This window comes from Cicer arietinum, chromosome 5 (genome assembly GCF_000331145.2).
Source record: "Cicer arietinum cultivar CDC Frontier isolate Library 1 chromosome 5, Cicar.CDCFrontier_v2.0, whole genome shotgun sequence".
Classification (NCBI taxonomy): domain Eukaryota; kingdom Viridiplantae; phylum Streptophyta; class Magnoliopsida; order Fabales; family Fabaceae; genus Cicer; species Cicer arietinum.
In genome coordinates, this window is record NC_021164.2 from 76,929,208 (window position 1) to 77,001,296 (window position 72,089).

Sequence of the window (72,089 nt, forward strand, 5' to 3'; positions counted from 1 at the left end):
ATACACAAACTTTTTGTTATTTTATTAATTTAACAAATTTGTGTTTCATATTGTGTCTTTCTTTTATAAAGTCAAAGTTTTAAATTATACACAAACTTTTTGTTATTTTATTAATTTAACAAATTTGTGTTTCATATTGTGTCTTTCTTTTATAAAGTCAAAGTTTTAAATTATACACAAACTTTTTGTTATTTTATTAATTTAACAAATTTGTGTTTCATATTGTGTCTTTCTTTTATAAAGTCAAAGTTTTAAATTATACACAAACTTTTTGTTATTTTATTAATTTAACAAATTTGTGTTTCATATTGTGTCTTTCTTTTATAAAGTCAAAGTTTTAAATTATACACAAACTTTTTGTTATTTTATTAATTTAACAAATTTGTGTTTCATATTGTGTCTTTCTTTTATAAAGTCAAAGTTTTAAATTATACACAAACTTTTTGTTATTTTATTAATTTAACAAATTTGTGTTTCATATTGTGTCTTTCTTTTATAAAGTCAAAGTTTTAAATTATACACAAACTTTTTGTTATTTTATTAATTTAACAAATTTGTGTTTCATATTGTGTCTTTCTTTTATAAAGTCAAAGTTTTAAATTATACACAAACTTTTTGTTATTTTATTAATTTAACAAATTTGTGTTTCATATTGTGTCTTTCTTTTATAAAGTCAAAGTTTTAAATTATACACAAACTTTTTGTTATTTTATTAATTTAACAAATTTGTGTTTCATATTGTGTCTTTCTTTTATAAAGTCAAAGTTTTAAATTATACACAAACTTTTTGTTATTTTATTAATTTAACAAATTTGTGTTTCATATTGTGTCTTTCTTTTATAAAGTCAAAGTTTTAAATTATACACAAACTTTTTGTTATTTTATTAATTTAACAAATTTGTGTTTCATATTGTGTCTTTCTTTTATAAAGTCAAAGTTTTAAATTATACACAAACTTTTTGTTATTTTATTAATTTAACAAATTTGTGTTTCATATTGTGTCTTTCTTTTATAAAGTCAAAGTTTTAAATTATACACAAACTTTTTGTTATTTTATTAATTTAACAAATTTGTGTTTCATATTGTGTCTTTCTTTTATAAAGTCAAAGTTTTAAATTATACACAAACTTTTTGTTATTTTATTAATTTAACAAATTTGTGTTTCATATTGTGTCTTTCTTTTATAAAGTCAAAGTTTTAAATTATACACAAACTTTTTGTTATTTTATTAATTTAACAAATTTGTGTTTCATATTGTGTCTTTCTTTTATAAAGTCAAAGTTTTAAATTATACACAAACTTTTTGTTATTTTATTAATTTAACAAATTTGTGTTTCATATTGTGTCTTTCTTTTATAAAGTCAAAGTTTTAAATTATACACAAACTTTTTGTTATTTTATTAATTTAACAAATTTGTGTTTCATATTGTGTCTTTCTTTTATAAAGTCAAAGTTTTAAATTATACACAAACTTTTTGTTATTTTATTAATTTAACAAATTTGTGTTTCATATTGTGTCTTTCTTTTATAAAGTCAAAGTTTTAAATTATACACAAACTTTTTGTTATTTTATTAATTTAACAAATTTGTGTTTCATATTGTGTCTTTCTTTTATAAAGTCAAAGTTTTAAATTATACACAAACTTTTTGTTATTTTATTAATTTAACAAATTTGTGTTTCATATTGTGTCTTTCTTTTATAAAGTCAAAGTTTTAAATTATACACAAACTTTTTGTTATTTTATTAATTTAACAAATTTGTGTTTCATATTGTGTCTTTCTTTTATAAAGTCAAAGTTTTAAATTATACACAAACTTTTTGTTATTTTATTAATTTAACAAATTTGTGTTTCATATTGTGTCTTTCTTTTATAAAGTCAAAGTTTTAAATTATACACAAACTTTTTGTTATTTTATTAATTTAACAAATTTGTGTTTCATATTGTGTCTTTCTTTTATAAAGTCAAAGTTTTAAATTATACACAAACTTTTTGTTATTTTATTAATTTAACAAATTTGTGTTTCATATTGTGTCTTTCTTTTATAAAGTCAAAGTTTTAAATTATACACAAACTTTTTGTTATTTTATTAATTTAACAAATTTGTGTTTCATATTGTGTCTTTCTTTTATAAAGTCAAAGTTTTAAATTATACACAAACTTTTTGTTATTTTATTAATTTAACAAATTTGTGTTTCATATTGTGTCTTTCTTTTATAAAGTCAAAGTTTTAAATTATACACAAACTTTTTGTTATTTTATTAATTTAACAAATTTGTGTTTCATATTGTGTCTTTCTTTTATAAAGTCAAAGTTTTAAATTATACACAAACTTTTTGTTATTTTATTAATTTAACAAATTTGTGTTTCATATTGTGTCTTTCTTTTATAAAGTCAAAGTTTTAAATTATACACAAACTTTTTGTTATTTTATTAATTTAACAAATTTGTGTTTCATATTGTGTCTTTCTTTTATAAAGTCAAAGTTTTAAATTATACACAAACTTTTTGTTATTTTATTAATTTAACAAATTTGTGTTTCATATTGTGTCTTTCTTTTATAAAGTCAAAGTTTTAAATTATACACAAACTTTTTGTTATTTTATTAATTTAACAAATTTGTGTTTCATATTGTGTCTTTCTTTTATAAAGTCAAAGTTTTAAATTATACACAAACTTTTTGTTATTTTATTAATTTAACAAATTTGTGTTTCATATTGTGTCTTTCTTTTATAAAGTCAAAGTTTTAAATTATACACAAACTTTTTGTTATTTTATTAATTTAACAAATTTGTGTTTCATATTGTGTCTTTCTTTTATAAAGTCAAAGTTTTAAATTATACACAAACTTTTTGTTATTTTATTAATTTAACAAATTTGTGTTTCATATTGTGTCTTTCTTTTATAAAGTCAAAGTTTTAAATTATACACAAACTTTTTGTTATTTTATTAATTTAACAAATTTGTGTTTCATATTGTGTCTTTCTTTTATAAAGTCAAAGTTTTAAATTATACACAAACTTTTTGTTATTTTATTAATTTAACAAATTTGTGTTTCATATTGTGTCTTTCTTTTATAAAGTCAAAGTTTTAAATTATACACAAACTTTTTGTTATTTTATTAATTTAACAAATTTGTGTTTCATATTGTGTCTTTCTTTTATAAAGTCAAAGTTTTAAATTATACACAAACTTTTTGTTATTTTATTAATTTAACAAATTTGTGTTTCATATTGTGTCTTTCTTTTATAAAGTCAAAGTTTTAAATTATACACAAACTTTTTGTTATTTTATTAATTTAACAAATTTGTGTTTCATATTGTGTCTTTCTTTTATAAAGTCAAAGTTTTAAATTATACACAAACTTTTTGTTATTTTATTAATTTAACAAATTTGTGTTTCATATTGTGTCTTTCTTTTATAAAGTCAAAGTTTTAAATTATACACAAACTTTTTGTTATTTTATTAATTTAACAAATTTGTGTTTCATATTGTGTCTTTCTTTTATAAAGTCAAAGTTTTAAATTATACACAAACTTTTTGTTATTTTATTAATTTAACAAATTTGTGTTTCATATTGTGTCTTTCTTTTATAAAGTCAAAGTTTTAAATTATACACAAACTTTTTGTTATTTTATTAATTTAACAAATTTGTGTTTCATATTGTGTCTTTCTTTTATAAAGTCAAAGTTTTAAATTATACACAAACTTTTTGTTATTTTATTAATTTAACAAATTTGTGTTTCATATTGTGTCTTTCTTTTATAAAGTCAAAGTTTTAAATTATACACAAACTTTTTGTTATTTTATTAATTTAACAAATTTGTGTTTCATATTGTGTCTTTCTTTTATAAAGTCAAAGTTTTAAATTATACACAAACTTTTTGTTATTTTATTAATTTAACAAATTTGTGTTTCATATTGTGTCTTTCTTTTATAAAGTCAAAGTTTTAAATTATACACAAACTTTTTGTTATTTTATTAATTTAACAAATTTGTGTTTCATATTGTGTCTTTCTTTTATAAAGTCAAAGTTTTAAATTATACACAAACTTTTTGTTATTTTATTAATTTAACAAATTTGTGTTTCATATTGTGTCTTTCTTTTATAAAGTCAAAGTTTTAAATTATACACAAACTTTTTGTTATTTTATTAATTTAACAAATTTGTGTTTCATATTGTGTCTTTCTTTTATAAAGTCAAAGTTTTAAATTATACACAAACTTTTTGTTATTTTATTAATTTAACAAATTTGTGTTTCATATTGTGTCTTTCTTTTATAAAGTCAAAGTTTTAAATTATACACAAACTTTTTGTTATTTTATTAATTTAACAAATTTGTGTTTCATATTGTGTCTTTCTTTTATAAAGTCAAAGTTTTAAATTATACACAAACTTTTTGTTAGTAATGACATCGACAAGTTCATTTCAGCAGAACTACCTGATTGTAATTTATATCCAAAACTTGCAAATGTTGTTTCAAGTTTCATGCTACATGGTCCATGTGGATCTTCCAATCCAAAATCTCCGTGCATGAAAGATGGCAAGTGCTCAAAGTATTTTCCAAAGGATTACCAATCTTCAACTATAGTTGACGATGAAGGTTATCCAAAGTACAAGCGACGAGATACTGGTTTGTCCGTTTTGAAAAAAGGAATCAGTTTGGACAATAGGTTTGTAGTTCCATACAATCCACATTTGTTGATGAAATATCAAGCACATGTCAATGTTGAGTATTGCAACAAGGGAAACTCAATAAAGTATTTGTTTAAGTATGTTAATAAAGGACCAGATAGAGCCACAATAGAGATTTCAAACCGAACAGAAAATGGCCAGGTACTTGATGAGATAAAACAATACTATGAGTGCAGGTATTTGGCCCCGTGTGAGGCTGTTTGGAGAACTTTTGAGTATGACATCCATCAAAGGTGGCCTCCTGTTATAAGGCTTTCATTTCACCTTGAAAATGAGCAATCTGTAATGTATTCAGAAAATTATTCAATTCAATCTGTTGTGGCGCGTAATGAAGAACTTGACACAATGTTTTTGGCTTGGTTTGAGGCAAACAAAAAGTATCCTGAAGGAAGAGAATTGACTTATGCTGAATTTCCTACAAGGTTTGTTTATATAAAAAATAGCAAAACATGGCAGCCCAGAAAGCAAGGTAATTCAATTGGAAGACTTACTTATATTCCCCCAGGAGGTGGGGATGTTTATTTTTTGAGACTCCTATTGACAATACAAAAAGGGTGCACAAGTTACAATGATATTAAGAGAGTGGATGGCACAACACATAAAACCTTTAAGGAAGCGTGTTTTGCACTTGGGTTGCTGCAAGATGACAATGAATTTGTGTATGCTATTACTGAAGCAAGTCAGTTGGCCTCTGGACATCAATTGAGGAGATTATTTGTTATATTATTGTTCATGAATTCAATGACAAATCCTTTTGTTGTTTGGGAAGCTACATGGAAACTTTTATGTGATGGAATTTTATACGAAAAAAGGAAAATGTTAAACAACCCAGGTATGCAATTAAATATTAAATACTATATATATTAATTTTGTGTTATTATTATTAATATTTTACAACACTAACTATATGATTAAAATCATTCTCTTTGATTCAGGCCTTCAAATAAGTGACGATGAGTTAAAAAATATTTGTTTGGTTGAGTTGGACAAACTACTTTTCATGAGTGGTAAATCTCTTAAAAGTTTTAAGACCATGCCATGCCCTACCCATTCAAATATGAATCAATTTGAAAATAGGTTCTTGGCTGATGAATTAAACTATGACAAAGATGAGTTAGCTGCAACCCACATCTCATTATTGTCATCCTTAACCGCAGAACAAAGGTCAGTGTATGATCAAATTATTGCTTCTGTGATGACTAATTCGGGAGGGTTTTACTTCTTATATGGATATGGAGGCACAGGAAAAACATTTATCTGGAGAACTTTATCAGCTGCATTGAGATCCCAAGGTTCAATTGTTTTAAATATTGCCTCCAGTGGGATTGCAGCTTTATTATTACCTGGAGGAAAAACAGCTCATTCCGCATTAAAGATTCCTTTGGTTACAACCGAAACATCTACATGTGACATCAAACAACGCACTGATAGAGCTAATCTTATCATACATTCTAAGCTTATTATATGGGATGAAGCTCCAATGCTAAATAAATTATGTGCTGAAGCTGTAGATCGTACTTTTAGAGATATCATGAGGACTGTAGATGAGGCTAACCTACATAAACCATTTGGTGGGAAGGTAGTTGTTTTTGGAGGTGATTTTAGACAAATATTACCTGTTGTTAGAAAAGGTTGTAGGCATGATATAGTGGCAGCTTCAATAAACTCATCTGAATTATGGAAATACTGCAAGGTTTTGACATTATCAAGAAACATGCGTTTAACATCTGCAGAACCCAATGCATATACTAATGACATTAAAGATTTTGCAGATTGGATGCTTGATATTGGAAACGGTAAACATGACTCAAATGAGTTAGGGGAGAGTATTATTAATATTCCTGAAGACTTATTGGTAACAAATTCCCAAAATCCTCTATTATCTCTGTTTGAATTGACATATCCACTGCTTTTACAGAACATAAACAATTTGAAATACTATGAAGAGAGGGCAATACTTGCTCCGACTCATGATACTGTAGATATCGTTAATGATTATATTTTATCATTAATTCCAGAAGAGGAAAAGGAATACATTAGTTCAGACTCAACTGTCCTTTCTGATGAAAATTGTGCTGTGCAGGGAGATTGGTTCACACCAGAATTTTTGAATGACATGAAATGTTCTGGAATTCCAAATCACCGATTAAGATTAAAGATTGGTGTTCCAGTCATGCTTTTGAGGAACATTGATCAAGCTAATGGACTATGTAATGGAACAAGGTTGCTCATAAATGAATTGTGTACAAATATTATTGGAGCAACTGTGATCACGGGAAAAAACATCGGTGATAAGATTTATATACCAAGGATGAATTTGGTTCCATCTGATCCAGCTTTCCCATTTAAATTCCAGAGAAGACAATTTCCATTGTCGTTGTGTTTTGCAATGACCATAAATAAGAGTCAGGGTCAATCTCTTTCTCAAGTTGGTTTGTATTTAAAGCGACCTGTATTTACTCATGGTCAATTCTATGTGGCTATTTCACGAGTAAAGTCTAGGGAAGGATTGAAGATTGTTATTTTAGATGAAGAAGGAAAACTATGTACCGACACCAAAAATGTTGTGTACAAAGAAATTTTCAATAATTTGTAAACATGTATACGACATTCTTTTTACGGTTATATTTGTTTATTGTAAGTTATTTTTTGTATGGAATTGAATTGATGATAAAATTCATATTATGTCTTTAATGTCAATGTCAATAAAATTATGTCTTGAATGTCAATGTTAATTCAAATTTTTATATTATATAACTTTATTATAACAATATATTTATCAATATAGTAATTTGTATCCGTGCGACGCACGGGTTACTCACTAGTTCAATATGAAAGACAGGTTTGTTAATACACAAATAATATAATTTAAAATTTGAATTTACACAAAGAGAATTAAACCACAATCCCACAACTTTAACAACCAAACTCCATGGCTCAGAAATTGAAACAACAAAATCTTTTTTTTTCAGACATCAGAAGAAAGATAAACACAAAATGAATAAGGAATATTTGGTAAAAAAAAGTTAAAAATGATTTGTGTAACATGAATGATATTTACAAAAGAGACGCAAAAAAAGGAGAGGAAGAGAGACAATTGACCGAGAAGGCGAATTAAAAAGCAAAATCTGATGGCACTAAAAGAATTCTTAAAATAAAATAAATTTTTTAATTAAATTAATTTAAAGCGGTGTTGCTAAAGTAGTGTTTAAAAAACAATTACCTTTAAAAAACTGTCAAACATTTTGAATTTCTGGGAATGAAATTGAGTACGGAGAGACTGTGACTAAACTCTCGAACCAATACTATTTTGCAAATTCAAAGGTGTCCGGTTGTTCTATATGCTCTAGAGTTAGACGCAACACCAAGAGAACAAAAGTTGTACACAACTCTCTCACGTCTCAAATCGATAAATAAGAGCTTTTCGCACTGTTGTTTGAATTTTATGACCCTAACGGTATGAAACATGTTAAATTAATAAAATAACAAATAAGTTTGTGTATAATTTAAAATTTGAATTTATAAAACAAAGAGTTAAACCTTGTCATCCATCATCAGTACAATTTCAATCGCATAAAATTTATGTTTGATATTCAGATCAGACAGAAACCATAATTGCACGATTCTAACAACCAAATTCCATGACTATTTTTTGGAGAAATTGAAGTAACAAAATCTGATTTTTTGTCGGACATCGGATAACGATAAACAAAAAAATAAATAACGAATTTTTAAAATAGAAAAAATTAAGAGAAAATTGTGTACAGATGAGATAATAGGAATGATATTTATAAAAGAGACACGGAAAATGAGAGATTATTGAGGATAGATGGTTAACAGATGAAGACGAATTAAAAAAGAAAGTTGGAAAACAATTAGTAAAATAAAATAAATTTTTTTATTAAATTAATTTGAATCTGTGGTTGATAAAGTAGTGTTTAAAAACAATTACTTTAAAAAACTATCAAGTAATAGTGTACTGTATTTTATTTTTAATTCATTCTTTTTATTTTTTAATTAATCGTTAACTTCTCAACGATGCATTATCATGTATAAAGTCATGGTATAATGGAAGTTTTATTTTTTTCTTAAAAAAAAAAAAATCTTTTATTTTTAATTCATTCTTCTTACTTTTTTAACTGACCATTAACTTCTCAACTGTCGCATATTTACCTTCAAAAACTGTTAAGAGTTGTGGTGTATTGTATTTTATTTTTAATTTTTTAATTGGCCACTAAATTCTCAATGCATCACGTATAAATGTCGTGATATAATTGGAAGTTTTATTTTTTTCTTTCTTAATTTTTTATTTTTAATTCATTCTTCCTAATTTTTTAATTGGTCATTAATTTCTTAACAGACGAGATATTATTTCTATTAATACAAACTTGATATATTCCAAACATCTATTTGGCTGACTGCTCTAAAAAAAAAAATAAATACAATTTCAATTTACTAGAAACATTTTTTATCTTAAAAATTTTAACAAATAAACACGTTAATTATTTTATCAATTTTCTTTATAAAAGTAAAAAAAAAAAAAAAACAATAAATGTACTAAAACGAGTTAGCAAACCAACATTTTAATCTTAAAAATGAAAACTAAAAGCTAGGTTCTTTTGGTCTGGTTGCAGATTTTGGGCCATGATGAACGGTCCACGTACGACATTCTTGTTCTCGTAGTAAAAAACCTCCGGGAATAGTTTGAGGTATTTTCCAAGTTTGATCGGGTTGCATTTTGAGGAACATAACAGTAAAAAATTGGCACTTTGAGAACCACATTCCATTTCATCACATCACAATACATAAGATACGTCAATAACTGCAACTGGATACATACAGTATAATAGCCATTGCATTGTGGTATCTTCGATTCGATTTCAGTAATAGGTATTTTTAACCTTTTCTTCAATTGAATTTCGAGTGTCTTATTAGTGTTTGATGAAATGCTTCAATGATCACAATTCATCTTTTCAGGTGAGAAGTTGTTGGATGGAGGTAATTTTAAGGGAGAAAGAAGCAGATGATTGGATTTACAGAGGCGAAGGAGCTGCTAATCTTGTTCTTGCTTACAACGGATCATCCTCCTCATTTGCGAGTTCTTCTTTCTCTTCCTCAGTTATCTCTTTCTCTTTAATTAACCGCATTGTTTTTGAAGCTGAAGAGTGTGTTTTTTTGTGCAGATTGGGAAAGTGATGCGTATCCGAAAGGCTCCAAGGAATGATACACCGACAGTGATTGCAAGCAGCCCTTCTGCTTTGACTGCTCATGAACGTTTGCTTTGGAAAGATGTTGATGAACTCATTTCATCTTCTGACCATGAAATTGCAAGCCAACTATTTGTTCTCCATGTTATGAAGCCATTGCTTGGTTCCGAATATGTTGATGCTGGGGTATGTTTTGTCTCTCAATGACCCATTACCATGATCATGCTCATTTATCCTTCCTTTCAGGATTTATTTCAAACCATGCTCATTTTGATTGTTCTAATGAATATCCAGTCTACATTGTTTTTTTGGCCTTGTGGGATGGTAGATGTCTCTGTTTTAGCTTACTATCTTTGTTATTTATTGATAAATGTTTATTTAGAGGAATGTAATCGCTCATGACAATTTGCTTTCTGTCACAGTCAATTGTGGAGTTTAATAATATACAATTGTACGGTTCATGAATTTTTATAGATACAATCTTGGAACCCCAAACTATGGCCAAACAAAAGTGGATGGATGTGATGACTTAGCTATATTGTAGAATAAGTTTGTTAGCATTCTGTTGTTACTTTGCTACTAATTTTGTTATTGCATATTGGCTATAGCTATATAACCTTGTATTGGCTGATGGAATGATCATGAAATGAAAAATTAGTCTTTTTTTTTCTTTCGTTCAAGAGGCTTCTCTTCCCTCGAAGTAGAGTAAATCCCATTACCTCATTCCTAACATCGATGCCTCCGTTTTAGTTTACTATCTTTGTTACCGATAAATGTGTATTTAGAGGATTACAATTGTTCATGAAACTGTTAAATCATCAACTTACAAGCTTTTACTATATGTGGTATCTGACTTTCTCCTACCCTTAAATACTTTGTTAGATGCATGTCCAAGTCTCGACGGGATTTCTTGAATTGGTTGAAAAGAATGTTATTTGTCAACGTCCTGCTTGGAGAGTTGATACTGCCCAGGTTGACATGCATTGTGACTATGTGCTTCTCATGTCAGATCATTCACTCTTTGCACATGGTATTGAGATGTCTTTCTCTGGACTTGCTTCTCTTGTTTTCAATTTTCACCCAAACTGGGTTTTAAATGCTGGTTCCTGAAACTCTGCATTTGTTAAAATTTGAAAGATTGTCTGAACCTTTAAAAGGGGTTCTGCTTCAGTTAAACCTTTATATGGGTTTCTGATTCAGTTCAAATTATATTATCCTCCCCCCTTGTGCCCATAAAATTGTGGAATGTGCTGTTGCTATACTCCTTATTTTACTTTCTTTCAATTGACATATTTTTGCGCAGAAATAATGGATCTGGAGAAGTGAGAGAAGGTAGTTTTTAATCTTATTTACAGGACAGAATGAATGATTGGAGTATTTTACTCCCATAAGAGTGTCTGAACCTTTAAAAGGAGTTCTGCTTCAGTTCAACCTTTATATGGGTTTCTGATTCAGTTCAAATTATATTATCCTCCCCCCTTGTGCCCATAAAATTGTGGAATGTGCTGTTGCTATACTCCTTATTTTACTTTCTTTCAATTGACATATTTTTGCGCAGAAATAATGGATCTGGAGAAGTGAGAGAAGGTAGTTTTTAATCTTATTTACAGGACAGAATGAATGATTGGAGTATTTTACTCCCATTGAATTGGAGTCCCAACATGCTCGATAGGTAGTGTTTTGCAAACTTTTAGTAAGAGAAAAATAAAAATGCAGGGAGTTAAAAATACTTTAGGGGGGAATGCAACATGCTATTAATAATTTTAAGTATTCTATCAAGTTTCTTAATCTGACTCTGGCAAAAAGGCCCTAATTTATATCCCGCCGTCTTTCATTTTGGATGTTGTCCCTGCTAATAGTATCTAATAAACACATGAATTAAATTTTCTAACTGCATAACATCAGCAAAAAAATTGAAAGTTCTGTTCCAACCCTCCTGTTTCGTTTCAGGTAATCTTGGATCTAGCCTCTGCATATCTGTTGAGATAAAGGTATGTTCTCCACAATGTCATACATTAATAGCACATCTTACTTTTGAAATCCATTCCGACAATGACCTAGTTTAAGCTTTGAAATTTTAAATTAATTATCAAACTTGTTTCCCATTACCTCTTGTTTGCTTGCTTGTAACATCTTATCATAAGTATTATTTTTGAACAAGCAGCCCAAATGCGGATTTCTTCCTGTTTCAAACTTCATATCTGAAGAAACTTCTATCAAAAAGAGTGTAACTCGCTTTGAAATGCACCAAGCCTTGAAATTGCATCAAGGAGAGGTACTCCGACCACAATTTAACTTTTGCTGCTGCATATTGCTTACTTGTTCTGGCTGTCATGGATACAAATACAATCCATTGTTTTGTTCATGCATGTTATTACTATTTCACTCCAATACACTGTTCCTTTTAAACTTGAATTTGTGATCTATTTTTCCAATATCTTTGCAGATATCGTTGCTAAGTGAGTATAATCCACTCGATTTGTTCTCTGGATCAAAGGAAAAAATTCATAAAGCTATCAAGGATCTATTTACTACACCTCAAAACAATTTCCGTGTCTTTATGAATGGGTCTCTCATATTTGGTGGATTGGGAGGTGGCGCAGAAGATACAAATTTTTGTATTGCAAAAGCCTTTGAAGTTGCACTTAAGTCTATCATTCAGTCTGATGATGGTTTATGTACAGAGAACTTCCTCACTCTTGTTACTGAGGCCGCCCATAAATCAGGAGTCCTTGATCGGCTCCTGGAGGTTCAGAAGCTTGATAATGTTGACATAGAAGGAGCCATCCATGCATATTATGATATTACTCATCAACAGTGCATGGTCTGTTCAGAGTTGAATGAAGATCAAAGGAAAATATATACCCCTTTGCATTCTGCTTCATTGGATGAAAGCTTGACAATTGTAAAGGACTACCTGATAGCAGCAACTGCAAAAGACTGCAGTCTGATGATATGTTTTAGACCAAGTAAAGAGGAGGAATCTGGATCTGTATGCAATAATGTATATCTTGAGTCAACTAAGCAAACATTTGATTTCAAGGTAGGCAGTGCTTTAAATTCTTAATATTTTATTTAAATTTTTCGCAAAGGTAGACGAGAGCATAGGATGATTGGTTTGCTTCAGCTTCTGCATGTATATTTAGACTGCATATGCCAAAAAGGATGTTGATTTTCAAAAGCCATTGTCCTTTAGGTTGTGAATGGTCATTCAAAATTTTGTTTGCTGGAAATGATAAAATCTTTTATGATCTGTATTTCAATAAAAAAAGTCTTATATATATAGTGTGGGGATCCGTTGACTCCAGAAGTAGTTTTGTAATGAGTTACTCCGCTTAATAACTTAATATCAACGACAAATTTCACCAATTCAATTGCCAAATTAAAAGTTCTTAATGAGTAGATCAACTCCATGAAATTTTATAAAATTTTAAAACTATTTGATACTTCATTAAATAATTTCAAATGAACGTATAATAAGCTTTAAAAAGTATAAGTAAATATCGGTGGCTAGATTACATAGCTACAAATTTCGGATTTATATAAAACTGTGTGTGCTTGATCATTAACATATTATGTTAATAATCAACTGTTGAATTAGTAAAATTCATCGTTTATATTGAGTTATTAAGAGGAGTAAGTCAGAGTTACTCTTGGAGTCAACAGATCCCCATCTATATATATAGGTTTAAATTAGAAATGGTTTTAAGCGCCCAAAAACAGAGTTGGAGGTTATAAGGAGCCGGAGCTGAGAAAATAGAGAAGGAAAAAGAGTAAAAACATGTTTTAAAGCTTTAGTGAACCAATAACAGAGATTAAGGATATAATCCTCATGCCAAGGGTTTCACTTCACCTTTTATAATTGAGCTACAACTCTGTTTGCAGTACCAGCAAATCTGAATACCTCTCTTACTATCTAACTACTTTTATTATTATTATTATTATTATTATTATTGGTATTATTATTAATATATTTTTTTTTACTGAACATGTTCTTGTGATTTCTTCTTTCAAGAAGCAATGAAACCAAAAGCCATAGCATTTCCAATTTGTCAAAATTTTTTTTTTTTATTATGTTTTATTTATCTATAAAACAAAATAACAGCTGTAATGCTCATTACATTTTATGTCTTACTTTACCTGCAATTTTATTTGTATTAGGTGTATTTTATTGACCTGGATTTGAAGAGAATGAGTAAAATGGAAGAATATTATGAATTAGACAAGAAGATAGTAAGCTGCTACAGTGAAATGCTCAAAATGGATCAAGGAAGAAATGAAGTCCCAAACTTGCAAGAATCTTAATTGCATATTGAGGTCTAATAAACTCTGGTTATCGATGGCACTGGAGGAAGATTGTGTCCGTAAGTACGTGAAATTTGATCAATAGTTTATCTATTCCTTCTACTGTTGCCTCCCCAAACATATGACAGCTCAGATCTGGTTTTTCCTTTGGTCAGCCTAGTTTGGCCGTGGCTTGACTGATGATGCATCCTGTGCCATACAATGAGCTTACAAGCTGTTACAAGGTTTTTCCTTTCTCTCTCTCTTCCGCCAAGGCATACACTAGGAGTTTTTACAGGACAAAACTTAGGTGTATTTCCTCAGGGGCTCTTCATATGGTTCATAACTAAACCAACCATGATTTCCTCAATTTCATAATTTTCTCAAAGTTTGTTGTAACCATAAAAGGTGTATTTTAAGTTTAAGAACCATACGAAAAATATCTAAGGAAATGCACATAAGTTTTTTTTATTTTTTTACTATCATGAACTCAAGTAGTACAAAAGGGATATGTGGGTTGGTTTTGCAGAAGTAGATCTTGATATTAATGAAGATTGTATTTTGGTATTACTGAATAGTATGTATTTTGGTAAAAAAGGGACAATCTTTTACTACTTGAATTCTAGTGTTACTACATAGATTCAACTAGTAATACAAAATGGCTGTCATTATTTTTTCTAATATCATCTTAGTGAGTAAGAAGTATGTGTTTTTGGTAATATTTTTGGTGAATAGCGTTGGGTGCATGTAGCGTTGATCTGATTATCAATTTATCATATGTAGAGGTTGTAATGGTGAACAGATATTGGGCATTATCTGACTTGCATTGTTTAATTGTCTATTAGCACTGTCACTCCATTTAGTTTTCAGCCAAAGATCTAATTGGAACATGTTGAATTGGGTAGTATAGATGAAATCTTAGAGAAATTAATTTATCTTAGGAAATTTTGGTTCTTGTTTCTTCTTGTGCTTGTTTTCTGGCATTATAGTTTTAGATTTCCTATTCGTCTAATTTTTCATATTCTTGACTCGTGCACTACTTGTCTACTTCCACTTTATGGCACTCTTTTATTAAGGGAGAAGTATTATGATGTCACTTCTAAATTCATTCTATCCTAACACCGACAAGCTTCTGTACTATTTGGTGTTCATTCATTTTGATTCTCTGCTTTTGGTTGGAAATATTTACTTAACTGATGGACTTGTGTATTGCAGAGACTCTGGCATCAGCAAACTGTGCTGTTCAAGATGCAGGCAAAAGGCGACCAAATTATTTGCAGTTTTACAAAGGTGTGAATATTGGAGATAATCGGCAGAGATGCTATTCTTCATAATCCAAGAAAGAGATACGATGTTATGATATGCTATTACTGAATATGTCTGTTCCATTATATATACTCGGTGCCATTTTGTACCATTATCCATCTGTCAAGCAAAAAAATGTATATGTTCTGCGATAGTATTTTTGTTTTATTTATTCTAATGATTTCATGGATCCATTTATAAGTTAAAAATTGTGTGGATATTATATTAGTCAATACCCAAACACATTCAAATGAAGAACTTTGTATTGGAAACAGACATCCAGAACCTTTATTTACTGTAATTTATACATTATTATACATGTCAATTTATTCTCCTGAGACACATGCATGCAAGGAGAGAGAGAGAGAGAGCCACCGTCCCTTTACCAGCACTGCATTATAAACAGAGTGAATACATGTTAAAGAGTTCCCGTGCACAGGATGATAACTAGCATTTGATTTTTCTTTTTTATATATACAAACTAGACAAGATGCATTAACCTCTGACTTGCCTTGAATTTGCTTTTTTTCTGACTGTCTGTGTATGCCAAAAGTTCTTCTTGTCTTATTAAAGCCTCATACAAAGCCTGTTTAGAAAGTTGAAAACGATAGTTAACAATTATACAGAACAAATGGTTGAACAATCGAGCGAACTAATAATATAATATACACTTAAAGAAACCCCTTAGCAATGACAGGAAAACGTTCCACATGATACATAATTTGATAGCAAATAAAATACAGTTACCTTCTTGGTAGCAATGAGCTCTGCTTCCAATGCATCCACACGACAAACTGCAGCATTCAGCAGCTCCTCTTTCTCACGTGGCATCACATTCACTTTTGACTGAAGCATCTCAACTTTTTCTTCAAGCTCATCAAGGCGTCTTAAGGTAGAAGATGGGGAGAGGTTTGTCTTCGTAAATCCGGTAGCAAGTTCCTCCTTTTTTATTCCCTTTGTCGCACGAAATGCTATTGAACGAGCAAAAGCAAAAAGGGCAAAGATGAAACCAGCTGTAGCAGTCATGGTTACCATAAGCAGATTATCTGCATCGACTCCATAAAAATTCCATAAGTATTGCTATCAAGTTAAGCATAAACAAGATCTTTGACATCCAATCAACATGTCAGTAATGGGTTACAAATTCATTTTGCAAATTTATACACATATTTTTCCTAAATATCCCAATCTATAGTGTAAACTTATTCTAACCTTTTGAGCCAAATGAGTTTTGTGGTGTAACTGATGTTGTTTGCTTCTCCTTCAATCCAACATCAACAGTCTTGTCGACCATGGGAACACACTCATCATACTCAGAGAAACTGCCACCATGACCTGCCTTATCAACAAACTTTGCCTGGATGAACATAAAAACATTTATATTTATTTGTTGCGACATTTTTGCTTTTCTGTAAGTTGTGATCAATGTATAATCACTTGCCTCTTCTTTGACAGGAGTCAATATAGGGTTCATAGAATTTCCACTTGCTTTGGGAGAGGTGATATCTTCAGCTTCAGATCCTGATTCTCCAGTAGATGTATAGCCGTTTCTTATCTGTGCTCCCAAAAACCAAAATTCAAAGGATGATATATGTGATAATGATTACATCTCATCATACAATGTCTGAGATAGTGCTGGAAAACTTACCATTGGATAAGATGTTTTATCGCACTCAATCACCCTCCCCTTGTCCTTGGAAACTGTTACTATTTGTCTAGAACGTTGCACTTTACCACTAAGAACCATCTGCATGCACACAACTATTCTAGTTGAGTCGCAGTAAAATGCAAAACAGAACTGAAAGCCAGGCTAAAATTCAGTAACAGAGTCCTATGATTACATAATAAGCTGAAAACCTTTAAGATGTTTTGGTCTTGCCATGGCCCTTTATCAGATCTCATACAGCCGCCATGATCTACACAAGTGCAACTACCGCCTAGAAATTCTGGCAGCTCACTGAGAATTTATAGCTGGTTAGATTATTTCATACAACAATACAAGTTAATTATGAATTAATGGCAAGAACAGAACTAAATGTAGAGTTACCTCACATCAATTATCTCAAGTAATTTACTTTGGAACTTGTTTCCAAGAACCTAATGGAACATTCAAGTTTCAATTAACCGTATAGTAGTATTGAAACAAACAATAAAAATACAGAAGGTTATTACATCAACGGAATCTTATAAAAATCTGAAACAAACAATAACTGAAGTAAGGAATACATACATGAATCTTTGAAGTAGTTTTGGGATCAAGAAATGTTTTCACTGTGTTCCAGAGAAGCTTAAAACCAGGACCACCATTGATGATAAACATTTGGCAAAGTGTCTGCGCAGTGTCATTTATAGATCATAAATTAGAAACACTACAAATGATTAGAAAATTGAGATGCCAAAAATGCAATGATTAAGGAGCTTCTCAATTGAAATAAGTTTATAGAGAAGTTAGATAAAAAATAGATTTATAGAAAAAAAATTCAATTTCAATTTTAATTTATATGGGAAGCAACTATTAACCATATTCTTTTATATATATATATATTTTTTTTCATAAGCTCTTGTGGAAATGTTTATCCAAACTTTCTTATTCTGCATACTTCAGGATAGTAATCATTATCAATCTTCTGCATCTGGATGATGAGTTCTCTTGCAGACTTGGTAAAGTTTTTGAAACCCTAGAAATCAAAGGGAAGAATAGTAAATATAAACACTAGTCCTGACAAATTTCAAGTTAAAATGGTGTCTGAATCAGTTGCCATTTAGTCTTTCAACTTACCACTCCTTGAACATCCAAAATTGTTGTACTTGAATCTATGTGTCGCTTAGCAGCTATAGAGCAAGCTGGAAATTTGACAGTAAATGCTTTCTCAAAACCCTGAACATGGTATCTCAAGTATCTTTCCATTGTAGTTACTTGCATAAGCCTATTGGGATCAACTTTCCCTAGCCTCTCAATATAAACAGGTCTTCCTTCTTTATCCACACCATGATAACCATGTGGATAATACTTGTGGACTTCTTGCAACTCCTTGAAATCAAAATCCTATAGAGTAAAACCATAGTATATATAGTATGAACACCAAATTCGAAAGAGGAAAAAAAGAAAAGCTAATCATTTTAGACTATAAAATTAAAGGAAATGCTAACAACTGCTTTGGGGCACTTGTTAAAAATATAAATATAAAAAGAAAAAAAAATGTTGGAAATTTTGTAATTCATATTTTGAAATTGTAAAAAGTGATATTTTTTCCTCAAAACTTGTTAGCATCACCCTAAAATCAAACATGTTACTACCAACATTACATTAGTCCAATGTAATTAGATTCACATTCCTCAAACAAGGAAAAAATGTAGTTGGAGAGGGAAACCTTACTAACAGTGGTTAGTTAGATTCCTTGACAGATACGGCGAAATTGGTAAATACTTCGCATCAATATAATAGTTAAAAAAAATACAATTTACCAAAAAAGAGCAACCAAATAAAATACTTGGTATATTATTGAATTAGATTGTTCACCTCAATAATTGTATCTGTACCATAGTCTTTTCTCCATTGGATCATGTTGGCCCACATGAGCTTTGCTTTCTCAATATCAAACTTCCTTGCTTTCAAGAATCTACAACAGATTTGTTATATAAATTTAGTTCTAAACTATACAATAAGGGGAACAAACCATATCCACATTCCACTTGTCATCTGCAATGTCAACTATAAATATGCAAAGAGACATACAATTTATTTGTATTGATTTATTTGAGTTTACCTATAAATATAATCACTTGTAAAACTATTTGAGAAATATTATAAAAACAATTTATGACATGGTCTATTTTCAGCTTATTTCCATAAGTTCTCCAAAATAATTTATGAAAATAATTAATAGTTTATATAAAAATTATTTGACTTTATTTTATGTTTTGTTATAAAAATAATTTATATATAGACACTAGTGTGTAATACATCTTTCTATCATGGACATTGAACATACATAACTAGTAAGGAATAAGGGGTGTAACCTTAATAACATATGATAGTCATCATGTATTGGAGGAAGCAAGTTATCTAATACAAGTTTGTGTCGAAATGCATCGACTGCATGAAGCTCCTCAACTTGTCGAACATCTTCAATGGAGAGGGAATTGCTCCTACTCCCACTTTTACTGCTTCTTTTCTTCTTAAGAGAATGCCTCAATTTGCAAGATGCATTTATTGCTTTCTTTTTAAGACTTCCCATTTTTTTCCACTTATCATCCTCTGAATTGTCTCTTCTTTCATCGTTGCCTAATCAAATAGTGTTTCAAAGGTGTCATTCATTCATTCAACTAAACTCAGCCCAATCAAATTGGACCTTCTTAAAAAAAGAATGTTGAAACAAATCTTTAACCCAAAAAAGAAAACATTTAGATGACAACAATAAGTACCTCAATGGGTATAAATCAATGAAAAATGAATAAAAAATATAAACCAAGAATAAGAAAGGATAGAGGTTACTACTCACAATCGGACATGTCAAGATAATGGTTAATGAAAATTCAAGTAGGTAGTGAAACTTGAGGAAGCAGAGGCAAAGCAAAATTAATAATTCTTTTAAGTGCTATTGATATTTTTTTTTTGGGTGAAGGATACATGAGTAGGGTAAATCATCTAATACATGCATGTAGCAGACACAAGAGGGTGTCGGCAAAAGACAAATTTATTGCAAAGGGTGATAATGTTGATACTACAAAATGTTCTGGTATTATCATCATATATTTTTAATAATTCATATGGATGCTTCACCTTCACCTCATAATCACACTATATTTTTTTGGACTAACTCACAATCACACTCTAAAAAAGAAAAAATCTGTTTGAGTTTGGATTCTGGACCCGTTGCCAATTTGCCACCTTGTGCTCCTGTGGCCCACTATTTATTAGTTAGTTGACTAGCATTGGCTGGAAATCACATCCATCTTCCCCTGCCTTTCGTCGACCTCTGTTTTTTTAAATAATAATAATAATTATTATAGAGAATTAGTATCGTAAATAATTGGTCCAGTAGTTATGTTATTTGTTTCATCAAAATTAATTAGTAACATGAAATGCATTATAATGTTTTTTATATAGATATAAAATAGTCGACATATTTCCCTAAAATAGGGAGTATTTATCTATTTTTTATAATTAAATAAATAAATTTAAATATAAAATAAAAAATAATAATAATAATGCTTGAAACCTTTTATTGTAAAAAATCCAAAATTTAATCTAGCAAAGAAAAAAAAACTAAAACTTTATTTAATTGAATAATAAATCAAATATTTAATGTTTAATTTTTATGAATATTGAGATCATTCAATATTGAAATTTTTATGAATATTGAAACTCATTAAATTTAGTGAATCAAATTTATTGAAATTCATTACAGATGTGAGATATTAAAATAGACATGTTACTTTGTGGGAAAAAACATGAACATGCAATGAATCAAAATACTCCATTATTCTTAATTAAATTTATTAGTGCAACTTAAATGATTAAAATTTGAGACAGTATTTGATATGTTAAAAACTTTATCATACCGTGAATTTCATCACTAAACTAAAAAATGAAATTTATTACAAGTAAATGATAATCAAATTTAAGTATGATATTTTTAATATTTTGTTTGCTTACCGTATTATAACCAAATTATATGGTTGAGTATTTTGATAACTATTTTATTATAAACTATATTTAAAAATCACTTGAAAATTTAACGACAATCAACGACATTTCTCAAAAATCAAAAGTGTAAAGTTAATAAGTTACTATCTTTACAACAAAATGATAGTCAATTCGACCAATTGAATTTTAAAAAACACTCTCATTTTATTTTTATAAAATTCACAACAATCAAATTAGAATAATAATTAAGTTACACTTCCAATAAATATCATTTATCATTGTTAAAATTTCAAATGACTAGACTACTTAGAGTTTAAGGTAACCCAATATTCATTCTTCTATCATCCACTTCCACTTCCTCCCACTAAAAGATCCTTCTTCGGGTCCACAAGATGACCCAAATTTTATCTGAAGTCGCCATAGAATCATTAGATGTTGTGACTTTGAATTTATTCATCTATGCTAATCATCACCTTTGACAAAATCCTTTTACATTAAGTATATTAAACTTAACTAAGGACCAAAAATAAAATCATTTGAAAAAGTTCTTCTGTGATCATTCTAATTGTGCACTTTCTACATGTAAGTCTCCAAAAAAACACCAGCGGAAAAAACAGGGAATGAATCATCATGTATTGTACAAAGAACCATTGAACGGAAAAAGCACCAGCGAAAGTTCTATTTGTCATTTCATTGTTTTATTTTTAATCACAGAAAATATTTATTTTTAATCATGCATTGTACAAGAATTTGTTTAAACTCTCACAACACAACACAACCATCAGCAACATGCTGCATCCAATGGAACAACCAGAATTCATATTAAATTATTAACAGTTCGTGAGGACTTAAACTAGTAGTGGAAAAGCACATTAGAGTTCTAATGACACATTATTTTTTATATATATACAGATATTCACAAACATATTAACATAAGGGACAAAGCGAAAGATATGACAGACAGGTATGTGCTCTTCCAATTCCCATCGACCTTCTAATGCTGGATTTATATATACAATTTAGAGTGTCCAGGATCTGCAACAGAACAATGAACTCAACATAAATAATAAATATGTAATGTTGTCAACCGAAAGAAGACACAGAAAGAGAACCAAAGAAGGTTGAGGTGAAGTAACTGAATGACAGTAACATCAAACATTGTCAATTTTTCATATGAAATAAGCTCATTACCTGTTATTTGCTTTTTTTTCTGCCCTAAATTGATTAAGTCTGTCCCTCCACAAGGCTGGAGTTGCATCAGAAACACAAGACATAAAAATAGTAACATTAGAAGTACAATTTATATTGTAGTCCATAAGAAATGTAATCTTGTGAAACTTACATCCCAATTTAAAGGATGTACCAAAGAAAAACAACTTAACTACATAACTGAATTAGGATTTACAGAACATGATAAGCTTCAGAAAGACAGGAAAATAAGAATAAAAATGAAACCTATAAGCATCTAGCCACACATCTGCTGATGATTGGTATAATAGTTTAAGTGACCTTAAGATATTCCTGGTTTCATATACCTATTAATGCTGGGGAATATGTTAAACAACCAATTTGTTTGATTTCAACTAATGATACTAAATAAACTTTGTAAAGGGAATGGAAGTGGCCAAAATACAAGTTGACTGTTTAAATACTGCATCAAATTAGTGCTGTAGACTAGAGTGAAAATCAATCATGATTAGCAGGCACTATCGACATACATGACATTCAAATAACTTATGTTGTACACCAATCATCATGCATATTACAAAGAAACAAAAAAGTTCCAAGATCAAATACAAAAATAAGGTAAAGAAATAAAAAGAAACAAAACAATTACCAACTAAGCTAAAGAAGTAACAAGAAACAAAACAATTACCCGCGTCTTGATAGCGCTCTTCTACAACAGCTTTCAACATGTTGTGCAAAAGATTGAACTCCTTGGTTTCAACACAAGGCTTACCATTTGGTCTGCAAATATGCCATTTTTATTTTAGTTAATACTAGTTTTTCAAAATGGAAAAAGTGCTAGTAATGAAACAGATTCCAAGATTTCTTTCTTGAAAAAAATAAAAGAATGTCCAGAACAGAGTTCATGAATAGTACACTACACAATTCAGTACTGCCATAAAATGTGTCTTCAAAAACCTACCGATCCAATTCAGTAAATAATGGGCCATCTGAACCAGGGGACTGTGTTGACAGTTTGCCTGATTCAATTACTCTCATTCCGTCACTGTATGCCAAATACTTGTTGACTTGTATAGGCACCTACAATGTTGGTGGACTAGTTAAATCTCTGATAAACAAGTTTCGTTTAACTAATAAACTTAATTGAAATTCGATCCAAAACTTCCAGGTTCCATTTGTAACATTGAATCCAAAGCATATGAATCCTGGTTGAACAGAATTATATTTTTTTCCCCAGGGGACAAATCAGCAACCACCAAGCAAAGCAATAGGAGAATGCAGTATGCTACATTTGATGATGTATTTAAATGACTCAGTTCTCATTAATTCATTACCTTGCATCTAACAGCAATGTTGATAGCATCTGAAGGTCGAAGGTCAAAGCTGATACATTCTGACTCATTTCCAACCTATACCACAAGTCATACTGTCAGACAAAACTTCAGGGTAATATTTTTGTATGATTTGGTGAAAGATATAGCTGAGAAAAATATGCCTCCTGAACCCTCTTAGTAATTTCAGGGATAGGAAAGTATGAAGCTTGCCTTGGAAAGATATAGCTGAGCAAAGTATGCCTCCTGAACTCTCTTAGTAACTCTCACAGCTCTGACCTGCATGGGAAATAAATTTTATCATTTGATTATTGATATTAAGGAAGACAACAATACAATCAAGATTAGGAGTATGTAATAGCAAAGAGATCGAAGTAATCATACTTCATAACCCATCTTGTCAATCATCTCTTTTACAACTTGATATAAAGTAGGTCTAGCCTGATACAGCAACCAACCAGATAGTTAGTTGTATGGTAAATGGGGATATGTTATAGAAAAACAAAAATCATTTTTGGATCTAAATACTACTAGCGTGATGGATTTTAATTGAAAATAGAAGACATACTATTTGAACATTGCGCATTGCTGCCATTAACAAGACACTTGGCATCTCCACTACAAAATGAACCACAGTTACATTGATAGATATATATAATCACCAAAATCAGATATAGGATGCAAGAGACATATAATGCAATACAATACAATACAATACATAATAAGGGAGTAAGAGACATACAAACAATTATGGGGAGAAGTAGACCAGTCCCATCTTCCATCTTCAACACAATTGCAGGATGTGGTGCATAATCCGGAAGAAGTCCTCCATGAGGGTTATTATGGACACATCTCAAGTGTCTACCATCCCTCATTTTGATCACGAACCCATCTGCTCCACTCTTCACCTCAACTATACAAAAAAAGAATCATAAAGATTCTATTTTCACAGACATAAAAAGATAATAAACAATACACTATACAATTATGGACCCAGGTTCCCTGCATTTAGAAAACCACCGATCCCCACATTTACATGAATGAATTGATTTCGGTCATCAATTTAAGATTAGTCAACTCAAATTACATCTTCTCTAAATAATCTTCACTGTTAATTTGAGATCAGAAAATCAAGATCAATAAACATGTCGTGTGTGGAATCCAAATCCATACAGTGATATTGATCACACCAATTACTAATTCAGACAGTATAATCATAATTCATAATCAATAAAATATTTTTTTTTAGTAGCTAAACAAAGCCTATGTATATATATATACCTGCTTCAAGAATACTAGAGTTAACATAATCTTCATCATTTTCATTAAAATTATCTGCCATGCTCCCACTACCATTTGAGGATGAGTTGAAACTGCAATTCACAGTCTTACACTTTCTCATATTTATATGGCAAGAAAGGGAAGTTGTCTTTAATTTGGTACTACCAGTGAACCCCCAAAATTCAATTCTACTACACCCCCCACCGTTGATTGGTCCAATCATCGACATCAAAGGAACACTGCATGATCCTGCTGCTACTTTAGCAAAAACAGCTGGTCCTTTAACACAAGCCATTAAAACCTAAACCAAAAATTGACCTTTTTTTCAAATTAGTGTATTATAAATCAATAATAATTTAGATCATAGAAATTGAATTAACTAGGAACCTAAAACGCACCTTAAAGAATCAATCACCGATCTCGTTATTTTTGCTAGTGATTTAGGTAATGGAATAAGTTGGGTGTATTAATTTTATTATTGGTGCATAATAGTAATAAGAATAGATCGTGTTGAAATTAAAACGAGGGGAGAGATCTGGAAATGAAAAGAAGGAAGGGTGAATGAAAAAGAGGATAAGAGATTCTTTTTTATTTGTTTGGGTAAGCAAAAGATATTTATGAAATTCATGTAAGTTAGGATCAACCGTTCTTCCACCGCAAGCATCATCATCAATTAAGATAGATCATAAAATGAAATCACTATTCTACCCCTCTGCTTTTTAATTCTTCATCTTCTAGATGACATTGACCTATTAATTAATTAGTTTAAATGTACTATTACTCTTTCTTTAACTTTATTTCTTCTGACTCTTTCACAAAATTACTCCAGTGCATTCATATGGTCCTAAATATTACATTTGTGTTGTTTTTTCTTTTTGACTTTTTACATTTTTTTCTTAAAATACATAAAAGGTAGCAATAATTATTGTAAATTTAATTAAAATATATTAAAATATTTTACACAATCAACAAATTACAGCAACTTATATATATAGTGTCAGGTATAATTATAGTTGAAGTCATTAATTGATAGTATATAAATTTTTTATAATAATTAATTATAATTTTAATTCATTTTTTGTAATCTACGATCTATTTTTTGTATAAACTTTATTTTTCTCTTAAAAAGGAGAGATGTGATGATTTCATACATAAATTAAATATTATTATCATACCTAATCAAACATCCAAAATTTGTGGAAATATCCAATATAATAAATGGGATTGAGAAATCAAAGAAACCATACTTTCTATGGTATAAAAATATTATCACTATATTTGTGAGTATATTGTTACAATTTTTTTAAAAAAAATAACAACTTTTCAAAAAAAAATATTTATTTATTACACCTTCTAAAAAAGTAAAATTTACAAAACATTAAAAACTGTCTTAAATAAACAGTTGTTTTGAAAACCTTATTAGATAAATATTTTTTATTATAATAAACAAACATAAAACAAATTTTATTTTATTAAAAACATTTAATAAATAATATCTAAATTAATAAGTATTAAAATCACTTTTATAATTACGTAATAAACAGATCATGTGTATTGGTAAGAAAACAAATAGACCTTTTGTTTCAAAATAATTACTCTCAGCAAGTAAAAAATGATTGTACCACGAAAATTTTATTATTCGAAGATACCATTAGAAAAAAGAATATCAAGGTCTTAATCAAAGAACGGCCAAACCAATGATATGTTTCATAATTGTGATCAAATGCAATCAAGCGCCAATTGCTTATTTGTGGATTATGACAAAGCTATTTAGCTGTAAGGTGTTTTTCGTCTATTCACGTATAAGGCCTCTGCCATTTTGACAAATATGATGTGCAATCCAATCTCTTATATGATGATACAAACACTGCCGGCGTCCGATGAGATCAAGATAACCACACAGTGCCACGTGCACAAGTACATACCCTACAATTTGGATAAGGTTTCATTTTGTGCTTTCCTCACTCAGTCTAATGTTTTGTGTAAAGAAAATGACATATGTGAGAAACTGGGTAGTAAGTAGTACTAGTATTCAATTTTTATTTTACATAGTACTAGTATTCAATTTTAAACCTACAGAAAAATGATGTTACTCAAGATGACAATAAGAACTCGTTTTACACATGGATTTCTAATGTTTCGGTAGTAACTTTAAAGTCGTCCAAATAATATATGCATAAAAATGAAATGATATTGAAAAAAGTTTAATAAGAAAATATTTACTATATCAGATACTCAGTCATAATTGGTAATTTGTTTAAATGTTAGTGACACATTTACTTAACTTCTATAAATTTTTTTTATGTATTTTGTTAATTTTTTGAAAATAAATTAATATTATTATAATATTTTTAATTATTTTTATTAAATTTTCTATTTTATAATAAAAAAAAAAAAAAAAAAACATATATGCAGTGATGCTTCGATCCCCTATTCTCCTAAAAAACCAAATTTGGTAACAGAGAATGCAACTTTTCCATATAACTGTATTATAAGGGTACGACCTCTTACATAATTTTAAAAATATAAAGTTTTTACCGAAGTTAGTAATTTTTTTTCAATAAGTGATACGTAAACTTAGATAAAAGTTCATCAATAATGGACAATACATTGATTACGGGCCGAACCACAAGTCTACTAACGGACCCCAACCATAAAAGTGCACAATGTTAGACAAATAAGTAGAGGAAATATAATAATAAATATTTAATTTTCTCAATATTTTTGTGTAATTTAAAGTCACTAATCAGATAGATCGACATACAAAAAATATATGAGTGAGAGGAACTAAGTCAAAATTAAATTTAGGTTGGGACAAGGTGAAAAACAAAACAGAGGGTCATTAATTTGTGGAACATTTAATTAAAGAAGGGTGAAACTATGTTCAAAAAATGACAAATTTGATTTGTAGCCGTGGATAAAAAACAAGTAAAACATATTTTCATTCTCACAAGAATATTTGCTTTATGAAACAACGATCAAATAAAAAAAATTATTTTTTAAAAACTATTTAAAAATATTGTAAATTTCTCAGGGTTTGCTTCTTGAAAATTACCTCTGACGTATATTGTCCCACTGTCAAATCATATGACAACACATTAGTTCAAATTAGGACATTTCAAAACAATTTACCTCACGTAAATTTTTACAAAGACTAATAACTCCTCGAAAATTCCCACAGGGGTTTGGGTTAGAAAATCATTAAAAAATAAATTTTTGAGGGATTTTGTATGTGTATTTTTTAGGAATTTTGTCGCTGTGAAATGCGCGTATGGGTTTTTTAGCCTTAGAGATGATTTCAAATTTTATTTTACATGAATTACAGATTTATCATCTATATCGTTTTTCTTTGTTTTTGTGTTCTGTTTCCATTTTTTTTCTCATTGTTAATTAATCAATAACTTTTCTTATTGTTGCTAAAAAAAATCATGCGACCTGTTTTCATGAGATAGAATTTGGAGAATATGATTATTTTTGTTATGTTTTGTTTAAATTAAATGACATTACTATTTTTGTACTTATTATAGAATATTAGTAGGAGTTTAGCTTAAAAATTAAAATCTAAACATAAAAATAACTTTGCATTAAATTAAATTCAAAATAATCACTAAAATCTAACGACCAAATAGTTACTGTGTAATGTGTGAGTGTTTTAAATTCTGAGTATCAAGTTCGATTCTCTTTACTCATAAGAAAAAAAAAACTGAAAATCATTCAGAAAAAAAAACTGAAAATCATATTAGCCCTAATGAACAATGGGCGGCAAAACATAGGTAAAAAATTAATGATAGAAGATGTTTAATTTAAGGGATCAAACTTGACCATCATTGACTCTTACGAAGGAAGATCAAGTTTGCTCCATTAAACATGCATGCATGGATACAATTGGATTTGTTTTTAGCTCCTAAGTTCCATTTGATTGATTATTTGGTTTTAATTAAAATACTAATACTACCAATAATTAAGTTGGTCTACCAAAGTTATGGTGTTGTTGCCACGGTTCAGTGCCGCCATCAGTTACTATGTATGACATACATGACAATGGCACGAGACATAGACCTCGACTTCTCAAATCTTGCTTTGGTTCTCCATTTATGTCGCATGTTGTTGAATCCTGACATATTTATGAATATTTAATCTCAATGAAAAATATGTATAGTGGCTTCTTATTCTTCTATTGTAAAATGAATATAGTAATAGAATATTTACCCCTCTCATCACTCTATTGTTTTGGTTTTGTGATAACTTCATATACGGAACGCTCAATGTCTGCATGAAGAATAGTTATATTAATTAATAAGTAAAAACCAAATAAGTATTTAAAGGGAAAAACATAAGGTAATTAGGTTATGAATATAAGTGGAAAATATTAAGTACCTCGACTTGGCCTTGAAGGAATTTAATGTATCCAATAGCTTCCATTAGTACGGATGCCGTGTCTGTCTGCAACACACGCATACTCTCTTAATTGGCAAAATCACACATTTAAAGATTACATAGATGCATGATTTTTGAGACGGTAAAAAATCCGAATTCAACAAATTGAAGAAGTTGTTACTCAATATATTGTACCTTTCCGAAAGGAGCTACCAACTGCTGAAGAGCCGCAATCCTATCTCCTAATTTCTCTTTCCTAACCTGAAGTATTAAATTCAAACCAAAAAATAATGCATAAGCAAATTATCTCGGTTGAAGGTAATGCAGTTAAAACACTACACTGAGTTGTAAATTTGTATTACTAGACTCAAACATAAGAAACAAAATAGTGTTTTGGTGAATTTGAATATAAACAAATTTGAACTAGTTAATTTAATGTTGTCATTCCAAAAACATCCTTGAATTACATTTTGTTTTAAACAAATTTCTATAGAAAATCAAATTAAAAGAAATAGTTATTTGAAAATTCTTTTTTTATTACTTTAAGAAAATTAAACAAAAATTAAAATATATTTGATTAAATTATGTGCCAAATACATCTTAACTTTTATTTATATTTGTGATCGAATTGAAGTACACAAATTATGAATTTTGCTTCATAATTTATTTTTTTTTTTGCCTAAAAGACATTATATATATATATATATATATATATATATATATAAATAAGTAACTAAATTGCTAGACTCACACACTTTAAATTTAAAGAAATGAAATATCTTAGATTCAAATTCTTGCATTCATTTATCAATATTCTTACGACTATCAATTGAGTTCTACTTATTAAATAAATGTATTTTTTTACTAAAGGAGTTTATTGTATTGATCATTTAAAATTTGCACATTTCAATAAATATTATTTTTAAATCCTTGTATTACTGATCTGCTTTAAAAATTTCAACAAGTGTACCTTTAGAAGAATTGTTAGCATTTAACATAGGAAACTTTGAGCATGTATGCAATAAGAATATTGCAGGTTTGCTAATTACTATGAGTTCATAAAATGGTCAGGAATATAATATTTAAAAGAATTTAATTTATATTATTTGTAAAGAGTTTTTAAGACGTGGACAAATTATGATGGTTAGATATTATTGGAGAAAATAAAATAAAATGTCATGTTAAAAATAAATTGAATTTTAAAAATAAATTATACACAAGGACATCTCTCACCTTTACGAACATGTGTTCACTTCAATATAAAATTTTAAGAAAAACTTAAGAGATATTAAAAATGTTGAACTTGTATTATAATTATTTTTAAAATTATACATACAATAGACTGTGATGTGTTGATATTATTTAATTCAAAAATTAATTTATATTTAGAATTGAGGTTATATCCTATATATTAATTTGTTTTTGTCCCATGAAAGATAAGGCACCTTAAAGGGTGGGCACGAAGGGCGTGATTCGGATGAAGATCGTGATTTCTTCAATGCTGTTTGAGATTGAGAAACTTTTGACTCCATCAAGGTGCACCCTCTCTTTGTTTCTACCGTGCCAATATTGCTCAATAGCGATTGCTGCTTAATTATGCACACACAAAAAAAAGAGGAAAGATTAGTCCAATAATAATTGAAGTGACCCCGTCTTTTTCCAACAAGAAGAAAAAAAAAAGAAGAAAGAAATAAAGAAGCCAAAAGAAAAGGAAAAAAGATGATATATAAATTATGATTAAAGATATGTTGTATCCTGTTTAAAGCTATGGAGGATATATATTCTATTGTGCCTAAAAAGATAAAACTGTATCTCTTTGCCACAAAGTTAATAAAAAAAATTATTGCAAAGGGTAACTTTTTTTCATCAAAAGACTTATCCGCTAATAAACTCTAGTCAACTTCGTTATAATTAGTACTAGTATATTCTTAATATCATGCTTATCTCTTAATATATAGTTTTGCAAAATATAAAACATTTGAATATCCCTTTCGCATATACATGCACGTATGGAATATAAAAAATATATATATTATACACTTAGAATTGAAGCATTCATGATATAGTAATTTAATTTGCAAGGAAAAAAGGAAAAGAAAAACTTACATTACTAGAGTTACTAGAAGAGGAGTGGTGCATAGGATGAAGATGAAAAGAAAGGTTGTTGTCATGATGAGTAAATTTACCAAAATGAGGCTGAGAAGTATTAGTAAATGATGTCGGTGAAGTGGTTAATAGATCTAAGGACTGCATGTTCATATCCAAAGTTGTGGAGGAAGAGTAGTGATTCAAGTTTGAGATGTTTATACTTGGGTGAATCTGGCTACTTGCAATGTGATTTGTGCCTCCAAAATTAGGATTATTATAACTTTGAGAACTATAAAAGTCTTGTTCAGTTAAAAGAGTCTTGAGCATGGTTGAATTATTAGGAGTTGTGTAATTAAGCATTTCTGTGAATTTGGGGAAATTAGCAAATGAGATCTCTTCCTTTGAAAATTCATCACTTGTCCACTGATTATGATAACCTAAATCTTGAATCATATCACTCTTGTGTGCTATTAAACATGATCTTGATCTTTGATTAGTAGCTTCTTGGAGGTTTGAGTTGAAGTTCCCTGCATTATTCCTACATACACATGTAATATATTTTAATTATGCATGCTTGTGGTATTTATGAGGAAGAAGACAAATTAAAGCCCTAGTCTAGTACAAATAGAATTAGAAGAATTAAAAAGAGAGAAGCTAAGGGACTTACAAAGTGATGTTAGGGTTCCAAGAGTGGATTGTTGCATAGGATGGAGTGGAATTGGATAAAGAAGAAGAAGCAGAAGAAGAAGAAGGGTCAACAACAGGGGATGGTTGGTCTTGTTGGAGATTGGTGGTAGATTCCATAATCATAAACTTATAATAATGTAATGTAATGTAATGTATGTAAGGTGTTAATTAAAGGGATGAATGAAAATCCCAAGATGAGTGATTAAGATTATTAGTAAGTGAAAGGAATCTCCAACACTGTAATTGAAAGGAACACAGTTCCAGGTGACACTCTCACATACCAACCTCGGTTCTACTTTTTTTTCTCTTTACTCTTTCAAGTTTTTCATCTAAATAAAGTATCCTTGAAAAGGAAGTAAGAGAATGATGAGTGAGTATTTGATATATCTTCAAATATTTAATCCATCATATACCCATACCATATAACTTTCTCTCTCTGACTTTTAATTATTTAAGTTTCCTTTAAGGCCTACTTCACTTTTTCTATTTTGCAGCTTTGAGTCTATAAATAAAGAAATAAATTTTGTCCTATTTCTGTTTGATAAGTAATATATTAATTTCCCAATTTAGTGCTGGATCACTCACTGTCTCAAACTTTATGGCCGATTAGAGTGTGAATACGCTATGATTAAACCTTAGATCCCAAGGCTTCAACAAACCAAAGCTCTCTGCTATTTTGAAATCATAGCAACCACGCTCGCTCTAGCTATATATATTCTCTTTCTTTATTTACACCCCACATGTTCAGACCCAATTCTCTCCCATTGTCCCATTACATATATAGGCGCTTCTTGCTCAATTTCTTAATTCTCCCTTCTTCTGCCTAACCGACTCAACAATCATCTCTAACTAATCTTTTAGCCTTCAATCGTTCCTTCACTCTAATTACCCCAACTCACATTATTTTCATGCGTTTGTCTTTATTAAATATACATCTTTCTATAGTACTCAATAACTTTTCAACAACACTTCTAATACAAATAAGAATTTAATTTACTTCAACGATTCAGAGTTTTTATATTCTCAATCAATTATAATCGTTAGATTGTTAATAATTGAATTTTGAATTTTACTAAAATCATCCTCATAAAATGATTATGATGTATTAACGGTATAAAACTTTTTATGCTAAAAGTGCATAGAAATTAAATGTATGTCTAATACTTTGAATATATTTCAGAAATTTTTTCCATTTTAAATTTTTTTTTTAATTATATCATCTAATTAATATTATGTACGTCATTCTCAATTTTTTTATTTTTACTTTGTGTTTATGACAATTGGAATACATCAATTATTAATAAAGATAATTTAATAAAATTGTTATTTTCTTTTTTGTTTATCACCTTTTTATGAATTTGTATGAAATTATCGAATGCAATATTTATTTTAAGAGAAAGGAAATGCTTTCAAATTTCATAACAGCTGGAGTTTATGTTAATTAACTAATTAAGCAAAGATCGGTTCATTAATTTTATGCTTTTCACCCATCTAATAATTGCATATTTGCATTAACCTCAATCTTTTTGACAATTGACATCCCAATCCACGAGGCGACAATTCAATATTAAGGATTTGATATTATAATTTTAATAGACGAAGTTGAAATTCTCTTAAAGAAATTTTTATAGAATAAGTCTTTATATTATTTTTCCCATTTTTTTAAAATCAAGTTTATTTACGATTTACCTCAATCTAACAAACTTCAGGATTCAACTATTTATATTTGGTTGAAATATATCAAATATCACAAGAGTATGAAAGAAAAAATATATATTTAAAAACATCTAAAAAATTATATTTAACATTTGATTATTTTAAAAATATACATCTACTAAACGTTGAATGATCAGAAATTTTATTATAAATTAGATCGTGTCATATATCCAATTGTTTTATTGCGTCCTTGACCTTTTTTGACCTGGTATGACTACAAATAATTTGTCAATAGAACTTGGACTATAAAGTGATAAAAGATTTTCTTTTTTGTTGTTAAAAAGGCTAAAAGAAGGTTAAAAAATTTGCAAGCCTCCTTAATGGACCTTAACTTTCTATTTGCTTTCCGGCTGTTCAATTTGGAGTCACAATCCTTATAATTAAATTAAAATTGTAAAAAACTTTTTCTTTAAAAAATTTCTTACTAAACTCTTAATATAAGATCTCCGATTAAAATAATTTTTTTATATTTGGACTCATTATTTTATTATATTTTGTAGGCTTATAAATTCTAAATATTTTGTTAATTTTGAATTATTTTTTTTGAAAAATTATCAAAATTAATGTTTCTCAAAAAATTAAAATAAAATAAAAAAATTCAAAAATTTGTGAGAAAAAATTTTAAAAAAATCATTGAAAAAATCAATTTTTATTCTCGAATTAACAAAAAATACAAAAAAAAATTATAAATTACTTTTTATCGAAAAAAAAATCAAAACTTTTTTATCAGAATATTTTAAGATAAAAGTCAAAAGAAGTTATTTCTCGAAAAAAAATAAAGACAATTTTTTTTAAGAAAACATTGAATTTTTTATAAATAAAAAAAGTGGGCCTACATGCCCACTATGCCTACAAAATTTTAAGAATTTTTTAGTGTTGAGGGCTTTCTTTTTTTAAGTCTTTTTAACTACGAAATTTTTTTAACCCTCAAATAAGCTGAGACCAATAATTAGTAGACTTGTCAAATTTACAACTCTACTTATAATTGGGTTGAGTGGTGCTCTCCACGTACCCTTATCAAGTTATACCCCGCTTGCCAAATTGTTTACTACATGAGGGATGTGATGGTCATTTCCAAAGTTAATGGTGAATTCTATTTAGATTGTTGTTCAATTAAGAAAGTGTACATTATATTGTCATAGATTGCTCACACAATGTTATTTTTCATCCCATCCAAGTTATAATTCAAGAATCAACTCCTTTAAAGTTAGAGGTAATACAGACATTATTATGTCCTTAAATTTGAAATCTCAATTGATAAATGCTGATATTGTTAGGTTGTACATTTTATCTCAAATTCGAATCTGAAATTTCACAATTGTGTTAGTTAATTATAGTGAAATTTATCATCTATTTTAAGATAATATATATATATATATATATATATATATATATTATCAATTATTAATTAATAAATTAACAGTGTATTCTTATATAATAAATTATAAAAAAAAATAAATTCTTGATATATGTTTTTTTTTTACATATTAAAATAAATTTCTTGATTTTTTAACTTTACTAATTAATTATCCTAATTCAAGTGATTCATTGGAGACATTTCAAAGAGTGTGAAAATGAAATTTAGAGTTCAAATTCTAACTACTAGCATACTTCATCTGTCTTCAATTGTGTCACTTTGGTAAAATAATTTTATCTTAAAATAAATGTCATTTTTAATTTTTATTTTATGTAATATCATCTTTTTCCAACAATACATCTAATTAATATTATATAATACACTAAATTGTGAATAGGTAAACCATCGAAAATGAAGGATATAGATTGATACATAGACGTTACACACACAAAAAAACAATTGATATATAAACATGCAAAGTACATAGAACAAGTTAGTGACGAAACGTACATAAACATCAAAAGGACATAATATAATTCACAAACTTTTTTTTAGAAAAAGTAACGAGGAAGATAATTATTATTAATAACGGGAACACTTAAAATTTACATTTGTCTCGTATAAACTTTTGAATTCACCCTTTAAGGTTACAACATTTTTCGTCTTGGTATATCGTAACTCTGAGAACCAAATTTGACGAACCCAAAGACCATTTTGAAAGTATATTCTCAATCTTTATATTGCATTTGGGGCAAAGGACACAACAAATCACACCTATAGTTTAGATTGTCTATAGGGAGGAAATTGTTAAGAATACGCCAAACCAAGTAAATATATTTTGAAGGAGTCTTGGTCTTTCAAACCATATTCTAAATCTTTTTTGAACAATCATTTGTGGAGTGTCCGGGGCAATTAAAATGAATGGTAAAAATAATAGAAACGCAGGAGAGTTACATGCACCATAATTTTAAATATGTGACATTTAAATTGAAAAAAGTTTGATCGGGAAAATGTGATCTGATTAACATTTCCGTTTTCTTCTTGGATTAATGATTAACACCTCTGTTTTTGTCCTTGTATATTCAAGAGAAAACCAAATATAGACAAAAATAAAAGTACTTTCAACGCAGGAATAGGAGCAGCAACTTTAATTTGGTCAATGTGGCCTTTTCTACTTTTCGTGCATGTGTTAATCAATGAATAAAGAGTACCAAAAAAATATCAATGAATAAAGAGTTAGTCATATGCAGATTTGTTTTTCTTCCACAAAAACCCACAACCATATGCAGAATCAGACCAGAGCAAAATATATACAATAAACACACATCAAAACACATTTTGATTCGGCACATCACATCATCCTAGGGTGCATGAAACATTAAATTAAGTGTACACATTTTTCGTACCACAAGAAAAGCTAAATGTCTTAGATTAATTGACTAGAAGTATCGTTTTAGTGTTCATTTATTTTTATTTAAAAAATGATATTCACGTTTAAATTAATAAAATATATTGATATAATATAAATTTAAATTAACTAAAATAAAAAATTTTAAATCTGCAAATAAACTCACAGTATATAGGTTAATAGTATAAAATGATAATTTAGCATAAAATAAAAAACATACTTATAAATATGACAAAATCTTCAAATGTCTGGAATAATTATGCCTCTCAAATAGAGTCGCACCAAGACGGAAACACCAAAAAGCACCGCAATTAAATGATGATGAAATCACATAAAAAATAAGAAAGGAAAACAATTTGTGTGAAAGCCACTTATTTAGATAAAATAAAATAAAAAAATGACTTGGAAGGGTGATTTCAGAAAATGGGGACATTGCTATAAGAAATGTATCCATTTATTATAGATTATAAAAATATTGACTTTGCCATTTCTTAAATTAGAGATAATTTATTAAAGATTTTTTGAAAAAACTAGAAACTACTTTAAGTTAGTTTACTGTATGGAAATTGTTATTTTTAAATAATTAATTTTAAAAAATATTTTTTATGAGAAATTATTTAAAAAAGTTTTTCATTTAAAACATGTTTCAGATTCTTTTTTATATTTCTGCTGCACAAAGAAAATATCATTTTTAGATTCTACCAAACCGTTGAAATTTTTTGAAATATTTTGAAGTGATTATTTTTTTAAAAAAATCTCTTAATTGCTAATTATTTTCAATATATAAAATTCAATCACCACCGTGTGCTCAGCAATTCAGGGAATAACTTTTCCTGACTTCCTTTATTTGTGTAGTATACTGTATGCATGTTTTTATTTTTTTATTAATGCAGTATAGTTTATATATATATATATATATATATTATAATGTGGCCCTCTTATATTAAAGGAGAGTTATTGTACTAGAATTAATCAATTCTACGTATATAGCTGTTGATTGAGCAAAGGGAGTGATATAAAAATTTGGTGAGTCCCACAATAGTTCACATCGGACGAAAAGATGATGGATGAGAATATGAGATCAGAGTATGGGCAGCTTAGCTTTGCTTTTAGAACTTTTATGCCTTTAACTCTCCCTACTCTGCCATGGCCATGCCATCCATCTAATTTAATTCTCGATTTCTCTATTTATATAATAATACAATAATAATACTAATTTTTTTGTTAAAATTATAGTCTATCCAAACCTAGATGTTTATACTAAATTTTCTGAGAAGAGTAATTGTTTCTCACTTTCTTGGTAATCTTAGTCTACGAAAGGGGCAGTTTTATTTGGATCATGTGCTCATGTTGTTATAATGAACAAGTTCTTCCAAATAAGACGTTTGGTTGGGTTGCATTGGATTTCGTATCTCCAATTGAACTTATACCTAAATTCTTATTTTATATTAAATTTAATTTATTTTTTTCAATACTATTTATCTAAATATTATTTATATTTATATATATATATTTTTTTTTATGATCCACTCTTTCATATGTTATTCATCTTTTCAATCAATTTATTCATTAATTATTATATATCCTCTTCTTTCTCTGATAAAACAATATGTCAAAATTTAATATTAAGTCTAATTCATTTTTCTCAATATTATTTATTTATATACCGATCCACTTTTCATATGTTAGTCATCTTTACATGAATTCTTGATGTTGTCGTATAATTGTTGAAATAACTTATTTTATTTTTAAAAAAATAGAGAAAATAAATTTGAAAATATCATTAATTCTGCTAAAGAAAATCTCTATAATTATTAAATAAAATATTAATGATTTATTTATTAAATTTTAAAAAAGTCTCGTCTAATAATTTTGTTTTATGCCTCATAACGTGTTGGACCAGTCTTGTTTATGAAACAAACAAAATTGTGCTTGCGTAGGTCAGCCTAGCTAGCCCATGAGTCATCCAGTTTCTGAGGACTCTACCCTTCACTTCCACACCTAAATCTATTACTCCTCAATCAACGTGAAAATATAATTTTATCTTTTTAATCATCTATAAAACCATCCTTTTTTTTTACTTCTCATTTGTTCACTCTCTTTTTCGAAACTTTATAAAAATTACCTTAACCTTCGAAACTTTCAAAATCTTCGAAATCAAAAGTAAGTATCACTCGAAAATTTGAAACTTTAAAAATATAAAATTTTAGAATTTTCAAAACTTTCGAACAATTCAAAATAAGAAACTTTTAAAACTTTTTTAGATTTGAAAACTTTTAAAACTTTTCAAATTTTTGAAATGTAATCTTTATTTCAAAAATTTGAAACTTCTAAATATTTCAAAATCATGTTTTAAGTGTGAAATGAAATTGTATAGTCATATTTAAAAAAAAAATTCATGATGAATCGGAACCAAATTTCATTTATATATATATATATTTGAAATATCTTGTATGAATATATATACCAGTTTTTTATAACTACTAAAATTTCGAACATGTTATATATAAATCAGAAATTAAACAAAAATAAATAAATAAATAAATAAAACACACACACACAAAATTTGGTAATTTGTGGGAGTGGAAGTTCTTTTCAAAAAAATTGGTCGTGGGTAAGCGATAATAGCATAATAAACTTGATTGTTTTTCTTTGAGAAAAATAAAAGTGCAGTGTAGGGTTGTGGGGTCAAATTATCTTATGAATGATATTCATGCCTGGTAGAGTTCACAAATTTATATGAGAACACTTAAACAGATCCCGTGTTTTCAGGAGTATTGAGGATGAAATTATATTAAGCGCTTCATTTAGAGAAATAACATGACTCTTTCACTATTTATAGTGTAAAAATTTAAATTGCAATAGTCTCTAAATATAATTCGATTGTGAATCACATTTCAAATACGGAGAAGATTTAATACTGAATAGTGCTCTAAATATTATTAAATCTTATTAAATGAATTTATGGATTAAAAAAATCAATAAATAAAATGTATTGCACCCTACCACCACCTTTAAATTTAGGGAACTATTAATTGTACTTTAATAATTGAGAATGCAAATCCTGCACTATTCCATATTTCAATTTTGCCCAAAAATATAATTTTTTTCATCACACCCCATCATTCTACACCGTTTCATAAATTTCAAATTTACTATTGTGATGTATATTTTAGGTGACATATTTTTGGTATATAATTTTCTCTCTCTAACTTGTATTAAATAAACTAAGTTTATGATATACTCTCTTCTTCTTAGAATAGGTGATTTTATTTAACTATTTCACATTAATTAAAAAATAATATAAATCAAATAAAAAATATTTCTTTTATTAGATTAATTTAAAAATATTTTTGTGCACGAGCAAAAAAAGTAGAAAGTAGAATTGAATTATTGAGGTAGTATTTTAATTCCCTGAAGTTTAGTGTTTATTTCCATTGTCTTTTAATTACTAGGTTATACTATATTTTTTGTTGAAATATTAATTTATACATTTATGTAATAAAAAAAGACTAATTTATATATTTGGGGCATTATGCACAAACTTTCTAATTCTTATGGAATTTTTTAGTTTCTTATTGTTGTTATATATCTTTTAACTTAACATTGGACTATTTTTTGTTTAAATAATATTGTTATATTATAAAAAGTATCGTTTTAAAATTCATTTTAAATTTTATTTGGCGGATCAACTCTTTGTGTATACAATTGGAGGAGAATAATTGTTCTAATCTAATTTTAAATCTTAATTAAAATAATTTTTATTAAATTTTACTTATTTCTTAAACGAACTTGAAATTACTAGGAGTTCGTCCTTTTAAAAATTAAAGAGTTAAAAAAAAAATTGATAGAGAAAAATAATGTTGATTTTTTATTTATTTAAATAGTCATAAAATAAAATTCACAAAGAGGAGCATCCCCCAAGTGTAGGTTTCATGACCCTAAGTTTGAGAAAGCGTATATTCTTCTGTTCCAATGCTTTGTCTTCTTCTTTACATGCTTTTTACTCCAGCTCCTTTTAGGCCGGCTTTTGAGGGTTTTGCTTGATTCATCAAAACTATTTAAAATAAAGTTGCAAATTCAAATAACCAATTTATTCTACTACAACTCCAAGATTAAATAATAATAATAATAAAATTGAAGGAATGTTTAATGGGTCATTTATATAGACTATAGAGGACAATCAACCCAACCCAAAGAAAAATTTCTTATTGAGCAGTTGTATAGGGCTCCTTTTTTATGCAAAGTATCATCAAATTTTTATCCATGACTAATATATGTGAAAATTTGATGAATCATTTTTAGTGAAATATTATCTTTTAATTATATATATATATATATATATATATCGAATAATACATTTAAGCGAAACAAAAATATGTGTACTGATATGAAATAGTATTAATAAAGAGGATTCAAATCCATATAGTGGCAATTTTTTCTCTCAAATTATACCTAGAGAGTGTGTACTATGCCACTCAACTATTAAACTTTGGTAAGTTCATTTCTAATTGAATTTCATTTGACAAATTAATTTTATACATACACACAAATCTCGGCGTTCGTACACAAACGGATTGAACGATGAACTGGACAATGGGGTAATTAATAAGAATTCATACTATGACAGTGGCAATTATTGTATAGTATGAATGAAATTGCTTAAAGGGATAAATCCTGTAAATATATAATAATTTATCATAGAAAAAGCTACGTCATTAAAAAGGGGAAAACGTACTTAACATCATATCATAGAAACCATTAGTCCATTATTATATATTTGGATTCATAAAAGAGGAAGGAAAGGCCAAGTAGAGTCTCTCTTTTCTAGCCATAAGAAATAAATTAAAGAAATCGAAAAAGCAAATATTGCATTAATTTTTTTCTTTTACACAAGCAAAAGTATATAGGGTTCACGAAGCAAGCTTCTGTTTAGGGTTCACGAAATACTTCGATTTTGATGCATGATTCTTTTTTTAATTTTGGCTATTTTTTAAAATTTTGGAACAATATAATAATAGTTTTTAAAAATATAAATTGTATTTTTTTAATTTGAAATAATATAATAATGATTTTTAATCTACATATACGTCCGTCACGTCACTATTTATTTGGCACGTCACTAAAAAATGACAACTCATCAGAATTTGGACTCAAAACTCAAATTTTGTTTGGGGACCAAAACTGGGGACAAACAAAATGAGGAGATTACTTTCGCAATTCACCTAAAATAGGGAGACCAAAAGTGCAATTAAGCCTAAAATAAAAGAGAAAAACACAAGAATTTGGAGAATTAGATCAAAATTCAAACTAAAATAACCATTGGAACATAAAATATGTCTCTTTAAAATATTTATCATGAAAACACATAGATAAAACATGACAAGAGAAAAGAGTACAAAGCAAACATCAACTAGAACAACAATGAAGATAATCCTTGACATAGATCGACATTAACAAAATATGAATTCAATAAACCTTGATTAATTATAGTTTAAAGAATAAAAAATACACAACAGAGTAGAAGCCATCCAAATCATGTCACTTTACTGAAAACCAATAAAAATAATTTTGTTTGCACTCTTTGAAAATATGAGAAATGTAAAATTGCATGTTTTTGGCTAACTCCAAACAATTCAATCATGTATTCTTTAGATGCCAAAGAACGATACTAGAATTTCTAAAAGTCGTAGTAATTAGCTGAGAGTTAGTATCTAACCAAAGCCTACTTCAATTCTTTTAAAAAGCAATAGTGATATGCAGATTAACCGCAAACCACCTAAAAAATAGCATTTTGATCTTTGACAACCCTTATAGTACCATCTATATTACACTTGACTCAGTTAATGATGGATCTGCCAAAATTGCATTAATTAACTAATTGTAAATTAACTAGACAGACTAACACCTATGCGTTGTGGGACGGAGAGACTAACACTTAAAACTAATCTATTTCATTATTTCACACAAACTAAAAAAAAAATCTATAAATAAAATAGAGATAATAGTAATTTTATCAAATTAACTTTATTAAGTATTAATGTAATTACCATGACCATAATTAAATACAAATCAAAATAGTACTCCCTTTGTCCTATTTATATCAATCAAAATAATACATATAAGAATACTATTTTGTTTCATTTTTATACCTTTGTAAATATATTTAAAATGGTCAAATAAATCATATATTTTGAAACATAGAAAAAGTAGTATATAAAATTAAAAGTGATTCAATTATAAAATAAAATTGAAAATGATATATATAATATTAACAAGATGTACTGCTAAAAAGATTGTAATATTACATTGAAAATTAAAAATACCATTCATTTTTTGAAACAAAATTGTTTTATTCCAATGTGTTAATCATTGTGAGACAAATTATATTTTCAGCTATAAAATATGAGTATAAATATTTAAACTCTTTACCTGTATTTTGTTGTTGCTCGATAGAATATATGTTTTGAAAAATATAATGTCTTTTAGTGTTGGTTTGTTTGCTGAAAGCAACACAATTCTGGAAAAACTGCCATGCATTTTTTTCAACTACAAGTCTCCCCATACCTTCGTCTGACGAGATGAGAGTTGAGGGAATTGAAGAACCAAGTGCAAGTTTTTGCAGCTTTATGCACACTTAATTATAAATATTATGTTCCATTCTTTGGACTAATAAAAGAATTTAGTAAAAGAAGATTGATCAAATATTATAATACAATAAACGTAGCCATAAACAATAAAAACAAAATTCCAGAAGTGAAAGGATTCTATCTCGTAATTGCAAAGAGAAAGATATGTGATTCAGGAAAAAGGCGACTGTTGAAGAATAGAATAAAAGAATTATTATTTTTTAGGTACGTGGGTAAGAAAGGTATGAATAAATTAAGAAGAAAAATTTAATTCAAAAAAAAAAAAAGTTATTCTATCGAGTAAAAAATAAAATAGCGGTTGTTCTTTTCGTATAATTTATAAATCAATTAATATAGCGGACTTTCATAAAATTTGTACTCATATGGACCTTAGTCAAACCTTAGTCAGACAATTGGCTATTGTACCCCCCCATTTAAACCTATACTCCCCAAATTGTTGAAAATCCAATTTTATCCTTAAAAAATTCATAAAATTCATTTACTCTCAGTTAAAAAAAATTACCCAAAAATCTGACCTTCCTGAAATTTCCGGTAAGTTGCATCGAAATTTCCGGTAGTTATAATTGTTACCGGAAATTTGAAAAATGAAATTTCCGGTAGTTTTAATTTGAATACCGGATTTTTGAAATTTCCGGAAGCTACCGGAAATTTCAAAAAATTTGAAATTTCCGGTAGTCATTTTTTGTTCACCGGAAATTTGGTTTTTTGAAATTTCCGGTAGTTAACCCGGAAATTTCAAAAATCCGGTACTTAATTTTTTTTTTTTTTTTTTTGAATATGCTTTTAATTTGTTTGTTATTTTATTTGAATTGTTTTTTTGAACTAGGGATGGAAAACACACGACCAGTATTTATAGATTTAACTGAAGCATTTACAACTGATCAAATTTTTGAGTCACGAGAAGCTGTCATATCATGGGCAAGAGAGATAGGTCGACAAAATCGAGTAGCAGTTATCATTACTCGATCAGACGTAGAGACTGGAAAGAGAGGAAGAAAGACAAAAGTAATTCTTGGTTGTGATAGAGGTGGACAATATAAGTCAAATAAAAATGACACAGGTACTTCAACTAAAAAGTGTGGATGTCCGTTTAAACTTAAAGCGAGACCACTGAAAAATGATGAAGGATGGATTATTAGTTTAATCTGTGGACTTCACAACCATGAGTTAGTAGCTACTTTTGAGAATAATGCATTTATGGGACGCTTAACAGAAGAAGATAAGAAACATGTTGACGAGTTGACAAAGTATCACGTTGCACCGAGACATATCTTGTCATCTTTGAGAGATCGAGATACGGAGAATGTGACTAGTATCTATCAAATTTACAAGCGACGAAGTACATACAGGAAGAATTTGATGGGACCTAGAACTGATATGCAACATTTGTTGAAGTTACTTGAAGCTGAGAAATATACTTGTTGGAGTAGGACTCATGAGGACTCCAACGTTGTGAGGGATATGTTTTGGACGCACACAGATTCCATAACTTTGCTTAACATGTTCCCTCTTGTATTGATCATGGATAGCACCTACAAAACCAACAAGTATAGGTTACCGTTGTTTGAAATTGTTGGTGTAACTTCAACTTGGTTGACATTTAATGTTGCATTTGCTTATATGGATTCTGAACGTCAAGACAACTTTTGGTGGGCATTGGAGAAGTTAAAAGAGTTGTTTTTTTCAAACACGCCATTTCCTCAGGTGATTGTGACTGACAGAGAACTGGCTTTAATGAATGCAATTAAAGTTGTATTTCCATCTTCAACAAATTTACTTTGTCAACTTCATATTAACAAAAATGTTGGAGCCAAATGCAAACAGTATATATTAAAGAAAGACATGCAAGAACCCATTCTTGAGTTGTGGAGGAAAATTGTTTATTGTTCTGAAGAGAAGGAGTACGAGGAACTTTTGCAAGTATTTGAGCAAGCATGTGTCGATAATATTATTTTCTTTGACTACGTCAGAGACACATGGTTGAATCCTCATAAGGAAAGATTTGTTGAAGCATGGACCAATCGAGTATTGCATCTAGGAAATACTACGACTAATAGGTATGTCATTAAAATTTCACATTTTGTATGATATATGATATATGATTTATGCATGATATATGATCATTACTTCACATTTTGTATTTTTTTTGTTTAAATATTAGGGTTGAGTCTGCTCATTGGTCATTGAAGAGATTTTTGGAACACAGTAAAGGAGATTTTTGTAAGGCATGGAATGGTATGAATGACATGTTGAAGTTTCAAATTATTAAGATCAAAGGTTCATTTGAGATAAGTAAAGGTCGCAAAGAGCATATACACAACAATCCATTCTTTGAGAAATTGACTTGGGTGGTATCCAAGAAAGCCTTAGGTGATATTGTTGAAGAATACAAGAGAGTCAGTTATGTCGGTAACGACAAAGATGTGTGTTGTTGTATACTTAGAAAGACTCATGGATTACCTTGTGCATGTGAGTTAGCAGGATACAAGATGAAAGGTGTTCCAATCCCATTAGATGCTGTTCATATACATTGGAGGAAATTAACCTTGAATAGTGATCAAGAGAATGACCAGTTGACAAATGATTCAGAGTTGGACATTACATCGGAGATGGATATAATTTGGAAAAAATGGAAAACACTTAATATTGCTGGAAGAAGGGCTTTAAAGAGCAAGTTGCGTGAAATAGCATATCCGGAGACAACATCAATGTGTGCACCAGTGGATAAAATCAAAACAAAAGGTGGTGTTAAGAAAAAAGGCAATAAGCCGAAGGGATATGACGTATATCGCGACCCATCATACTTTGAGCATGTTGATACTCAAGTCTCCCAGCAGGTATCCAAACAAGTCTCCCATCAAGCATCCAAACAAGTCTCCCACCAGGTTAAAAAATATTTCCACGAGTTTCCTTCTTTAATTCATCCATATATTGAAGACATAGTTAATGTTAAAGCAGATGGAAACTGTGGATATCGTGCTATTGCTGCTTTACTTGGTTATGGTGAAGAATACTGGAGCATTATACGTCGGCAGTTGTATACAGAGATTAAGTCCAAACCTGATTTATATGCTGCATTATTCAAGGAACGTTTGCAAGAAGTGACAGAGTCTTTACTTGTAACTGAGTTGGAAAACCAAGGTAATGAGAAGTGGATGACCATTCCTGATATGGGTTACGTGATAGCAACAAAATATAATCTCGTTCTTGTTACATTAGCAAAAACTTTTTGTTTGACTTTTTTCCCATTGAGGGGTGCACATAATGGAGATTTGTCACGTGATCGTGTTATCAGCATTGGTTTTGTTAACGAAAATCATTGGGTTCAAGTTAAATTGAAATCTGCATGTCCGTTACCACCACTTGCATGGCATTGGAAGAAGCATCGTAGCGATGAGTCTACATCATGGGCTATCGCTTATGCAGGACGTCTACAACATTGGGGTTCTTTAGATTTAGAAAATAATTCAGATTATATGTCTTTGGCAGATGATTGATACTTTTGAGTTGTATTTTGTTTTAAATGATATGATTGGCAGATGATTGATACTTTTGAGTTGTATTTTGTTTTAAATTATATGATTGGCAGATGATTGATACTTTTGAGTTGTATTTTGTTTTAAATGATATGATTGGCAGATGATTGATACTTTTGAGTTGTATTTTGTTTTAAATTATATGATTGGCAGATGATTGATACTTTTGAGTTGTATTTTGTTTTAAATTATATGATTGGCAGATGATTGATAAATCTGAATAATAAATCGCTAATAACCCTGAATAATAAATCGCTAATAATAAATAAGTCTGAATACGTCGTTAATAATAACTTTGAATAATAATAATAACTCTGAATAATAATAATAACTCTGAATAATAATAATTTTGAATAATAAATCGCTAATAATAAATAAGTCTGAATACGTCGCTAATAATAACTCAGTGTCAATCATCTAATAAATATATAAATCGCTAATAAATAAGTCTGAATAAGTCGCTAATACAATAAGTCTGAATAACAAATAACCCACGAATAATAAAATAAGTCTGAATAATACAACTATGATACTACTGATAATCTCCCCCTCTAGAAATATATAAAGCTCTCTCCAATAAGACACGCATCTCATCTTCAGGACCACCCATATGCAAATCTAAACTCTGCTGTATAAGACCACCAACTGCGTGACACCGTGTACAACTAGTATCGGGACCAGCATCATGACTAGGACCAGCATCAGCATCATAACTAGGACCAGCATATGCAGCAACATAAGGGATCATCCGAGGATGAGATATCCTATAATACCACTGGATGTATCCCTCAACACACTCATGTGGATATGCAGCTGGATGCAATCTAGCTCGAAGTGATCGTACAGAATTCCGGTACATACTCCATTCAACGTCGACATCACGTGCAACAAGCATCGGTGGTGTAGGAGGAATGTGTTGAGTATACCCAAACTGCCGTATGCACCTCTCAGGTAAATACGGAACCATCGTGAAACACCAACGAATGTATCCTGTAAATAATGACACAGACTGAAATCGTGTCACAGCGTTCTGATCGTAATCTGGTGCCCAGATAATATCCGTATCCCTCAAAGCATCCAACTTTGCCCTGTAATATGCCACATTCCCAGATGTTTGTTTTGCCGTCCAACGAAACATCCGTGGCATCGAGGAAATATGCTCATCCATATCCCGTTTACAAATATCAGGGAAATGTTCATAAATCCAAGTCTGTAAATAATTGAAATGTAGTAAAATTATTAAGGTGATGAAATAATTAAAAAAATAATGATAAGTATAATAAATATAATAGTACCTGAAATAAAGACAAATATCCTCCAATCTGTTTGGTTGCAGGCAATGTACTGTCTCTAAGATAGTCATATAGCACAACAAGTGCAGCCGGTCCCCATGCCCATTTACCACAACTATCCAGATCTTGAAACAGAAAGAGATATTTTGCAGATACAAGTGTAAAACTTTTATCCGCAAGAATGGTACATCCTACCAAATGAAGTAGATATGCCCTAGCTGCACAGTCATATCTTCCTTCATGAAGTTTCTTATAAAAAACCTCTTTCAACCACTCAAAACTATACGAAGCCCCTCTATTGGTCCTAGTCTCAGTGACAGCTTCATCATATGTAACCCCCAACAACTCAACAGCAGCAGCAATTGCCAAATCTTCATTGACATTTGCGGGAGGTGTGAAAAACTCTCCAGTACACGGGATGCTCAAAAGACCCCTGACGTCGTCAAGAGTAATAGTCATTTCACCGAATGGCAGGTGAAATGAACTAGTCTCTGCGTGCCATCTCTCAGCAAAAGCAGATATCATATTACCATCAATCATATGCAAACTACATCTTCTCAGAGGACGTAATCCAGATATATTAATCCAATGATCTATTTGAGCAGGTAAATGATATCTAATATCAATAAATTTGTCTTGCTTTTTGCCATTGGAAACAACTTTCAAGGCACGTCTTTCCTGTTTAATTAAAAATAACACAATTAAAAATATATTATAATCTTATACTACAAATAAATTATAATGTGTAATAAAATAACCTATACTACAAATATATTATAATATGTAATAAAATAAATTATTTACTAACATCTCCATTCCACACATTAATTGCAATATGATGCTCATAATCTGTAAGGACAGAAAGATCATAAGGACCTCCAAGAAACATGGGTTCATCAGGCTGGTGCTGCTGACCATGTTCATCATCAAAATGTTGCTGCTGCTGGTCATATTCATCATAAAACTCATGATCGTGCTGAGGCTGCTCATCATGGGGCTGCTCATCCTGTTCTGCATCAAACATAAGATTTTGCTGTGGCTGCTCATCCTGGGGCTGCTCGTCCTGAGGCGCCTGCCTTTCCTCATTTCTCTTTCTCCTTTTTTCAACAGCAGCTCTCCTATTTGATTGTGTACGAGGCCGAACTCGCGAATAATCACCACCGTCAGATTTTCCTCCTCTGGTCCTCACTAACAAAATTCAATAAACAAAAATTAAAAAAATAAAAAAAAAAAAAAAAAAAAATTACACAGTGTACCGGAAATTTCAACAGGATTGAAATTTCCGGTATACATACCGGAAATTTCAAAAACGAAATTTCCGGTAGTTCAAAATAAATACCGGAAATTTCAAAAACGAAATTTCCGGGAATTTACAACTACCGGATTTTTCAAATTTCCGGTTTGCCTCCCGGAAATTTCGTTTTTGAAATTTCCGGTATGTATTTTGAACTACCGGAAATTTCAATCCTCTTGAAATTTCCGGTAAAAACCAAATTTTCCGAAAACTTACTTTTCCGGATTTTTCAGTGTAGGGGTAAAGTGTTTGAATTTTTTGTTATTTTGAGTTTTACTGTTTTTTTTAGGGGTATTTTAGGTATTTTACAACAAAATTTTTATGTTGGGGGGTATAGGTTTAAATGGGGGGGGTACAATAGCCAATTGTCCCTTAGTCAATAAGGCCTAAGTGGCCCATTTTCCAAATACTAAACCTAATGGGCGATATAATGGGCCTTACCCATAATTAGTCTAAAGCCCAAATAATCGGCAAATACATCATGTAACTGAAAGTTAATTTTGGTACCTACAATTAAACCTATATCTTCTATTTAAAAAATTTATGCTTGAATTTACTAAAATACCTTTAAACTTACTATAAAAATAAAAAATAAAAATCGATCAAATCTCCACAATTTGAATTTTTCAGAACAAGTAAATTCTTTTCTCATAAAATCTCTTATCGGTTTCGGTAGTTATTTTTCAATATCGAAAATTTCAAAAATAAAATTTCTAGGAGTTTCATGCGTTTGATAATCATGATCATGCGTTTGATAATCAAGAGGAACATCAACAACACCAGGATAATGTGCATCACCATTAGCAGCCTGAACAACCTCTATTTCCTGGAAGTCCTTACAATCTTTTCGCCCTTAAGGACAATGAGCACCACATTGCAGTGAAAGTGTGGAATGGACAAGTTAGTAAATAATTTATTTTATTACATATTATAATAGTTTAATATATTTATAATATAGTTTATTGCAAAATTGATTTTAGGCACTCAAACGCATGATATGTATAGTTTAGTTTATCCAAAGCTGATTATAGTATAGTATATATGTATATTTTAATATATTTATAGTATAGTTCATTATAGTTTAATGAATAAATTGTATATTTATAGTATAATTTATTGTGTGTTATTTTAATTAAATAGAATAGATGTGCCTTGAGAGTTTTTATTTTTAAAGGTTTCTCAATATTTTTCCTATTTTAAAATAAACTTTGATGACGACTCCATTGAATTCGAGAAACCCTCGAAATTTTAGGCCGCGGCAGGCAGCAACAATGGCCAAATCTTCATTCACATTAGCGGGATGTGTGAAAAATTCTCTATAACATAATGTGTCCAAAAGACACCTAATATCGTCAAGAGTAATAATCATTTCACCAAATGGCAAGTAAAATGAGTCAGTCTCTATGTATCATATCTTAGCAAAAGCATTTATTAGAGTATTGTCAATCGTGTGCAAATTATATTGTTGCATTTATCATAGTACTGTGAATCGTGTCCAATTTTATAGCTTGATAAAAATTAAGGATGTATTTATAGACATTGTTGAATAGCATATATGAACAAAAGTTGTTATTTTCTAAATTTATGAATTAGGATAATTCATTATCATAATTATCATAATCGTATATCTTATGTATTGTGTCATATATTACTTAGAAAAGTACCTTCGTTAGCCTTCACCGTCCTTCGTTGATATTCTTTATGCTTTGCTTTATCTTTATTTGCTGTTTCTTAATGGCTTCCAGACCCAAGGTGCCTCCTCCATCACCCTTCTTCGCTTGTTCTCAACTTGCAATAATTAAAAACATATTTTAATTAAATATTTGAAATACTAGAAGAATTAATTCATATGTGAAAAAGTTTTGTATATCTGTAAAAACGGGTCTAACAATATACGGACACGTCACCGTTCTCTCATCTAATTTCTTTTTCTTCTTTTTTAATCAACTTGCTACTTTGCATTTACTTATGAATTCAAAGGCTTAATTTGATTGTACAAAAGTATGAACATTATCATTTTTGTGCCCACCATGCTATATATCCTGAAATTAAATGAGAATTAATTCATAACATAGTGTCTTCATGGTTAATTATTATAAATTTTTTATCTTGAATGTTGATATTCAACAACTGAATTTAACATTTCGCAAATGCAAAATTAATCTTTACAAGAATAAGATCAATAATTACTTATATAATTAGATGTATACAGGATTGTAATCGTACAAAATGAATGATGAATAATTATCAGTATCTAATAATGACAAATGCTTGTTAATAAAGAAATTGATGAAATTAGTTTTTTTAATTGTCAACACAAAACTAAGAACAATTATAATTATAAATTGTTTACGTTGTTAATATGGAAAGGAGTCACTAACACACTGGGTGGAACATATAATCATATATAGTAACAAATCGGGTGGAACATACAATAGGATAAATTTTTACTATTTATCAATTAGTCAAAATTAATATATATTTTTATATCTTCATTAATAATTATGATATATTAATTATAGTTAATTGTAAAAAAAAACGTTTATAGGTGTAATACAATTTTTTTTATGCAGAAACTAAAATACAATTCGAATTAGTCCTACTCAGGTTAATTTTTCAACCATAACACTAATTCGATCCACTTTTTCTTCAATGTGTTTCACTTTGACCTCAATTTCCTCGACCTTTAAAGCCAGTGCCGTGAGCGTCGGTTTTGGAGAAAAAAGCGGCTCCACCGGAGTGTCCTTCCCCCTTCTCCAGATTCAGGAAGAGAAAGAAAGATCCGTATTTATCCATTTCTCGTAAGGGTAAGTTAATATATATATATATATATATATATAAAAGGAAGATGGAAGAATGGGAGAATGGGATTTATGTGGGCTAAGAGTAAGAAACAAATGTTAGAACAAAATTTACAAAGCCGGTTGTTGCAGCACAGTTGTCATAGATACTTTAGTATGCAGCACAATTTCATAGATAGGACTTAACTTTTAAACAAAAACAATAACTGTTGCCCATTTTAAAGAAATTAAATTGAATTGAATTTTTTATTTATTTATAAAATAACAATAATTATATACTATTAATTTTATTTAATGTTTAAAATAGTTAAAAATTTACACCATATTTTATTATATATTATTTTTAAGAAAATAAAAAGAGTTATTAGAGGGGGTGATGTTAATATTGAATTGTGATGGTGTTTGATATTTGTTTGAAATGATTGATATTAAGAAAACAGAAGAAAAAAACAAGCAGAATTATGTTAGCTATTTTTTTTATTTATAAAGTTAACTATATTTTAGATTTTATAATCGATGTATTTTAGGAGTAAAATATTTTTTTAGTAGAATTGTAGTTGTTGTGTTATCACTATATATATTTGAGTCTAATATGAGAAAGTGATATTGTACATCTTGTTGAATGAATTAACCTAACAAAATAGTATGCATCATGTAGATTGTTATATATTAATTGTATCACGTAGATTGATATGTCTAGAGTGCATCATGTAGATTGATATGTCTAGAATGCATCATGTAGATTGGTATGTACATAGTGCAGGGTGTGTAGATTGGTATGTACATAGTGCATCACGTAAATTGATATGCATATAGAGATTAAATTTTATTTGGTTTAAATATGTTTTTGATCCATGTAAATATAATATTTTTTTATTTTGGTCCTCGTAATTTTTTTTATTTACATCCCTGTAATATAAAAAAAATTATTATTTTTTATCTTTAACGTTGAGTAACAAAAATATTACTTGACAAAGGGAAGCAGTTTTTGGTCCCTGTAAATATTACAATTTTCAGTTTTAGTCCTTGAAAAATATTTGTTTGAATTTCATCCCTAATGAAATGCAATAATTTATATAGTTTATATTTTGTCCTTAACGTCTTTGATGAAATGCAGTAATTTGTATAGTTTTTTTTATAAGATATTTGCAAAAATTTATAGTTAATTATTTTTACTTACCTTAATATGTGCAGTTATTTGTACAGTTATCTAATAACTTGTTGCAGAAAGGTTAGTTCAAAGTATTTGGTAAAGTTTTTATTTTATTTACCTCCGTGGTTCGTTTGTAAGTAGAAATCAAAAAATATTAGTAATAGATATTAAATATTTGACTTTCTTCTCAATACTATTCAGTATTTATTAACTCACTAATTGAATTATTTATGTAGAACAGGTGTTAGTAGAATAACTTAATCAACTAATTTAAAAATATAAAGTAACATACAAATTAATCATTATTAATAATAAACTTATGCTAAGTAATGTTTAAAATATCTTCACTTAATTAATTTAAAATTTATTAATCTTTTGTTTTATTTATTTATTATTATTAAATTAATTTTCATTTTCTGTTTCAAAAAAATCGTCTTTACAGATGAGTTTCCTTAATGAAGTTGCAATTTGCAAATACAGCTTGTATAGAGGAAAAAAAAAGGTATTTTGATATATAGTTTTGAAAAAGGAATAATTTGGTAAATTTGTTTGGAATATGGGTTATTAGAAAGAAAAAAACCTTATAAAATTGCAATTATTATTTAGGATCTAATTTTTGATATTAGAATTGGACCTTCAAAATATTTAGGCTTAATTGTAGTTTTGGTCCTCATATTTTAGTTGAATCGCAAAAGTAGTCCCCTCATTTTATTTCTCCCCAGTTTTATCTCACAAACAAAATTTTGGTCCAAAACTTGATGAAATTTCTTTTTTTTTTGTTTATTTAAGTCACGTCATGCCTTAAGATTTTATGGTGCAACAATTGTATCTGAAATATATGATTATAAATGGTGTGGTGTGACTTGAAAAAATAAAACTTTATCAAGTTTGGGGACCAAAATTAGGCAGAAATAAAATGGAGGGACTACTTTTGCGATTCAATTAAAATAGAGGGATTAAAACTGTAATTAAGTCAAATATTTAAGACAAGTCTAATGCTTTAGTCCAATTTTATAGCTGGATAAAAATTAAGGATATATTTGTAGACATTGTTGAATAGCTGATATGAACAAAAGTTGTTATTTTCATTAGTTAAGAATTAGGATAATTCATTATGATTATCATAACCGTATATCTTATGTTTTTTGTCATATATTACTTAGAAAAGTACCTTCGTTGAAGTAGCCTTCACCCTTCACCGTCCTTCGTTGATGATTCTTTATGCTTTGCTTTATCTTTACTTGCTGTTCCAGACCTAGTTGCCTCCTCCATCGCCCTTATTCGCTTGTTCTCAGCTTGCAAATGTGTAATTAAAAACATATTTTAATTAAATATTTGAAATACTAAGAATTAATTCATACATAAAAAAAGTTTCGTATATAACCGTAAAAATGGGTCTAACGGTATACGGACACGTCACCGTTCTTTCATCTAATTTTTTCTTTTAATCAACTTGCTACTTTGCATTTACTTATGAATTCAGAGGCTTAATTTGATTGTACAAAAGTATGAACATTATTATTTTTTTAATTCTTTCATCTACTTTGCATTTTGTGTCCACCATGCTATCATGAAATTAAATGAGAACTAATTCATAACATAGTGTGTTCATGGTTAATTATTATAAACTTTTGATCTTGAATGTTAATATTCAACAACTGAATTTAACATTTCGCAAATACAAAATTAATCTTTAAAAGAATAAGATTTACTTATATAAGTAGATATATACAGGATTGTAATTGTACAAAATGAATGATGAATTATTATCAGTATCTAATAATGACAAATGCTTGTTAATAAAGAAATTGATGAAATTAGTTTTTTTAATTGTCAACACCAAACTAAGAACAATTATAATCATAAATTGTTTACGTTGTTTATTTGGAAAGGAGTCACTAACACGCTGGGGGGAACATATAATCATATATAGTAACAAATTAGTCAAAATCGGGAACATACAATAGATTTTTATTATTTATCAATTAGTCAAAATTAATGTATACTTGTATATCTTCTAAATAAAAATAATTAATAATTATAATATATTAATTATAGTTAATTGTAAAAAAAAAGTTTATAGGTGTAATACAATTTTTTTATGTAGGAACTAAAATCATATTTATTGCATGTTATAGAACTAAAACGAAATTTTTATTTTGCATAGATTAAGTATAAACTCATTAATTACTCAACCGTTAAAATATTATAGTGATAAGCATTAGAGACTAAAACAAAAAGGTTTAAAAGTTCTTAACTAGAAAAATTGTTTTGTAGAGACTACAATAAATTTTTCTGTACTTTGGAGAGACTAATTGTATATATAAACCAATTAAGATCATATTTATTATAATTAATATACTCAAATAACAATTTTTAGATAAATCATATATTCAGTAATGTCGTATCAAAATATTGAACGAGAAAAATCAACTGATAGATCATTTTGTAAAATTCAGTGACTAATTTGACCGTAGCATATAATTTCAATAACTAATTTGTCTATTCACTCGCATTTTATTTATTGTTTTTTTTTCCAAAATACTTTCAATTAGATTTAATCAAGCTCGACATACTATTGAACATTAAATATTCTCAGCTATGATTTGAAATGGAATTCAATTGAGAAACTTATTAATTCTGTTAGATTCACTCGAATTGGTTGCAACTTAAAATTTTAATCATGAATGGTGAAAGGGTCTTGTTGCTTCTCTATATTGAATCCAATTGAAAGTTTAATAAATCTCTCAACAAGCAACACTCATATGGTCACAAACACATATAATTTGTACTAAGACACACTCACAAGTGATAAAAAATTAGAAGAGAAAAAAATTAATTTATTATTATTACTATTTATATAATAATTTTTTTATTTTTTACATTTTATCATATGTGTTCGTCTAAGTTCAAAATATAATCTCGTGCTCAATACTCGGCGAAATCACGGGCCTAAACTTTTCATTTGAGTTTGTTTTCCATTTGGTTTCATAACTTCTCATATTGTTAGATTGGGTTTTCTATTTGATCCATAACAGAATTTCCTTTTTTCTAAAACAAATATGTGGGACAATGATGAAACAAAAATATTGTTTATTCTCATTTTTGTTCCATAATGTAAAATATACTACGGAAACTAATTTTCATTCACTCAATTTTACACTATCTGAAATTGATCTTCGATAAAATAATAATAAGGCTAACTTCCGATAAAATGCAGAAAATAAGGAGACGAACATTAGTCATAATTAAAATATAAAATATGAATGACAATGTTGAAATACTTCACCCAAGATTGTGCATTTTTTTTCTTTTTCTATTTTAATGTTTTGTTTTATGAAATTCTTGAGTGGTTCCACTTTTCTAAAAAAAATTATGTTTATCACACACTCAATTTAGTGGTATATTTTTCGTATTTTATACACTAAAATTGAATTACACAAATTGATTTCTTGCAAAGAAAGCAATAAAACCTCATAATTAAGTAAAAAAAATAAAAAGGAAAAGCGTAACATCTTTAGAAAAGTGGATTTTGATGCTTATGATATCCATTTTCTTTTTCCTCTTCCCAGCTTTTATTCATTTGATATTGTTTTTTATTTTTTACATTTTATCATATGTGTGCGTCTAAGTTCAAAATATAATCTCGTGCTCAATACTCGGCGAAATCACGGGCCTAAACTTTTCATTTGAGTTTGTTTTCCATTTGGTTTCATAACTTCTCATATTGTTAGATAGGGTTTTCTATTTGATCCATAACAGAGTTTCCTTTTTTCTAAAACAAATATGTGGGACAATGATGAAAGAAAAATATTGTTTATTCTCATTTTTGTTCCATAATGTAAAATATACTACGGAAACTAATTTTCATTCACTCAATTTTACACTATCTGAAATTGATCTTCGATAAAATAATAATAAGGCTAACTTCCGATAAAATGCAGAAAATAAGGAGACGAACATTAGTCATAATTAAAATATAAAATATGAATGACAATGTTGAAATACTTCACCCAAGATTGTGCATTTTTTTTCTTTTTCTATTTTAATGTTTTGTTTTATGAAATTCTTGAGTGGTTCCACTTTTCTAAAAAAAATTATGTTTATCACACACTCAATTTAGTGGTATATTTTTCGTATTTTATACACTAAAATTGAATTACACAAATTGATTTCTTGCAAAGAAAGCAATAAAACCTCATAATTAAGTAAAAAAAATAAAAAGGAAAAGCGTAACATCTTTAGAAAAGTGGATTTTGATGCTTATGATATCCATTTTCTTTTTCCTCTTCCCAGCTTTTATTCATTTGATATTGAAAAGTTTGAACCATACTATCTGGCACAGACAGAAGCACTCTCACATCATTAGCATCACCGGCAATAACCGGTAAAAACAAGCAATAAACATCACTTGTTAAAGGACCCATGTGCAATGATTTCCCTTCTCCAAAATCCACCATTTCCAGCCCTAATTTAGACCACTGTGATATAACCAAAGTGGTTGAAACGTCGGTTTTTACCATCTTATCCTCCAATAAATCAATCGTTGATCTTATGTATTCCTCATCATTCACAGTTGATTTGGCCTTTTGCACTAATTTCACACTATGGTGCAAGTTATTCTCAATTAAGTCTTCTATAGTACTTTCCGCACACGCTAATAGAAACCCATTTCCGTAATATTCCTTTGGTAGGTTTAATACGGTGCGGACGTTAACAGAGAAAAGAAGTTTCACTACTAAATTAGAGGGTAAGGATAAGTTCATTGATCGAATCCAAGAGCGCCACGTGTGTGCCGCAACTACTTCAAAAGTAGTGCATTTTAGTGACGGTACACATTGTTTCTTCAGATTGAGAATATTGGAGGGATTAAAGGTGAATGATGTGGGTACTAAGGGTTGTGACTGTAATAACTTGAGGAGGTTCACTTGAGGGGTTAGTTCTGTTCTGGTGTATCCTGGACTATGGTAATTTACTATTGGGGGGTGACGTGGCTTCAACATGTGTCGTGAATGGAAGGGTGTAATGGTCAATTCAGCTTGAGTTGTAGTGTTGTGTTGTGCCCAAGCATGTAGAAATTGAGATGTGCCAATGCCATCACATAGACAGTGGTTGATTGCGAGGCACATAATCATTCCCCCGCAACGGAGAGTTGTTATCTGCAAAGGAAACACAAACCATTAGCTTCTTTAAACTACAATCCAGTGTTATATGCTGAAATATTCTTAAATTTCTCCGGTCATAATAAACATTGGTATAGATTTAATTAATTATTTCAAAAGTTTTATTCTATATTTGTAACATGTATCACTATAATCAGAACTTTAATTTAAGTGGTCTTAATTAGTTATAATTAATTGATGGTCATTTAGTTGAATAGCCTTAGCTACTTAGATTTCTACTCCCAAACAATCACTAAAGATTTGTTTTATGTAGGATAATATTAAACATTTCATTATCTATTTTTTATTTTTATTAATCAGTCACTCGAGTAATCTAGTTGGTGATATAGCCAACCGCCCAACACATTTGTAATCCTACTAGTATAATATTTGATTAAAACTTCAAATGTTATTTGTAAATAAATTATAAACGTCGTCTAACTAACTACTAACTCACAAAATTGTCTGGACAAACTGACAATATAAAATTGATACTAAATATGTATAATTAATAACGTTTTCTATAAAGGTTTTTGTAGATAATTCAATTGATAAATTTAATGGGAAAGAGATATCAGTTTTAAATCAAAAAATTAATATAATCATTAACTTATTAATATTTATTTACAAAATAAAAAATTAACAGTTTCCCAAAGGAATTAAAATATTAAACATTTGTTTAATTATTATGAAAACTTTTTTGTTGATGCGTTATTAAGAAACTTAAGGAAAGATGTGAATCATATATTATATGAATTTAACTTATGCGAAATTCTAACTATGCAATTGGACTAAATGGTTAAGTTTATGGTAAGAACGAATCATTTAAGACGAAAAAAAATTAAATGACCATTATAATAAAGTGACATCGTTGATTTAAACAATGCATATAACTGCAAATTGTTGGGTGGTTTTCCCAACATAAATTAATGTGGTAATATTATGTTACATACCATTGGAAGAACTTCCATAATTTCACGACACAAACATGAGTTTGAAAATAAATAATTAGAAAAAGAATCTGACCTGAACTATAAGAGGAGGAACATCTAAGAAACTCTGAGCTTCCACCTTATACAAAAACTTCCTCCATGACTTATTTGGTAACTTAGAAGGTTCAATTAATGCTTCAGCAGTGATATCCATAAAAGCCTCAACAAAAACAGCACCTTCTCCATTGCAATCTACTTCAAGCTTGTGATCATCCAAAGAGAAAGATCTCCTCAATCTTCCAGCTAAAGGGTAATAATCCACGAGAACTCTAGACAGAGAAGATTTCAAACGATTCAAGCTCACAGATTTCTTGAAGATGTATAAATACTTAATGGAAAATCTAAGGAACTTTTGGTCATCAAGATTAGAAAGATAGAGAGAATGTTTTGGAGTTGGAGCACTTGGTGCAATATTAGTTACTGGGTGACATGGATAGATACAATCAGGGAGTTCCAAAGATTTTGACATGTTTTTATTATTTTGAGAAACTTAATTTCATGTGTTTTTTTATGATGTTGATGATGATCAATTAATAATAAACAGAGTGAAAAACAGAGAAAGAAGGGAATAGATAATAATGAGATGACTGAATGAAAAGGTGAATAATACATGAAAGAGTGGATTGCAAAAACACATATAAATATAAATAATCTTTGAGACAAAAGATGTCGACAATATTCTGAAATTTCTTCTTGAGTTGGGAGGATAATGATAATAAATGATATTAATTATAGTACGATGAGATTCCTTTTCAATTTAATGATTGGAGGCTATATATATCTTAGTTTTTGAGTTATTTCATCGAATATATTATTGGATTGAGTCGATATATAAAATTTCACTTTAGTAAAAAATTGTTTTAGAATTACAATCTTAATTAATATGATGGTTAAAGTGATGGAAACAAATACTTATGTTTTTATGCGATGTGTGATTTAGTATTTATAGAGTTGAAAACTACTCAAAATATAAGAATTTTCTAATGTGTAATTTCAACGATTTTTAAATTCATACATTAACGTATTCTATATTCCAACAAATTAATTAGTGTATTTATATGGTACATATGCTCTTCTACACTAACACTTACATTTTTTTATAAGAAAGATTGTAATTGCTTTAGGTTTAGACCAAATTAAAAAATTAATAATTAAGACATTACCTCTAAGTTATGTGATTGTAACCAGCTTTTTAGTTCGTCCTTACACAACATATACTTTTGATTTGAACCATTGAAGAAGAAACAATATTCATTAGGGTTGACTTTCATGATTTTAAATCAGGTTTTCTATAACTTATCATTGAAAAAAGTAGAAAGCGAAAAGATATCGATCTAAGATAATAAGAAAATAGAGAACAAATAAACATAAACTTAGGGGGAAATAAAGATAGATATATTATTTCAATATGAGAGCTTACATGATTTCAAGATCATTAGCATTATAAAAAACTCTGCATAATATATGTTAATAATAATAATAATAATAATAATAATAATAATTATTATTATTATTATTATTATTATTATTATTATATTATTATTATTATTATTGTTATAGTCCAAATATTATAGATATATATAGTAAAATATTGTGCAATTTAAGGTTAATTATGATGCTACCTATGATTTCATTTCGAATCACCTAATCTTTTGACATGTTTTAATATGTGATTATTATTTACTTTTTTTTACAAAAGAAGCGATTTATATTTGTAATAATATATATTAATGCATTATGTAATATAGATCGAAATAGAATCATGCACTAAATATCTTATTATAAATGCACTAATTCTATTTTTTATAAAAGATTTACAATTTTAAAATTAATACATAAAATGACAAATAAATAAAAGAAAATAGTCATCGTACAAATGTCATGTGAAGGAAAAAATATATAAAATCAATCTCTTTTAATTATAAGATAATTTGTAAATGGTAATTTTGAAACTTTAACTGTTCAGGAGTTTTAACTTTTATGAATAGATCCGGTAAAACAAAACTAGAGAAGCATAAACTAGAGTGCATTTCTTATGATCAGAGCCGTGGATTAACCATACGACCAAAACATTAGTACATAAATAAATTTTATAATAAATCATAATCTTTAAAAAATTATATAAATATCCTTAATTTTGCACATTCTAAGATTTTATACTTAAATTATATGATTGAAATAAATAATCAAATAATAATTTTTAGATTTAAACAGTGGTCTCCAAAAACATTAAAAGCCTATAATAAATTAACGACATTTAAGAAAACATTTTGTGCTTTAATATTTTGTTCTCTAAATCTATGTGGTCCAAAATGAAAATGGTGTTGATTTGAGGATGCTAGAGTGGGGGTGTTGCTAGTTATTGCAACTAGGCGGGGCGAGGGGGAGTCTGTCCCCACTTCTCCTAAATTCTGGTGAGGGTCGGATTTTCGTACTATGCCCTTGCCCCCATCCTATATATAGAAAAGTTTAATTGAGAAACATATTTTTTATTATTAAATATATTAATAATAAAATTAAATATATTTATTAAATAATAATTAAATTAAATTTTCTATTGACAATATAGATTAAAATTTATAATATTTAAAAATTATTAAATAAAAATAAATGAGAATATATATATATATATAAAATAGAAAAATAGAAAAACATTAACAAGTGAGGTGTGGGTGTGAAGTTGGTATCAACTTCATCATCTTCATTTTTGTCCTGATTTAGAATTTTAAGATACCTCTTATTAAAATGGGTTTTTTTTGTCAAAACCAATAACTCGGACGGGTATCCATGAATCCTGTCATGCCTAGATATTGTTTGTTAAGCATTTAATAAACACTCACTTATGTCACTAGCTACTTTTTTTAGTACAATTAATTAGATGTTTGTTTAAACACTTCTGTATGAATGAATATGTGGACTATATTAATAATTTTTATTATGGTTAAATATATTTTTAATTTATTTAAATATATTAATTTTATTTTTAGTCTTTCTAAAAGTTTTATTTGAAGTTTAGTTCTTTTAAACTTTTTATTATAAATTTTGATCAATGCTTTTTTTTTTAAATTTACATTGTATGTTTTTATTGACTTTTTTTATGATATGTCATTATTAAGAATTTAAAATATTATTAATTTATTTAATTAATATTTAATTCAACAATTTAATAATTATATTTTAAATAAATAAATTATTTAAAAATTTAAAATTAAATACTTAAATTATTAAATTAATTATATTTTATAGTCTTATCAATTATGTGTTATCAAAAAAGTCACTTGAAACATATGACATGACTTTTTATAAAAAATGACAGAAAATTAAAAAAAAATCAAAAATTTAAAGAAATTTTAAGAAAGATTAAAAATAAAATTGATATATTTATAAGTAAAAATATATTTAACTCTTTTTTATTAATAGTTTTAAAAATAAAGTTGCTGAATACATATGATATCACGATCATGTGAAAATTATCACATTAAATATTTTTATTTTTAAAAATAATCAAATTTTAATAATTAATATAAATTTATATCAAATCAAATATTATTGAATTTAACCTATAAGTTAATTTCACCTAAATTGTACTGTTCAGTGGCAAATTCCAGCAATAACGAGCGCAATTATGTTGGAGATCAAGCCAATACGAGTTATCTGATACTGCTCCTATTTGATAGCCTTGCATAAAATAAAACAGGACACATTTTGTTACTTTTGTAACAGCATACATCACAAAATGTTTATTTATAAATAAATAAATTAGAATTGTTAGTTTATTAAATTATTTTTTCTAAATTATAAGTGTATTTTCTATATCATAAATACAAAAATAGAATTAATATTTAAAAGAAATGTGTAAAATAATAATTGAATAATATAATTAAAAAAGTAATTAAAGTTATAATAAAATTTATTTAAAATAATTTTATTTTATTAAAATCATATTTATTATAAAACGGATTAGTAAATTGAAGTAATTGTATAGAAGAAAATATGAAAATAAAATGATGATGTAACCTGAGCCCTAAGATATGGTTTATGTGCCCACCAAGAAAGTGAGTGTGACATCTATCATGGATCCTAAGATAACCATGTTGGTAACACTTTATATCTTTCATGTGGGCCTATAAAGCGACCTGATGGCTAGTGCTTTCAGTGGGAAGTGTATTGAATAATAATAATAATAAAAAACAAAAAACAAAATCTTTTGATTAAGTTTTTCAATGTTATTTTGATTGAATTACTTATTAGTCTACTAAAATTGTAGGGTCAAGCATTTATACTTTAAAAATATAGAGGTCTTTAATATTGTGATTTATTTTTAGTTCATATAAAAATTTCTTTAAACAGTAACCTTTTAAATATTTTTTATCAATAATTTTTGTTTTTAAAATAATTCATGTATATTGTTTAAATTTTTAAATAATTTGTTTATGCATATTTATAATATTATAGCAATCTTCTCCACAAATAAAAGTCTAAAATTTATAAAAGTCTAAAATTTATAGGGGAGATTCTTATAATATTGTAAAATTGTTGTAAAAAATCAATCCCAAATTTTGATTAATACACATGAATTAACTTAAAAACATAGATCAAAATTGTTGATAGAAAATATTTGAAGGACCATTATTTGAAAAAAAATTATAATTGGACTAAAAGTAAAATATGGTATATTGATAGGAATCAAAAATTTATTTAACCTAAATTAAAAAATAGATAAATAACACCCTTGAATTGAATAGCACCAGACAAGATAATCTATCTATTATTTTGCTTCATTGATGAAAATAACGTGGACGTTAACTGTTTACATGACGAGATATGTTGTTAATTAACTAATTGCCATGTCAAAAAGATGCTAAATTGTCTAATTTGATAAACACGTCAGACAATGGCTAAATTGTCCGATTTTGTAAACCAATTTGAAACTCTCTTTTTTTAATAGAAATATGTCATCGATGTAATGGTAATATCTCCCTTTAAATAATATCTCATTGTTCTTCTTTCAAACACCGAAGAAGAAACGAGTATTTGCACGTATGGTGGTGATGGCGAACACAATAACGAATAAACGAGCGTGAATGGTACTAAGTTATAAAATGTGAAATGATCGTGAATGAGTGACGATGATAAAAACGAGCAAATAATGGGGCTAGCGAAGAAAAAAAAAGAAGATGAACATGGGACAAAATGAAAGAAAAATTAGGGTACACAGACATAAATTGGATATTTTATAATAAATTATTCATTTCTAAATTCAGACAAATAATTTCTTATCACACCTCAACCGTCACATAAAAAAAAATTCATTGCGAGTTAATAAAAAGATCAAAATGATCCATGTCATTCAATGGAAAAGTATTATTTGCCTAATTTAAAATTTCATATAGTAAATGTTTACCCCTACAATTTCCAAAAAAAAAAATGGCACTATCAATTTAGGATTTTCATTAGTACTAAAACTTGGCACTTAAAAATTGGCTATTCACATTTAATTAGAAATTTAGGATTTTTTACATATTAATGATGAGAAAATAATTTGATCAATAAATATAAAAAATAATATAATTTTATCTATAAAATAAAATTAATTTAAATTAAATTTTAAATTATTCTTTATCGAACTGCCACTATCAACTTAATGTATACTATTATATTGTAAATGGATGTCCAAATGAGTATGATATAATTCATCTAAAAGCCGCCAAAATGAAGATACTATGATGAGAATATAGCATTCCTTATTTTTTACTCAAAAGATATAGCAGTACCCGAAAAATAGTATTAATTAGTCGGGAAAAGAAAAAGTATTAATGTCGCATGCGCGTAAAGAATCATTAGAATATCGGCAGCGACTTAGTGACATGTGATATGGCACTTACCGACAAAAGTGGAAATAAACTAGATCGTCTCTCAAGATGAAATTGTTTAACCTACTAAAAAATTTCTCTTATCTATCATATTCAAAAAAATTAATAATAGGTGATCATCAGTGCATGAATAATAAATAGAATTAGATAATAATTCAATAAATAAATTTAATAACTATGATCAAATTAAAAATTAAAATTGGATTCGAAGTGAAACTAATCACTAACATTTTTCTTATTATAAAAGTCTAATTTTATTACTCCTGTTAGTTTCGAATATAATTTCAATCAATTCAAAAACTTTTTGTTCAATTTTAGTAATTAAACATAATTCAATAGTAAAACACAATCATTTGAGTTTGACACTCGGTGCTACCATTTTAATTATAATTTATAAAAAAAAAACTATTATACTTGGTAACTCGGTGTGTGTATATATTTTTTATTATTATTTATTAACATTGTTATTTGATAGTAACTTAATATTTATTGAGTATAAAAAAATATAATTTTATTAGTTTTCCTTATAATTATTATTTTATTAGTTTTCTTTATATATAAAGATTTAATTTAGCCTATTTATAAAAAAAATGTATAAGGTATTATTTAAACGCTCTAATGTAAAATAGTCTTTTAGATCATACCATGCATATTTAAAAAAAAATATCAGGTCAGGTCGGAAAAAATATATTTGATAGGTCGTATGCCAGATTCAAGTCTAAAAAATTAATCATAGATAAAATTCAAAATTTTAAAAGTCTAATCTAAGTTGATCTATTCAAACTTTTACTTAACAACAATAAAATAAACAAGTAAATAAGTTATTTGTTTTCATAAAATGTTATTATTGTATTTTTAGTTTTTATAAGAAAAATCGTTAATTTTTAGTATCTTAAAAATTTTGTTTCAATTTAAAAGAAAATACTTACGATATTATACAAAAAAATTTAGACAATTAACAAACACATAAAATAGATATAAGAAAAATATTTTATTGCAAATAAAGTTTTTATAAAAATTGTATTCTTCGTATCATAATAATAACGCGATCTTAAAAAAAAAAATTGTAAACAAAAAATACTAAATATTCGATCACAGAATTCGATAAAGTAATCTTCAACTACAAGACAAAAGTAATTATTTTCTTATTAATTGAATAAATTAAGATTTACATAATAAAAATAATGATTAAATATTAGTAATAGTATTCATATTACAACGATATCTCTAGATCATATTGCGGGTTGATAGCCATACTCAACACTTCAAAATGCTTTTTTCTTCTTCTTTATTTGCAAATAACAAGCAACTTTTTGGGGTTTTTAAGAAATTTAACGTCAAAAGTCATTATCTATTAACTTTTTTTTATTGATAATTCTATATTCATTTTCTTAAGTTTGAGAAATTAATTGTATAAAATAATGATAAAATGTAATACGATTTTTTATTTAAGTTATTGTTAAGAGAGATATAAAGAAGAGTAAATTAAATATTATTGATAAAATGAAAAAATATTTTGCATTAATGGTTACTTAGACTTATATATATATAGTCATATAGATAAATAAATAACTAATATAAACTAACTAACTAGTTAGTGTGACTAACCAAGAATGATATATAATATTATCATAAGCTATAAATTTTTGGCTAAATTACATCTGTGGTCCCTTAACTTAATTTCAGGTAACGTTTTAGTCCTTTATCTTTTTTTTTTTCTCGACTTGGTCCTTTATTTTAATTTTAAGTGACAATTTGATATTTTATGTTTTAAAATTTCAACAATGTTATTCTTTTTTTATACAAAAATTCAAAAAAGAAATTTAAAAAAAACTCATAAAATTAATTATATTCTTCAATATAATACAAATTTCATCAAATTCGTAACGCAAATCTTAAAATAAACTCATATTTTCATACTTTATTTGATATTGTTAGGAATAAATGACTAAATCGGGAAGAAAAAAAAGATAAATGACTAAAACGTTAACTGAAATTAAGTTAAGGGACCACGTGTAATATTTAGTCTAAATTTTTTAATACACTTTAAGCTTGGAAAAATTAAAGAAGATATACCAAAAAAGACATCGTCTAAAAGAAATTTGTAATGCCAAAAATTAATTGGCTAAAAGAATTTGAAACGTAAAAACTTCAATAGCGAAATAATATTACTCTTGTGTTTAACTATCCATATTATAAATAGAAACTAATTTGAGTAGAATAAGAAATGTCAATTAAGGTTAGAAAGAATAAAAATGCTAACTATTCAATATAATATTTTTTTATAGAAGTCCGAACATCAATGAAACTAAAAGAAATGAATTTTACTTAATCATATATTTCATAAGCTAGAATACAATAAAAAAAATAAATAAATAAATTTCGTAGAATATCAATTAAGATTAAAAGAAACAATAAATTTTGTAAAATGTCAATTAGATTAATTATAAAGAAACAAGAAATACAACTAATATGTTTATGACTTTAATTGTTGTTTAGTCTATCTATTTTTACCGATTCATGAAATTGATCTTATATTTTAAAATTTAACAATTTTAGTTTATTATTCTAATGTTTTAACTAAAAAATGACGATATAGTATGTTTTAAATCATGTGATATGTGATAAAACGATCTATAATGATTAATATCATAAAATCGTAATAAAATTCAAACTTAACTTTAAAATTTGAATTTTTTTTTATTTTTGTAATTTAATTAATTACACATAAATAATTAAATCATTTAGATGATTATATATCATGTCATATAACTTAAAATAAATGACATCATTATTTTTTTAATTTAATATTTAAAAAAAATTAATTAAAATTATCAACTTTTAAAATAAATAGATTAATTTTATAAATAGAATAATCAAAACTCTAATTAAATTTATAATAAAAGGTTGTGTTTGCCACTCACACGTCACATACTCCATCCGGATGAGCCAAAAACATCACTAACTCCACCAACCTTTAATTCTTTGCAAGATCTTTTGCTAAATCTCTTATAATTCGTGATTATGTTTGGACCAACCTTTTCAACCTACTAGCAAATAATTGTCACTGAAGAAGCATAACAGAAGATATATAATAAATTCGATGGACAGAAAATCAAGAGAATATCCATTTACTTTTGGCAACTGATGCGAGAACCTCTCGCCCTTTGAATTTGTACATGTAGTTGCAGCGAAGCTACAATAAAAATTGAAAAAATTAATATGATGTTATATATTTTAAACGATGGAATATACAATTCTATGATATAAAATTATATAAATGTACTAATTATTTTTATATTATTAATTAAATTAAAAATATAAAATTTTTAAAGTTAAAAGCTACATTTTTTTAATTTTTAATTTTAATTTTATAAGTGTTAATCATTTTATATTATTATATCATATTTCACGTTATTTAGAGTATCTCACATTATCATTTTTTAGTTAAAAAATCAAATGAATAAACAAAAATTGTCGATTTTTAAAATAGAAGATCAATTTTAAGAAATCAAGAAAAAAAAAATAGGAGACTAAAAATGCAATTAAATTTATTTTAAATCATAAAGATTCAATATATGTGATAAAAAATTAATTTAATAAACTGTAACATTTTAATTAATGCAATCTTAAAAAACTCAAGTGCCGTTTCGAATAATCATGAGGTTTAAAATAAATTTATAAAAGAGAAAAAAAAATTATTTTACAAAATGGTTTTGTAAAAATAGATTAAGTCAACATAAAAATTTAATAATTGTTTAAATGTAACTAAGGTAGATGTTTCTCTGGACCATTTCATAGATGGTTTATCATTAGATCGCCTATTAAAAGAAAGTGTAATTTTAATAATTAGAAAAAGATAAAATAAATCTTAGTTTCTATAAAATTTAAAAGTTTATTTTTACTCCTTATAAAAAAATTCTCAATTTGTTAGTTTCTAAAAAATAAATTTTTCAGTTTTAATTGCTATTTTGAAAAGTTTTTTTTAGTAAGAAAATGATATTTTTAGCCTATAAAAAAGTCTTTAAAATCACAATAGAGACTAAAAGTGAATAAAAAATTTTCAAGGACTAAATTTAAAATGTCGTAATTTTGAAGGGACTGAAAATATATCTAAAAAAAAGAAATTCACCCTTACATGACAAAATAATTTATTTTGGAACCCTTACCAACTGGGGCTCATTTTTAGGAACAAAACTTAGAATATCATAATTTTATAAAGATTGAAAATATATTTAATCTAAAAATAATTCACCCTTATATTAAAAAAATAATAATAATTTTTTTGGAGTCTTTACCTATTGAAGCTATGTGTTGTCATATTGAATTGCGTATGACTTGACCTGTTTAATAAAAATGTTATACACAAATTTTAAAAAAATTATATTTATTTAAATATATAAGACTAACTATTAAACCCGACAGATCAGTTCATATATATACAAAAATAAACTTTTAACACCTCATTTCTTAAACGGATTATTTGATCTTTGATTAACTAATTCTTGAAAAAGAAATTGGTTTGCATTAATTTCAATGATACGACACTTTGATGATAATTATGAGTTTGATAATAGACCAATACTTAAAAGTCATTTGAAACTCTAACGACAATCAATAATAAGACTCTCATTACTTTTACAACTGAGACAATAACGTATCAATTTGATAGAAAAAAAAAAACTTATTTATCAAAAAATCACTCCTCGAATAACGTTAAAATATACAATCATGAAATATCATTATTATCGTTAAAACTTCATATGATTTTTTACCCAACGATTAGAATGGACCACGGAATTTGTCTTAATGTATAATAGGCACATACACCGGTATGAATGAGTCAATTGGAGATAGAGATAGAGTTATGGAGATGTGAGGCAATGCATGGGGTGGGACGGATACTTTGTAAAATGGAAAGAAATATCACAATCACATCATACCATACTGTGCATTGGAATCATTTTCGGTACGAATTAGGCAATGGATGATTGCAATTTTTATTTCCTCAATTGAACACACCACAGCCACTACCACTTCATATAACTTTTTTCTTTTGGTCGGAAAATAATTGAGATTTGAGAATAAGGAATAGCTGGCACGAGAATACGAAGCTACCCCTAACCATTGAGTTGTTTTTTCTCTTTTTATTTTATTGAGTAATTTTATAGATTTGGTTTGTTCCGAATCACTTGTATAAATTTGATTCTTATTCAACCACAACAATATAGGCAAAATCTATTGCAACCTCAAAAATGACAACAATAATAGATATTCACGAGTACCGATAATGCACACATCTTTCATCAATTATCTAACTTGATTGTAGTAAAATCATTGAATTCTCCATCTCATCATTTATGCATTTTGTATTTTAATTGCGTTAAATATAGATTAGAATAGATCACGTCTATAACCTTATTTGGGTAATTGTGTAGGTTTAGACTTTTTTAATACACTATTCATGTAAATAAAAATGTTTTTCATTGTACAATTAAAAAACTCGTAGATAATTTCTTAAACCATTAATAATTTTGAGAAAATAACTGTCAAAAACTTAATTTTAATTGATTATAAGTATAAAATTAATTTATACTCTTATACAAATAAATATGGAATAAACTTAATTATATAGAATAAAATTAATATTAGTATTAAATTTACACAAATGTCAATTGTTTAATATAGGAGTAGGAATCATGCTTACTGATATGATGATCATGCGTTTAGAACATCTATTGAAAACGAACATCATGCAGATAATGGCTACAGTTTGCAAGAATATTAATTCCGGCTTTTCATGAATATGATTCTGCAAGATTTAGAGTATATCCGCACGTAAATCAAATCTTTCCCTTGAGTGTTCAATAATTTTACCCGATTATGATTAGATGTGATGTATAATTGTCTATGATTATAAGTTGATTTCAACAAATAGGCACGTGAACATTCTCTTTATGTACTCAAAAGTAAGATGGTAAATATTTCAAAATCGTATATTACTCTATCAAACCTTACTTTATTAATCTTTTTTTATAATAAGTGATTATATATAGAAACTAAATCGCAAATTTGATATTCATATTAGAGATTAAATTAATTGTAAATTATTAAATATAAAATTTTAACTATAATTTTAATTTTCATATTTTTATCAATTCATCAAATCAATCTCCTTATTTTAAAATCTGACAGTTTTAATTTTTTAATTAAAAAAAAAGCGATATAACATATTTTACTTTATATAACATATTATATACTCTAAATGATTCTATATCATAAAATTATATAACACATTATTTAAATTTTATCAAATCATTATTTTCTTAATTTAAAAATTTGAAATAGAGAAAAAATCTATCAAATTTTAAAATAAAAAACTAATTTTATAAAAATATAAAAATAAAAAAATTAAAACTATAATTAATCCTAAATATAATGACACATTAGACTGTTTAGCTATACACAAACAACCTCACAAGAACAACTAATACAATCTTTCACAAATACATATACACCTTTAATTATTATACATTCATTCAACACTTTAACTTTTTTTCTTCTATTTCTCTCATTTTATTTCCTCACAAACATATTATATCACTCTCTCTATTTCTTTTTCTTCAAAGTATCATTTGAATGTTTATTTACAATTTTTTTATTCTATAATGGGTCGACTGATACTATTCCCTGAGAACCTTTAATACACTTCTTGACTTCTAGCCTTCTACAATTTCCGAAGTTCGCACCTTATATTTGCTT

At 27.7% G+C, this 72,089-nt stretch overlaps 7 protein-coding genes across 12 annotated transcripts; 2 read left to right on the plus strand and 5 right to left on the minus strand.

The window, feature by feature from the left end:
• Positions 1 to 4,392: 4,392 nt before the first annotated feature.
• LOC101510714 (uncharacterized) lies at positions 4,393 to 7,448 on the plus strand (the record flags this gene model as incomplete). The annotated part of the gene is made up of 2 exons (XM_004501065.3): positions 4,393 to 5,527; positions 5,631 to 7,448. Coding segments are annotated over 2 exons (2,796 nt in total), but the record flags the coding sequence as incomplete, so codon positions are not given.
• A 1,834-nt stretch (positions 7,449 to 9,282) lies between these two features.
• LOC101495995 (inositol-pentakisphosphate 2-kinase-like) lies at positions 9,283 to 15,782 on the plus strand. 4 transcript variants are annotated; one of them, XM_004500933.4, is made up of 10 exons: positions 9,283 to 9,585; positions 9,673 to 9,789; positions 9,879 to 10,088; positions 10,785 to 10,932; positions 11,853 to 11,893; positions 12,067 to 12,177; positions 12,349 to 12,945; positions 14,064 to 14,270; positions 14,363 to 14,431; positions 15,402 to 15,782. In XM_004500933.4, exons 2-8 carry the CDS (start codon positions 9,688 to 9,690, stop codon positions 14,205 to 14,207), a joined length of 1,353 nt encoding a protein of 450 aa, XP_004500990.1. In that variant the 5' UTR covers positions 9,283 to 9,585; positions 9,673 to 9,687; the 3' UTR covers positions 14,208 to 14,270; positions 14,363 to 14,431; positions 15,402 to 15,782. The 4 variants fall into 4 exon arrangements, with proteins under 4 accessions (XP_004500990.1, XP_012571463.1, XP_004500991.1 ...); XM_012716009.3 differs by having other exon boundaries at positions 14,064 to 14,266; XM_004500934.4 differs by having other exon boundaries at positions 9,673 to 9,793; positions 14,064 to 14,431.
• Positions 15,737 to 20,351, minus strand: LOC101496547 (phosphatidylinositol/phosphatidylcholine transfer protein SFH6-like). Of its 2 annotated transcripts, none has more exons than XM_073369211.1 (14): positions 19,994 to 20,351; positions 19,512 to 19,776; positions 19,012 to 19,111; positions 18,271 to 18,537; positions 18,092 to 18,169; positions 17,722 to 17,823; positions 17,539 to 17,588; positions 17,349 to 17,448; positions 17,140 to 17,238; positions 16,933 to 17,046; positions 16,704 to 16,848; positions 16,239 to 16,537; positions 15,992 to 16,077; positions 15,737 to 15,882 (listed from the first exon to the last, which is right to left on the minus strand). In XM_073369211.1, exons 1-14 carry the CDS (start codon positions 20,001 to 20,003, stop codon positions 15,813 to 15,815), a joined length of 1,785 nt encoding a protein of 594 aa, XP_073225312.1. In that variant the 5' UTR covers positions 20,004 to 20,351; the 3' UTR covers positions 15,737 to 15,812. The 2 variants fall into 2 exon arrangements, with proteins under 2 accessions (XP_073225312.1, XP_004500992.1); XM_004500935.4 differs by having other exon boundaries at positions 16,003 to 16,077; positions 19,994 to 20,349.
• Positions 20,352 to 21,938: 1,587 nt separating this feature from the next.
• Positions 21,939 to 25,598, minus strand: LOC101497091 (bifunctional nuclease 1). Of its 2 annotated transcripts, none has more exons than XM_004500938.4 (11): positions 25,340 to 25,598; positions 24,942 to 25,242; positions 24,403 to 24,573; positions 24,229 to 24,278; positions 24,045 to 24,101; positions 23,874 to 23,939; positions 23,664 to 23,738; positions 23,291 to 23,409; positions 23,018 to 23,109; positions 22,333 to 22,387; positions 21,939 to 22,176 (listed from the first exon to the last, which is right to left on the minus strand). In XM_004500938.4, the coding sequence occupies exons 2-11, from the start codon at positions 25,234 to 25,236 to the stop codon at positions 22,161 to 22,163; spliced, it is 996 nt and encodes a 331-aa protein (XP_004500995.1). In that variant the 5' UTR covers positions 25,237 to 25,242; positions 25,340 to 25,598; the 3' UTR covers positions 21,939 to 22,160. The 2 variants fall into 2 exon arrangements, with proteins under 2 accessions (XP_004500995.1, XP_012571464.1); XM_012716010.3 differs by having other exon boundaries at positions 24,942 to 25,259; positions 25,340 to 25,592.
• A 3,032-nt stretch (positions 25,599 to 28,630) lies between these two features.
• On the minus strand, positions 28,631 to 32,494 carry LOC101495671 (transcription factor bHLH110). The gene is made up of 7 exons (XM_004500932.4): positions 32,074 to 32,494; positions 31,425 to 31,944; positions 30,764 to 30,904; positions 29,514 to 29,579; positions 29,319 to 29,384; positions 29,151 to 29,210; positions 28,631 to 29,055 (listed from the first exon to the last, which is right to left on the minus strand). The coding sequence occupies exons 1-7, from the start codon at positions 32,214 to 32,216 to the stop codon at positions 28,903 to 28,905; spliced, it is 1,149 nt and encodes a 382-aa protein (XP_004500989.1). The 5' UTR covers positions 32,217 to 32,494; the 3' UTR covers positions 28,631 to 28,902.
• Positions 32,495 to 48,848: 16,354 nt separating this feature from the next.
• LOC140920547 (uncharacterized) lies at positions 48,849 to 49,691 on the minus strand. Its single transcript, XM_073368866.1, has 2 exons — positions 49,563 to 49,691; positions 48,849 to 49,240 (listed from the first exon to the last, which is right to left on the minus strand). Coding segments are annotated over exons 1-2 (393 nt in total). The 5' UTR covers positions 49,564 to 49,691.
• A 7,727-nt stretch (positions 49,692 to 57,418) lies between these two features.
• LOC101495342 (alcohol acyltransferase 9-like) lies at positions 57,419 to 60,102 on the minus strand. The gene is made up of 2 exons (XM_004500931.4): positions 59,489 to 60,102; positions 57,419 to 58,459 (listed from the first exon to the last, which is right to left on the minus strand). Exons 1-2 carry the CDS (start codon positions 59,921 to 59,923, stop codon positions 57,542 to 57,544), a joined length of 1,353 nt encoding a protein of 450 aa, XP_004500988.1. The 5' UTR covers positions 59,924 to 60,102; the 3' UTR covers positions 57,419 to 57,541.
• Positions 60,103 to 72,089: the final 11,987 nt, after the last annotated feature.

What these genes read in the sequence shown, in the direction of transcription:
- LOC101495995 (XM_012716008.3), top strand. Translation starts at nt 9,688, where the DNA reads ATGGAGGTAATTTTAAGGGAGAAAGAAGCAGATGATTGGATTTACAGA. An exon ending in ACGGATCATCCTCCTCATTT is followed by an intron (nt 9,790 to 9,878) that starts GCGAGTTCTTCT and finishes TTTTTTGTGCAG; the next exon opens with ATTGGGAAAGTGATGCGTAT. An exon ending in GCATATCTGTTGAGATAAAG is followed by an intron (nt 11,894 to 12,066) that starts GTATGTTCTCCA and finishes TTGAACAAGCAG; the next exon opens with CCCAAATGCGGATTTCTTCC.
- LOC101497091 (XM_004500938.4), bottom strand. Translation starts at nt 25,236, where the DNA reads ATGGCTTGTGTTAAAGGACCAGCTGTTTTTGCTAAAGTAGCAGCAGGA. An exon ending in TTATTTACTGAATTGGATCG is followed by an intron (nt 23,110 to 23,290) that starts GTAGGTTTTTGA and finishes GCATATTTGCAG; the next exon opens with ACCAAATGGTAAGCCTTGTG. An exon ending in AGAGCGCTATCAAGACGCGG is followed by an intron (nt 22,388 to 23,017) that starts GTAATTGTTTTG and finishes ATGCAACTCCAG; the next exon opens with CCTTGTGGAGGGACAGACTT.
- LOC101496547 (XM_073369211.1), bottom strand. An exon ending in GACTATCATATGTTATTAAG is followed by an intron (nt 19,112 to 19,511) that starts GTTACACCCCTT and finishes AATCTGTTGTAG; the next exon opens with ATTCTTGAAAGCAAGGAAGT. An exon ending in TTTTGGATGTTCAAGGAGTG is followed by an intron (nt 18,170 to 18,270) that starts GTAAGTTGAAAG and finishes TTTGATTTCTAG; the next exon opens with GGTTTCAAAAACTTTACCAA.
- LOC101495342 (XM_004500931.4), bottom strand. Translation starts at nt 59,923, where the DNA reads ATGTCAAAATCTTTGGAACTCCCTGATTGTATCTATCCATGTCACCCA. An exon ending in TTCCTCCTCTTATAGTTCAG is followed by an intron (nt 58,460 to 59,488) that starts GTCAGATTCTTT and finishes TTTCCTTTGCAG; the next exon opens with ATAACAACTCTCCGTTGCGG.
- LOC101495671 (XM_004500932.4), bottom strand. Translation starts at nt 32,216, where the DNA reads ATGATTATGGAATCTACCACCAATCTCCAACAAGACCAACCATCCCCT. An exon ending in CTTCTAGTAACTCTAGTAAT is followed by an intron (nt 30,905 to 31,424) that starts GTAAGTTTTTCT and finishes ATAATTAAGCAG; the next exon opens with CAATCGCTATTGAGCAATAT. An exon ending in TCCTTCAAGGCCAAGTCGAG is followed by an intron (nt 29,211 to 29,318) that starts GTACTTAATATT and finishes TTCTTCATGCAG; the next exon opens with ACATTGAGCGTTCCGTATAT.